Source organism: Scatophagus argus, chromosome 5, assembly GCF_020382885.2.
Source record: "Scatophagus argus isolate fScaArg1 chromosome 5, fScaArg1.pri, whole genome shotgun sequence".
NCBI classification, from domain to species: Eukaryota; Metazoa; Chordata; class Actinopteri; family Scatophagidae; genus Scatophagus; species Scatophagus argus.
In genome coordinates this window covers 4,925,658-4,997,746 of record NC_058497.1, presented here as the reverse complement: position 1 = coordinate 4,997,746, position 72,089 = coordinate 4,925,658, and the positions used below count along the sequence as shown (strand labels likewise).

The 72,089-nt window shown below is 40.9% G+C and overlaps 1 protein-coding gene across 4 annotated transcripts; it reads right to left on the bottom strand.

Moving 5' to 3' along the window:
• Positions 1 to 44,993: 44,993 nt before the first annotated feature.
• On the bottom strand, positions 44,994 to 71,656 carry pax3b (paired box 3b). Of its 4 annotated transcripts, none has more exons than XM_046390168.1 (9): positions 71,148 to 71,656; positions 70,314 to 70,549; positions 69,971 to 70,100; positions 69,462 to 69,605; positions 55,599 to 55,798; positions 54,531 to 54,696; positions 53,839 to 54,053; positions 50,568 to 50,852; positions 44,994 to 47,067 (listed from the first exon to the last, which is right to left on the bottom strand). In XM_046390168.1, exons 1-9 carry the CDS (start codon positions 71,230 to 71,232, stop codon positions 47,050 to 47,052), a joined length of 1,479 nt encoding a protein of 492 aa, XP_046246124.1. In that variant the 5' UTR covers positions 71,233 to 71,656; the 3' UTR covers positions 44,994 to 47,049. The 4 variants fall into 4 exon arrangements, with proteins under 4 accessions (XP_046246124.1, XP_046246122.1, XP_046246126.1 ...); XM_046390166.1 differs by having other exon boundaries at positions 50,573 to 50,852; XM_046390170.1 differs by having other exon boundaries at positions 70,043 to 70,100.
• Positions 71,657 to 72,089: the final 433 nt, after the last annotated feature.

Sequence of the window (72,089 nt, the reverse complement as noted above, 5' to 3'; positions counted from 1 at the left end):
AATTGATGTTATGGTTTACTGATCATCTCAGTAGTGCAACTATTTCTACAGTTTGGATTCTTATAATATGTCTTAGTGCTCAAGTTTTGAGGTGTATGGTCATGTTTCCATCCATACGCCAGCAATATGGATGCCTGCGTGCTTTAGGAGATATGTTACAGCTTACAGGCTACCTTTTTCTTCATAACTGAGTCTGATTAGCTGGTCTAATAGCTGATGAGTTGGTTGAAAAACAGCTTGTGTGACCGAGTTGAACCCAGCAGAATGTGGGAATGCCTTAAAACTGGATGAGTATGAGATACAAAAAGTACGCATTGATGCTTGACTGGCATATACTCAGGCTTATCTGTCAGCATTCTGGGACACAGGCTGCTGACGACAGGCAGGTATGACAGGCCAAGACATACTGGTAACAGATAGGACTGGCCATTTGACAGAAGGCATATGTGTGTGTGTGTGTGTGTGTGTGTGTGTGTGCGTGTGTCTGTGTCGGAGAAAGAGACAGAGGGAGCGGCTAGAGGAAGAATTTTTACCAATCCACACCATGCATGTAACAGCGAAGATGTACAGAGGGAAAAGCAGAAAGTACTTAAATGTCACTGTGTAACTGAATGTGTGTGTAAGTGTGTGGGCATGCATGTCATTGTATGTTGCTCAAGGGGTTTGGCTTCCATTACACCTTCCTCACGGTAATTACTAAAATGAGGCCAGCACTCATGGGGTGGGGGGGGGGCTTTCCATTACCAGTTCCGTAATATATAACAAAAGGGTGCATGTGATGTGTGAGTGTGTGCAAGTCTGAATGGTGTGCTTTGTATCACTGTGATCAGTGCTTAAAGTGGTTTGTTGTTTGTCCATTAACATAACACTTGCAACAGATTATAACAAGTACATATTAAGTGGGATAGGAAATAGCTTGGATGTTTGCTCTGTGTGTGTGTGTGTGTATGTGCACATATTCTTGTAGTTGTGAGGACAAAAATCTGTTTACACAGTCACATTGTGAGGACCCGAGTTACTTATGAGGACAAAACACAAATCCCCACAACATAAATCATTAAATATTATGGTGAAGACCTGCTTTAAGGTTAGGATAAGGTTAGAGTTAGGTTAAGGTAAGGGTTAGGATTAGACAAGTAATGTTTATTGTTATGGTTAGGTGGTAGTTAATCTTCCAGGAAATGAATGTAAGTCTATGCAATGTCCCCAGATGTGGAGGGGGGCATAAGTAGGTGTAATACAGTTTGAATAACCCCGATATGAATGTGAATGGGTGGGAAAGGTGTAAGAACGGGGTGAAATGAAGGGGGGTGGCATTGAGGGAAAGTCTCAGCATTTATATGTGTGTGTACACTGTATGTGTGTGTGTCCTACTTTAAGCCTAGATGTAATCCAGAGCAGGAAGCAGGGCAGGGCGTTACAGTAGGTGTTAAAGCTCCACTGCCTCCCTGAAACACTGCTGTTGACTGTTTCACTCAGTGCTTGCTAATATGGAGCCCCTATTGGGTTTCAGCACCGCATCCCACAGAGCTGCTCCAACCATCATCGCCAGGGCAGAAACCGACCAACCTTACACTCAAGGTCGCTCTGCGCCGAGGCACAGCAAATCAACAAGTGTACTCATTTTTGAAATGTGAAATTGTGTGCCGCAGCGCAGAAATAGCTGAATGATAAAGCAGTGTTTCTACAAAGTGGCAGCGCTGCTGAAGAAAGCATACCGCCGAAAAGTACGTTAACATATGGGCACTTGAGGGTTTAACACGTGCTTATACTGCTTGTCTCCTCACTGACTCAAGTTATTACAACATAAAAGGTTTCACAGCAGATGTTTTGAGCTTGCATCAGAGAGGAGAGTTTGAGCTCCATATGGTTGTCTTTTCCTATGACATTGGTTCCAGTTTTGTCTACCTTTGACAATCGGGATATTGCATGTCATGTTATTTCCTAGCTCTGTCCTGCTGCATTGCTGAATCAGTCGAAAAGAAGACAATGTGATACATCACAACATGTCAAGAACTTCCTGTAACACAACTGTGGCATTGCAAGAAATGTTCTTTTACTTCCTACACTGATGACCAGGACAAGGGAACCTGGCTGTCTCTTCAAAGAACAAGACACGTCAACACTAGTTCTCTGGCAGGCCTGTCAGACACAGTCTGGCCCATCGGGCAACTACCTGTCAACAAGATCTCAGAGTTTTATCACCCTCGCCTCTCTTCCTCAGACCTCCCATCCCCTCTTCAGTTGCTGATAATGACAGCAGTGCTGTGTGGTCGTATGGGTGTGTGTAGGCAAGAGTGAGCCTGTTGGTCCATCCTGCGACTCTTCACTCTCTTTGACGGTCCTTCTTGTTTTAGGCAGGGAGTGTCAGCTGTGTCTTAGTCTTCCTGTGCTACTTATGGGTTCTAGTTTGCTTCTCGCAGAGTTACGATCCAAACAACTGCACATGACCAAATGGGGGAAGCTTTCTGAATGAAATAAGGCCATTAAACTGAGCTCAGCACAGTTCCTCCTTCCACACATTACTGAACCATAACCTGATGTATCAGCCAGGGTGAGACTTTTAGGTATGCAGACCTCACTTGAGTTTTAGCATTTTATGCTACTTTACACTTCTATGTCATTATTTAAGAAGGAAATATTGTACTTTTTACCTTCTGTGAATTTATCTGACATCTATACTTACTAGTTGGCTTGTTGTCCCTGACAATAAATCATTATCTAGTTGGAGCTAACTGTCTCAGAAATATAAGACACATTTCCACTCTAATCTTCTACTTAAATTATCCATTATTTCCCAATAAAAACAAACAAACAAACAAAAAAGGATAAAGAAAAGGTTACTTTATGTGATTACAGTTACTTCATATGTTGATATGCACCAAGTTTGCCAGATTTTAGTTATATAAAAGCTTGAAAACTTGAATCCAGCTAACTTGGTCACATATCAGTTTATGTATGAAGTAACTGTGAGTTAATTTTTCTTAACTGATGATGAAATGTGAAAAGTGTATTGACACGAAGTCATAGTAATTTCAACATTTTTGGTGAGCAATGATACATGATACAGCCTGCATTAATTTATACATCATCATTAAATCATCATGCCTTAGTTAATAATATGATTAGTATCCTAGTATAAAGTGTAAACTATATTTTTGAACCTGAACTTTGTTTTTTTTTTTCTTCTTCTTCTTACACTAATTATTATAGATCCTGTGTGGCCCAAACCCTTGGTTGGAAATCACTGGATAAAACCATATAACTGTATTTGATACTGTAAGTAGATTTTGTTGCTAATACTTGTATATATTTAATTAAATAGGATTTTGAATGCCCTTGCCTTGGATATGATAAAGGCTGTGTGGTTACATAACTATTGTAGAATTGACCTCCACTATGTCCTAAATCAGACCTGGGCAAACTGTTCCACAAAGGGCCGGTGTGGCTGCAGGTTTTCTTTCCAACCAAGCAGCAGCACACCAGACTTGACTCATTTAATCAACTGATCTCAGTCTTCAGACAGTTGATTGGTCAAACTGTGTGCTCTTGGTTGGTTGGAGCAAAAACCCGCAGCCACACCGGCCCTTTGTGCCCAGGTCTGATGACATCATATGGTCAAATTAAAATGTGCTGAAGCTCAGTCATCAAACAACCCAAATCTGACAGAACTAAAACTAAAGCTGACCTGAACCTCAGGTCAAACTTCCACTTGCTGTCAGTATAGTGTTTATTGGAGGGTGGATGAGATGGTGGGTGGGTTCACACAGAAGCTCCTAAAGATCAGTGAGTACTAACGGCTTCACAACGATTCAAGCACTGGAGCTGGTGTGAGAGCAGAGGTGGGGGGCGTTGAATCACTGGCTAACCAGGTGACCTGAGACTGTTTCTGGTGTAAAGTTAGCCTGGTGTGAGCCTGGTTCATTAAAGTAGTGCTATGTCCTAGCAAAGTGTTGTAGGAACAATGGAAGTATGTGCTGTTTCTCCCCTGGTAGACAGTGTAACCTTCTCTTCACTACTGCAATGACCCGTTTTCCCCAGAGGGGTCATTAAAGTTTTATCTCATCTTAACTGTTGGGAAAGTTGCTTTGAAAGCATAATATATAGCTCATTAATTTTAAAGGAAAATACATGAGATTACACCCTATTTTCAGTCCAGAGTAGTGTATGAAATCAGCCTTTGTTCAGAGGTGTACAGCCAAGCGACTGTTACACAAGATGTATGCTGCTCATTTGTATTTCCGTTTTGGATGATATTGTTAAGCACTATGACATCATAAGCATTTTTCTTAACTTTGGAATGAGTAGAGACATATGAAGAAATAAAGCAGATTAACAGTTTGACTTTTAAAAATTACAGCAGCGCCCCAGTAGAAATATGATTCTAGTGTAAGTTCCACAATGACTGTTATTTCACAGTTTGTTGACTTTGGTGTGTTTCCTGTCTTTGATTCCTTCTGTTGTTGTCTGTCTGTTTAAACATGTATTTGTCATGTGAAAGTCAAGCATTTGAAGATGCTCTCCATGGTTCGGTGTCAATACACACGAAAACTGACTGAGAGATGGCAGGATGGGGGTGTAACATACACACAGACACGCATGTGGTTTCGTATAAACCCTTGTTTCTTACTATGATCATTTGACTGCGTGACCTCAGTCAACAGCATATGCAAACGTTGAAGATTTGCCTGAAACTTGATTTCCCTTTGTTTGTTCTGCTTGTGACACACTACTTCAAATATGCAGAGATCCTTTCCACTCACAAACTGACAAAGAAAATTATAATTATGATAGATTGTATACAATAATTTTATTTTTTTGCTTATTTTACCCTTATTAGGTTATAGAATTTAAGCGGACAAGAAACAAGGGGAGACATGGGGGTATGACATGCAAAAGGTCCATAGTTAGAATCAAATCAAGAACATCACAGTTATGTGCTGCACTGTAGCCATTCAGCTACCTGTGCACTTCATGGTTTGACATTGTGGAAAACACATCTATTGACTTTCTTGCAGAAACTTAGATGAGAAAATTGATACCACTCTCCTGTCTGTACTGTAAATATGTAGCTTAGATGCTGCTCTGGAGTTTTTTTTATCATACTGGATGATCTTTGGCAGAGAAGTCTACAAGTACTCTAAAGAAAAATTTTACATTTACACTTTTATGGTACGTGAAAAGTTCAGTGTCACGCTCTCAGTCTGATGTTGAGGACCATGTGGTATGGCTGAATGTTCCAAAACAGAAACAAAATTTTCCTTGAGGTGAGACTGTTTTGTAAATGTTAAATAAGTAAAGCCAGAAAGGAACAGGAATGAGTTTTTTTTCCTTAATGTACCATCTAGAAAGTTTAATTTCCGTTCATTTATCATTAACGTGTTGGAGTTTTCAGCCATGCACCGGAAGTATGAACAAGTTACAGGGCTCCTGCACATCGAGCCACATATGAAGCATGAACCAGGGCCTTAGGCAGTGGATTTTCAAATCAGGCTTTGTTATTGCAGGAGGCCGGGAAGGAGAGCAGATGCTTTGCTCATTCAATCATGCATGTCACGCTCCAGAACCGCTCTCTAGCTGCCGAGCTCAACTTCACCGCTGCCAGTCCTTTATTTCTGTGTGTCTGCCTTTACTTGGTGTGTGTGTGTGTTGCAGAAAAGATACATCTGGCAGAGGGTGCTAATCTAAGCCAGGTGGTGGAAGACCCCATCACTGCTGTCACAAATGTGACAACAAACTGCCAGGCACCTCACACCCCACAATGACCCCACAACGAGGAGGAAATGTGTGTGTGGATGTTTTCTTCTGTGTGTTTGTAATACAGACAATTAAATGTTTGTTTTATTGCTCTACCTGAATCTTGTGTAAAAGAGATTCCAATGTAGTAATAGAAAGAAGGTTATCATTAGTTTTTTCCCTCTCTCTGCATGTATGTGTGTGTCCTTGATCTTTCTCTCCACAGAAGCCCACCCGTACTTTGGCACATTGAGGCGATCAGGGTCCTGGTGGAGTGTCAACCGGTGACAGGGGGCTGTTTACCTACCATGACGGATGGGAGTGGGGTCACCAGAGAGGCAAGCATTTCATCTAACGCCCCCTCTGACCAGCACAAACATGCACACGCACACTGTCTTCATCCCACTGAGTCTGCACTGTCTCTCTTGTCTCGTTTCCACTGCATGCTACAGCTCAGCTTGACTTGACTCAATGTCCTTTTGGTGCGAGTTTTATTTTCCACTGCAGTTAATGTTCTGAAAGCCACTGCAATGACAATCATAGCCTTCTGACATCACATTTAATGTGACACAAGCACACATTAAGTCTTACAATAATCAATATTTAGTCAAAATGCATTCAAAAGCTTTTGGGAAAATTACCTGTATAATGTCTCACTCAATTTATTTAATTGAGTTTTTCTAAACTTGAATAAATAAATTTCACAGGGGCAGCCTGTGGTGTGGTGGTTGGAACTGTCCCCTCACAGCAAGAAGGTCCCAGGTTTGACTCCGGGTGTGTTCCCCCCTGTACCGAGTTTGCATGTTCTCCCTGCGTGGGTTGTCTCCAGGTACCCCGGCTTCCTCCCACAATACAAAAACATGCACATTAGGTTAACTGACTACTCTACATTGGCCCTAGGTGTGAGTGTGTGTCGTTTGTCCTTGTGTGTCAGCCCCTGACTGGCGATCAGTCCAGGGTGTACTCTGCAATTCGCCCGTAGTCAGCTGGAATATGCTCCAGCCCCACCGCAACCATGTCCGGGTAAGCGGTATAGAAAATGGATGCATGAACAAACTTCCCTCAGCTTCCCAGTGAGGATTTCCCTACTTTGTGGATCCTGACACATTTTATTTGGAATGCACTCATACTCATAAAAAGTACATTATCTGTGCCAGATACTCATTTTAGCTGAGTACTTGCTGAACCCTAACAAGTAATGTAAAATAATTTTCAGTCACAGTGTTGAAGAGCATGGACTTTTTCTTTCTTGAATGATAGTAGTTTAAATATTTTCATAGGGGAAAAAGTAGCTTCACTACCATTTGTCTACTAGTCTTAATATTAACTCACTGTTAACTTTTGAGTCAATGCAGAGAACATGTTAACAAACATTTGCTTATTCACCCATCCAGCCGATACAGAGCCGTTAACATTCATTTGGTGTCATGTTTCGATCCACATGTCCATGAATATAAGAACAGTATTCACTCTCATTTTAGCTCTATTTTGGTCTCCATCAGTTCCTGTAAAAGAATGAATGTCTGTCTCCGTTGTGGTTAAATGCTCCACTGTGTTGCTTCACAGTGTTCACCAACTAGTGCTTCTTGTTCCAAAATATCCTGTGCTTTTACAACATTCGTGGACAGCTTACTTGTATGGCAGTGAAAGCGGTGAATGTGTCAGAGTTGAAGCTGGTATATGCATCAGACTTGACCATAGGCAGTGCTTGCTGAAAAAGAAGTGCACCATTTGCATCTACTCTGTGTTATATGGACTGTAAGGTGTGTGAGAACAAATGCGACAGTATGAAAAGATGGAAAACACTCTTGTTTCGTTTCACTCTCTGTTAAATCCCTCATCACAATGCTGAAGGTTAACACACATACAGACACACAAATTTAGTGCACTGTTCTCTTCTTCACAGTCCCAGCTGGGCCCAGCAGAGTTCATGCTGAGAGGTGAAAGGCTCTTTGGGCTTCTGGCCTTTGAGACAATAGGGTAATTACAGGGGATCTCATAGGAGGAAGGACCCTAAACCCTGGCAGCTGCAGACACTCAAACATACACACACACATTTGCAAACCAAAACAATCACTTATCATATACTTAGGACTGCCTTTTCTGTGACTAGCACATTTGTACATAGAAGGAAAGAAACCACACTAAACATACATAAAGAACATGTGTCAGACTCAAAAGACAAAATCTCTCTTTGAACTTAGCATACCATACAAACATATAGTAAACTACAGAAACATTTCTTGGCAGAAATACAGGAAATATATTTTAAGACAGAGGGAGACAGAAAGAGAGAGAGAGAGAAGGGTAGAGAACTTTCACATATACCCTCAGGCTCAGACCCATTAAAAGAACATTTGGTAGCTGATTATGCAGATGTCTCCGCTGGTAGTCTATATAATACATTAAATATATAACCACTTCAGTGAACACTTAAGTACTGAAAGAGAAGTTCCGCTGCCTGCAGTACCTATTCTGACTCTTTGAAAAGAAACAGATGAAAATCAACACTGTACACATGCAAAATCAAAAAGCATGTGCTCTGTTAAATCCCTATTGAATACACGTACAGGCTCCAGTTCAGGTTCGCATACTTTTTGACTTTATGAAAGGTTTGACACAAAAGCATAAATCATAACATTCTACTTACAAGGAGTGCTTATCATTTAGGAACAAGTGAGTGAAAGAGATATCAAAGGGAGTAATGGCATTAGATTACATAAGTCAGCTGCCGTCTTTCTGGTGGCAGAGGTGGTTTCTTTATCTTTGAAAAAATGGGTTTCAAGTCCTGCACTGTCGCACACACCAGAAGTTCCACTGCACTGGCTTCCACAAAAGTATCCAACAAAAACTAACAGTCCACAGTGAGACTCCCTCCAGCACAGTGACTCAGTTTTTGTTGGCGTGGTGGGCAATGAGAGCACAAATACTTGGGGCTCCCTGTCTGTAACATCCTGACTGCTGTAGAGGCTGCAAGCTTTGGCACAAAGAGCCCCTGCCTCTGTCTTAGTTACATTAAGTCACTACTGCTTTGACTTAGATAACACAAAATACTGAGAAATATGGAGTATCTGTCCTGATGACTGTGCATGTTTACTGGCAAGTTGATGAGAAATTTGCTTCGGCACTCTGAGAGGTGTAAAAAAAAAAATGTAGAAAAATCACGCACAACCACACCTAGGGGCAATGTAGAGTAGCCAATTAACCTAATGTGCATGTTCTTGGGATTGTGGGAGGAAGCTGTGGTATCCAGAGAAAACCCACGCAGGCACTGACACAACATGCAAACTCCATACAGAAGGGCCCAGACCGGGATTCAAACCTGGAACCCACTTGCGGTGAGGCGACAGTGCTAACCACTGCACCACTGCGCCGTGAGACAAAGAATCAAAAATGAAAATAAATTATTGATGTCAGTCACATATTACTTGCCGCATAATAGCAATGAATTAGCTAGCTAATGAATTGTGTATGATTTTGGTAAAACTGTTGTGTTAGGAAAGCGTTGTGTTAGATAATCCTGATTTTAGTAATTAATCATTGTCATTGTTACTGTCACTCCCCATAGTCACTGCACATGGAGAGTGACAATGACAAAAGCTCTCCCTTTGGAAGGTCTTTCAGGTGAGGCTGATCTAAATGGTAAATGGCTAAATGAGAAGTAGCGCTTATGATTGCTATGGTGATCGCAGTGAAGCTGGGGCAGCACCAGTGAAGCAAATAGTGAGCTTCTGCTGTAACTGCTAACTGCAAAGGGTGCGTTACTTATGTGACAAACAGTGTGGGGTTCAAGGTCACTCCAGTTCTTTCACAGAACATTGAGGTCACACCAGTCTCACTTTAAAACCTGCAGTCTATCTGCATTTTCTGCTGCTGGTCAAAAGCCTTTTTTTTTTCAAAGAGGTTGCTTGTGTTTCCTCTGATAGTATAGTGGGGTTGTCTTATGAATCAAGGCTAATGGGTTAGCAAGGTATGTTTAGTCTAAAGCCAGAGTTTTCAATGAATGAAGGTGGCTCTCTTTTAACTTAGCTACATCACCACGGCAACTTTTGCTGCACCCCTAACTTACCCTGCTGAAGGTTATGTTGAGTTTTGGATTAAAATCTTTTCCTTTTTTTTCATTTAACACAAAATTTTACACAGCATATCATCCATCCACTAAATGAATGCTGAAAGCACAGCAATTATAGACCTCTTAGGATGTTGTTTAATTTTGCTTAGTCCTGATTTGCTACCAAGACTGTTTTACACTGCTGACACACTCACCTCGTGTGTGTGACTGCCCTTCCATTCAGCAAAATCCTCTCCACACAGCACTCTGCAAAGTCACTCACAAATTAACTCACAAGTTAAGAAAATATTTTTAACTTGCACAAATATGAATGTGTGTTATACAATGCGGTCACACTGGAAAAAAAATAGCTTCACATCTGGTGTGAATAAAATGGAGTTTTTTTTTATACTGGACATTACGGACAGAGAGATTTAAATATGTCAGACTTCATCAGATTTTCCCAGTAAAATAGCCAGCTACAACCATTTATTGTAAACATAGTTTGATTGCAGAACCTGTTTAAAGCTATAAATCAAATTTGTAACATATATATTAAAAAAAAAATGAAATAATCTTTTACAATTTCCTAATGTGTTCATAATAAAGAAACCATCTCTTCATTTGCAGCAGGACTGTCAAATCTCTCATCTGCAAATAAGAGCCTTTGAGATGATGGCCAAACAGAGATGACAGCCTCTTTGTGTCTCTGAACTGCCTCCCAAACAAATCCAACCGACTCTCCCTGAAATCCATTCATGGAGCCATTAACGTAATTGTGTCGTATGACATGTATGAAATCAACAACAATGCTGCACTGCCTTAGCCTATTTAGAAAGTGATGGACTGACAAAGTGATTGGGGAAGGGGACAGAGAGACAGGAATGGGAGGGAGACAAGAGGAGAAGATGGCTACGATGACAGAGGTTTGTGCAAAATGAAGACAGGTGGGTTATACAAAGATAAAGGAAGGTTCCACCGCTCTTCTCTGTTTATGACAGGAGTTCTGTGACAATGCAATGGCAGAAAGATATGTATAATTTGCTGAACAAGTCTTAGAGTCTACAACCATTCTAGTGCCTCTGTGAAGCTGTAGAGGGACAGGGGCACCTTGACCTAAATGCAAGCTAAATGCATGCTCACAGAGACATTGTTAACATGCTGATGTTTAGCAGTTATACTTTTAGCATTTTTGGCATTTAGCACCATCTGTATTCAGCTTGTCAGTATGGTAATAATAAATAAGTTAGATGATATTTTATAAGCTAACGTACAGGATGATGGGATTACACTACATTGCATTACAGCAGCCAAGCTCTACAGTGCAGCATTTCACCTACAAGCAGATGAATGTCAACAATTATTTGAGTCCCATGTAAACCTAAACATTCATATCATAGTATCGGATCCAGAATTGCAAGCTTTGGGGGGCAAAAGAAAAAACAAACTCAAATGGAACATTATTACTTGTGATTTGTCATGCAGGACCAAAATTGTTCAAGAGTGTTTCTGTAGAGCTTTGCCACTAGGTCGGATTTAAAGTTCAGAGAAACAGACTAAATGTGTTTTAGGGAATAATGAAGGGACTTTGCAGGTTCATATGAGTTCAAGGAGAAATTATTTTTCTTGCCAACAAGAGAGGCTTTGACAAATGGCTACATTATACAGACAAAAGTACTGGGACACCTGACCATTACCCCGCATTAAGACAATAATATGGAGTTGGTCCTCTTTTTCAGCTACAACAGCTTCCACTCTTCTGGGAAGACTGTCCACAAAAATGTGGAGTGTTTCTTTGGGAATTTTTGCCCATTCATGCAGTGGATCATTTGTGAGGTCAGTCACTGATGTTGGACCAAAAAGCCTGGCTCACAATCTCTGTTCCAGCTCATCCCAAAGGTGTTGGATGGGGTTGAGGTCAGGACTCTGTGCGGGCCAGCCAAGTTCTTCCACACCAAACTCATCCAGCCATGTCTTTATGGACTTTATGCTTTGTGCACTGCAGTCATGCTGGAACAGAAAAGGACCTTCACCAAACCGTTGCCACAAAATAGGAAGCATAGCATTGTCCAACATGTCTTGGTATGCTGAAACATTAAGATTTCTCTTCATTGGAAGTAAGGGGCCCAGCCCAACCCCTGAAAAACAACCCCTGTCCAAATACTTTTGTGTGTATAACTGATTCTCTGATATGACATCACAGCATTTTGTAAAGGATAGTTTAAAACCAGTACTGACAAACAAGTCACTGAGCAAATGTGTGTTAATGTACGTGTTTGTCGGCATGTTTTCTTGCGCTCACAGTCATGGACATTCTGAAATTCAAGGATATACAAGGTACATAAATCTAAAAAACACAGAAATAAGAAAGCTAGCCAACCAAACAGCTGAACTGCAAAAGACGCAGCCCATATAAACTGACACAAGGTCAAAACTGTAGCACAGCATCTCATGTCCTTGTCATGTCTCTGTCATGGGTTAGAGATCTGACAGCAGTGTAACGGTGTTTTGCCTCTGTTAATGATAACCCAGCCCTTTTCCAGGGTTGAAGTCATTTATTAGGCCTGTTCTCCTGCCTCATTCCTCAGTAACAAAACACAGCCGCTATCCCTCAATGGCACATAAGCAAGAGGTGCAGAGACAGGTCCTATTTGTCACACTAAGCCAATGGTAAATGACTCAGACCACAACACCCTCTGTATACACACACACTTTTCTAGTACATGATTAGTGATAGGGAATAGCACTTACAAAATGTACAACATTTGAATGGTTGACATTGTGTGCAGCCCTTTGTTCGCCTTTTTCATTTAATACTATTGCAATAATACTGGCTTGTGAAGCAGCTGCTACTTTTATTGCTGGACTTAGAGTAAGAGCAGCATGCGGTCAAGCATACTTAGGTTGACCTGTTCTTTTGTTATTTTGTGGGGAAAGAGACAAGAAGTCATTTATTCAGATGTCTAAGTGTTTTGGAGGAAGCAGAGATATTTGACTAAGCTAATGTTCCATTTTAAAGGAGATACTTTTCAAGTAACAAAATCTTAATTTCAACAGTCAGATGAAATTAATTTCATTTTGATATCAATTTAATCTCTTTGCATTCAGTCAAGAGACAGTTTGTATATGTGCTTAGTCTAGCAAAGCACAAAGATTGAAAGTAGGAGAGAAATGGTTTCCTTACCAATGTCAAAAGTAAGAACAACATTAGCAAAGGCTCTGTTCCCATTCCATGTGCTATTAACCCATGCCAGTGAGCTAGCACAATATTTGTTCACTGGCAACACCTTAATTGAAGGCAGCCAATATGAACGTTGTATTAGCATACTCATGTCTTATGTGTCACAAATTGACAAGCTAAACGAGGCTGAACAGACTGATGCCAATATTCTCACAGGACTGTGGAAAGGATGGCAAGCAAAAATATTCTCCCAAACTGTCAAAGTGTTTGTTTAACCTACAGTAAGTTTACTTATATTTGAGATAGAATCTGAGCAAAATTATATTACTTACCTTTGAGCTGGATATTTTGGCATCCCATCAGACCTTGCTGTAACATGACTTCTGCTTCACGAATACTCTTAAGATAATAGATTCTGGGTGAAATGAGTGTAGTGTAAAACTTTTCCCTGTCACCTGTCTCTAATCTTTCTTCACATTAGTATAAACTGTTCAGTCTCTTTTCTTTTACTCTTTTTCTACTTGTGTACATGTAACTGCTGCAATCAAAAAAGGGGCAATAAAATTGCTTCATGTTTGACCATTTAATGGACCGTAAGACGAAGACAAATACCATAAAATGCACCATAAGACATGCTGAAATGTTCATTGCTCATTCCAGCCATTGTCCATGCCCTGAACACCGACCTTTTGATTTCCAAGGTGGTCTGTTACACATCATCATAAAAGCTAGTTCTGAACTTTTTGACCTGACCTTATTTTCTTCTACTTTGTGTTAGTTGAACAAAAATCTGCACTGTGTGTACATCTCTTTTATTAGATTTTTTTTGACAAGGATCACATTCAAAAAGCAAAGAGAAGAGATGTTTTTTATATATATATATATATATCATATCTACTACATCTGCATGTCATCTGTGTAAGTAGCGCCTGAGATTCTTTGTTATGTTTTGTTTTTGCATGATGTCAGGTGACTTCTTTCATCTACTGTGCACTATTGAGTATTTCCTCATCGGTTATCCTGCTGGTTCATTCCTGCTGCCATCAGAGAATTATTACATCCAACCATACTTGACTAATACAGATTTAAAGTATCTCCATAATACACACTGGAAAACACAAAAACACACTGGGCCTCTTCATTCTGATTTACCAGTGTTTCACCCTGACAAACTAGGGGCAATCCCCTCATCTCATGCAGATAGTGAAATCTCTAAAAGTCGATTAGTGTGTGTTTGCTCTCACGCTCTCGCACACACAATACACTGTATCCACAGGTCCTGTCACTCTCTTCCCAGGAGGCTGCATTACAGTCCTGTGTGTCAGTGTTAACTGTAGCCATATGGTGTTCTTTAGAAGAGCTGAGGATGTCAGTCACAAACCAGCCGTTGGGCACAGGCACATGGGCCACTGACAATTACCCACCATTAAAACCCATTGACAGAGACAGAAGGCAGAAGACAGAAGACAAGGTGGCGGTAGCAGAATGAATCTTTAATGTGTGCATTGTAGTATAGAAAGAGACAATACATGTGTGTTAAGTTTGTTAAGTTTGTGTTTATGCATAAAGAAAACAAGAGTTTCAAATAAGAGACTTTAGGGTAATGATATACACAAACAGACAAATCCTTCTTTCCGACACCCTAAAGGGTCAGTGTAAATGGGTAAGGCCAACTTAAAGGGTTGCTTTGATCAGACAATGCACTCATGTTTTCTGATCAATAATGCATATATTTATTTCACTTGTTGAAGAAAAATATGCAAAAAATGTGCATGGACATGTGTCTGATCACAGCACGCTGTGGTCCACCCTCAGGACGACAGAAAAACAAAAGCAGAAACAAAAGCACAAAATCTTCCTTGTCAGAGGCCAAGCGTTCCTTATTGACATCTTCTGCCTCTTCTTCCCTCCTGTCACTCCTCCTCCCCCACTGAGCTGCATCTCCCAGCCTTATTTAACATCAGAAAGGACCCAACGTCTTCAGTGCGTTACTTTAAGTCTCACGAGTCCTCGTCAGTCACTCGCCAAACACTTAATCACGTTTTGGGATGTCAACCCTCTCTACCAATATTACTAATCCTTCCCAAGCCACACTGCTTTTGTCTTCTGCTAAGACTGAAGCTTAAAGAGGCTTAGAGGCTTCCTGAGATGCAGAGACCAGGTCTCTTTACATCAGTCTGAGCCCCAGTGAGGAGGAAAATGTTTGTCCCAGTTACTGCAACATTATGAAATTGAGTGTGGAATTTGCTTTATTTAGGAAGAAACCCAGCAGGATGTGTGCATTTCCCAGGATGCATTGATATATCAGCAAAAACCTGTGAAGCATCATGTGTGTAAGAGAAAAGTAGTGTGCAGCACCCAACGTCATGCAGAGGGTAATCAGTCTTAATTGGTTCGGTATGATTATTATTTATTATCATTTCCTCTAAAGCCTTTATTCTGCAAGCCTCTGGATACACACTCAGGAAACAGTTCCTAATTACTAATGGATGATGACAAAACACCGAGGTCAGCCAGGGTGTGTGTGCGGGTGTGTGTGAGAGAGTGGAAAAAGAAACAAAGAAAAGTAGGGAAAAGAGGGTTAAAATGTCTCCTTTCCTATTTATCATCTAATTTATTCCAGTTTTTTTTGTGAGTTCATATGTAATGTTTAAATTTAAGTCCTCAACTCAAACTGAACTTATGAAACTTATTCTATCTACTGCATTTCTTACCTCACCAAACTAACTTCTTCTGAGCCAATTCTAATTTGGGACTATACATAGTTTCCTAATTGAGTCATTTGTCAAAACCACAAAAAATGCTTTGACTATCCTGAATGAATAAATGATTTTTTTAATTAATCCCTCAACAGAGGAATGCAACAGCAACAGCAAATAACAGGAAAAATGAAAATCATGCAGGATTACAAAAACTTTACAATAGTTTCAAATATGTAACTTTCTCAATCAAGGGAGGAGAGGAGTGATTTCTTTCCTTATTACCAGTTATTCCCCAATAGACTCAATACGCACTGTTCTCTCTTACTGCCCAACTTCATTTGAAACTTAAAGCGGAAACAGACAACTTCCTCCCGTCAGCTTTTCCAAGTGGTATTATTGTTGGTGCTGCAAAAACACTTTCTGTTTTCTGCAGAATATCAACTACCTACAACACGGGAAAAAAAACTTGAGTTCATTCCTTCATGCTGTCTGCCATCCTGACTGGATCGACAGTGGGCCGTCATTTTCCCACATCATTATATCCGGTGGCAGACAAAATTGCATAGAGAGGGCCAGATTTACAGGGAACCAATCTAAAGACAAAAACCCATGACCTGAACACATAAAGGAAGCCAGGAATGTTACATATTCCATGTCTGAAGAGGACTACAATATATTAAAGAAGTCTGAAGTGACAGAATTTTAAATTTGTTTGGTGTAACTATTTTGTTACATACATAATTCTCCCCACCCCCTCAGCCCACCAAGCTGACAACAGAGCCACCACAGAGCAAGCCATTGGGGGGAGGGGGGGTGCGCTTTTTCAGGTACACCCACGGGTGGCTTAGGGACACCCCACCGCTCGGTCATTAAACATCCCCCACTATCACAGAATACACACACACTCTTTTCACCCCACTAAAAGAGGTTCCAGGCAGTTGGGCAGACAGGCCTGCTGGGGTGCAGGAGCAGTAGGAGGAAGGGGGGTGCTGATTGTGGTTGTGCATGGGTGTGTGTTTCCACCCCGGTCCCCTGCAGCTAAAAGTACATGCACTAATTCTCTATCAGGAGCCCCCCTATCCCACCACTAAGCACGTGTACACCAAAGGGCCAAACACACACACACACACACACACATTTGTGTCTTACCCTAAAGGTATCCACATATTCCCTGGAAGATGGGTGTGAAACTACCCATTGATTTGTTCTTTCTTCTCCCTCAGTGCACATCTTAATTTAGCTGCTCTGTGTGTAGGTGTGTGTGTGTGTGTGTGTGTGTGTGCATTCCTTTCATTCAGAGAGATAAGAGTGGCCTCCAGACATTCTTGATGCCCCCTGCCTTGCTCTTCCTTAGCCCAACTTAAAATCCATCTATCCCATCTATTTCTGCTCCACATTCAGCCTGTTGTTGCTTCCAGCCACACACACACACACACACACACACACACAGTGAATAAATATAGTGTTGACTTCATTTTTCCACTCTCTTTTGTTCTTTCTCTCTCTGTTTCTTCATCAATTTAGCCTACATTACAGTTACCTTGATCCTTTGGCCTTGGATAAACACCATTTATCATGGCAGGCTGATGTTTGCATCTCTAATTCAAACAGGAAAGTCAGACTAGGGTTGAAAAATGGCATTCCTTATGGGTGGGAGAAGTGTGAATATGTGTGGTGGTGGGGGTGGGGTAAGTTGTGGTTGTTATGTCATGATCCCATCAACCTCCCAGTCTCTCCCAATCTGACCTGTGACATAAAAACACTCACATCGTCAGGAAGTCACACTTGTGCACACATGCGTAAAGTCTCTGACACTTACGTGTATGCTCACATACCCACACACACACACATTTATATTTCTGCATTGATCCATTCCCTCATGCACCTACACACATACAAACTTCAAGCGTCCAGGTGCAGAGACTCCCACTGATAAAGGCCCAGCAGACCAGAGGGAGTCTAGATAGATCTGCTGGCTTTGTCTAATGGACGTGTGTGTTAACATGGGAAGTAACACGGCTGTACATCTAAACATTTACACTTCTGACAACAGAGGAGAGATTGATTGCTGCTATTCAGTCTGCACTCTGTGCTTCTTATCGCAGAGACTTAATTAGAGCTTGACATGTCAGGTGAGGAAGGGTGACATCACAGCTCAGGTTGGCATAAATCACTGAAATACATCGCATCAGAAAGATTAATAGCATTCCTGACAATTCACTAATTTAACTGACATGTACACATAGATTATAAAAGGAAACATAAAATCAAAGTATTTGCATATTTTATGTTGGTCATGACATTAGATTTAAAACTGCTCTAGGCCTAATCAATATTGTTATGTTAGCAGTGGATAAAATTAAATGTAGAACATGAAACGCATCAGTGGTAATCACAAACCCAAGAAAAAATATCATTCCACCTTTATTAACCAAACCTTTATTTGGTTTGGTTTTACAGTTTTGATTGTCTCTCTCTTACCGAAAATCTTATTTCCTACAGCTTGAAATATTTTTTGGTGACAACACTGAGATTAGGGATATAATAATAATAAGAACAATAATAATAATAATAATACTGTTCAGTTGTTGCCTGGCACCAAAAGGCACAGATGTGTAGAAAGGCAACTGTTTGTTAGCATGCTACCCATAACAACTTCATAGGATGATAATATTAGTAGCAGATTGAAGCTTCATTAGTCCATTAGTCATTACAAAGCGTGTATTAATGCATTATACTGCAGGCACAGTCCACATTCTGATGTAAGTTCTCACTCATAACTATTTCACCAGTAGAACCATTGGCAGTAGTGGGGGTTAACAAATGTCAAAGTATGAGTGAATTAGTTATGAGTAAAACCTTGCATTAGATTGAGGAAGTATTCTTAGAAAGATTTAATTTAGAGGTATTTGGACAATATTAACACTTGCAGTTCTGTGTTGTCGAGTCCAAATGTATGAAGCTTTATTAGTTGAGAATGAGCATTCTTATTGTACTATGGCCATATAAGGCCCATACTAAGCAGAGTAAAACATCAATACAAAATAATTAGGAGGTTATTGAGGATAAACTCTGTAGCTGCAAAAATTGGTCTTGCAGAATAAAGCAATAATATGGGCTCTAAAATGACCAATGAAGAGCTATGTTAATAATCAACTTGTTCATTTTAACACGTGTTTCCTAATCTAAAGCTTTCCCTAAATTTAAAGAATAATTCTGTTGTTTGTTTTGGTTTTTGTGGTCATAGAACAGTTAGTCAATGTGAACAGCATACGCAGAACAGTAAAGTTCATGCCCAGCTGTTCATCGTAACCACTACAGTTTACCTTTCCTAGTTATCCTTACCAAAACTCCAGGTATGTTCTCATTCAATTTTACTCCCAAATAAAGAAGCTAATGTAATCTGGCTCTTGTTTAAAATCTTATTAATTGCTTTCATGAATACACTGTTGATCACAACTGAAATGATGATTAAATCTGTGAAAGTAAACGTTAGAAAGAGTTAAGAGTTAAAGAGTTAACCTTTAAGTCTGAAACAATGGTCTGAAAATCAAAATCACCTCATGTCAGTATATCTTTTTTGAAAGGGACAGGATAAGAGTGCTAACTTGCAGAAGCTTTTTTCAAACAGAGATTCCTTTATGACTATCCACTTTTTACAAACTCCTGGGGTTGCCAGTATGTCTGGGAGTATTCATGCTGAGACACTGGCATTAAAACTGGTGGTTTGATAACAGTGTCTGATTAATATATTGCTAACACTGTGGGATCAAGGATCAGCTGGTGAGGAAGAGGATACCTGCAGGACTGGGTCAGTGAAGGTGAAAAGTGGCAGTTATGGTTCTGGGAGGTGGGGTTGAAGGTTTGTAGCTGTGGTAGGTTCATTTTCCCAGCTTTATGAGGCACATTTGTCTTGGTGTTGTGGTGTGGAGGGAGAAATGTCAGACCATCCTCTCTCACAGGCCTAATTTCCTGACTTGCTACCAAAGCATCACCTACTGTGGGTGTGGGTGCGTGGGAGAGGAAAAACAGGGAAGAATATGTGTGTTTTTCCAGTTCACGTTTTAGTGGTTTTCACAAGTCAGACAGAGATGTGTCTTGTGATGAAAGACTTGTCAGCACACCAAGTGAAAAATAATGGAAAACATTTTCTAACCACAAGCCGCTAAGTACGCCTCACTCTAACAAGGGTTCGCACACACTCATTTCACACACAAGCCTCAAGCAGGGATTAAAAAAAGAGAAGAGCAGGAGACTGTAACCTTGCCTTCAGTTACTGTTGATTTTGTGAGTTTGCTCTAAGCCTGTCTCATGCTAAGCTGCACCTGTGATTCTGCAGCTGTTAGCTGATGAACTGACTGATAAGTAAATCTTTTTCAGCATCTTACCCTTCCTTAGTTGGAAGGACCAACTGTGTTTGACTGCGCCTTCAGGCCCGAAATCCCTGCCTCTGTCACCCTTTCACCTCTGTCTCCCATGGGATTCCAGCCTGCTCTAACCAACTGCACAGCCGGAGTGAGCTGAGGCAGTGACGGCTATTTAATAGACCCATCTGTGAATGAATAGCTAAACGGAGGGGAGCATTGCTCTGGTCATCAATAATTAGAACAGCCACTGTATTATCAGGCATTGATTATGTGCAACTCATCATCTGAGGCCGGAGCCAACTCTTGTTACACTTGCGTTAGCCCATTGCCCTGGATTGAATGATAAATTACCAATCAATAGAAACTGTTTGATAAATCCCCACTCGGGATTCCAACGCAACTGGATTTTATTTCCTAATTCCCCCTCAATGCAGTGGTACATTTTTATAGACTTTTTGGGGTTTTTTTACATCCTGCTATGGGTGTTTCATTTCAGTCTTGGCAAGACTGGATATGAGCTGCTATTAAAAAAAAAGCAAAACATGGCTTAAGCTGTGTGTTTATAAATAAATAATTAGTAAATCACAGAGAGGAAGGGGGGAGGGGACTGTAATATTTATGATGCTGGTAAAAACGTGTGAAATATCACCATGATGACATGTGAGCAGCCTATTCATTTGGTTAAGTGATAAGTGAGTTGTAAATGAAATAGTGTGGCAGTGGCTGGGAGGCAGACCCTGCCAGGGGCCCATGCTGCCCACTGGTTTACTCACAATTCCTGTAACAGATCAAGGCATCCCATCCTCCTTCATTACATTAGCTCATGAACTATAGAGCCAATTAGAAAGATTAAAATCATAAAAGCGCCTACAGCAATCATTCTTCTTAAGGTTTAAACAAAATTATGTTGACCACAGGAGCAAATGTCCTCATTAAAGCATGATAACATTAAGTTCCTGGATGTTCTGAAGCAGTTTAGGTGGCACTACTCTTTCCTCCATGGCCTGTCCTCCTCAAGGAGAGCCTGGCTCCCAGCATGTAAATGTAATTATCCAAATGACTGAGGTAACCTTTAACATTGGCATAATCATGTTTCAGGTGTCCCATTTGTACAATTTGTAGCTGGCAATTACATATTTAAATTCTGCGTGCTCTTGAATGCATAAAGCTACAGATTGAGATATTTGTTGCAAGCGCGTGTGTGTGCGCTTCAGGAGGAAACAGAAAATCATCATTCAAAGCATTCTTCCCAGCAGGCACAAATGTAAACACATTCCAATCCTTTCTCCTACGGATATGCTCCAAAGAGAATAATTTCAATCTTTTATTCATGCTGTTTAATGTAACCCTTTAATCTGGGTGGAAGCCCAGGGGGCCTTTAATCCAGGAGTGCCAGCCGCCTGGTGTGTGCTGTATGCCACTCTGAGTACATGAGCCCCTATTGTGGCTCCAATCAATCACACACTCATTACACCAGCACTATAAATGCCAAGGCATGCCAACAGCCATGCCCCAGGCCCCAGTGGGCAGCTCTTCCAGATCATGTGTCTGCCAGGCCTACCAGTGTGTGGGCATGATTGCCACCTCGCCAACCTTGCTGTACTGCTGTGTCAACATGTCCTGAGTCTGCCAATGCTGTATTGTTGTGATGCATGGGTTCTGTCTGATGCCTCAAGCCAGTGGCACACAACAGTGCTTTCAGACTGGAAGAGCCTTCTGGTAATACCAGTGTCTGTTCCAACCACCTGTGATTGTTCATTTTCATTTGCCTGCCAGCAAGCTACTGCATGAATGGAGAAATGCAAAAATGGAATGATGGGGTATTGTCAGATTTGCATGATTGGCATTTTTATTCATAAGGTTTGTTTCTGTAATTCAAAACTAAAAGCAGGGTTGTATCTACGAGGGCTATTGTCTCAGCCTCGTGTTTTCAACAGTGGTGGTTTTCAAAGGGGCATTTGCTTCACAGGCAAACTTAAAAACACTAAAACTTCCTTTGTTGGGTCTTCCTCATTGACTGTGGTTGTTTCAAGAAGCATTTCAATAAAGTGCTAGACACACATCACACCCATTGATCTGCATGCTGCCCATAGGCAGGAAGCTGGTGGACAGAGGGGAGTGCAAGAAGGAGGTGAGAGGAAGGGTAGGACAAAAGGCTGAAACCCAGAACATTTGGATCTACCTTTACCTCCCACAGCTGCCTTAAGAAAGCATACTCTGCCCAGTGATGACTTTTAACCCCTCTCCCGATTGGATAACAGTCAGTACACTCTGTTGACAGACATTTATCACCTTGTATGTATGATTGCAAGAAATGATCCACAAAATGGCTAAATTTGTAATAAATAAATAAATAAATAAATAAAAACAAAAAGTGTTGCCACTCTGTGTTGCTGATTGCTGGAGCCAGTTTATGCATGATTTTCCATTAGTTGAATTTCACAGACTGACAAGTTTTGCAATTTGGGATGCATGCGCATGTGAAGGGTAGGAAACAAACGGGAAAGACTGAGAGTTTTGAGATCAACATGAAATTGATTTTGTGTCACTAACTGCACAAATTGTCAAGTAAATAAAGAGTAAAAATGTAAATTATCCCATAGGGAAATTTCAGCACCTAATGATGCTAATGACTGTTATTAACTTAAAGTGAAACTTTCCTCTCCCCAGTCTTTACAAGTAGTATTTATTGTCGTCGTAAAGACAACCAGTCACTTTTCATTGTCCTCAGAGCAGCAACTAATAACAACACAGGACAGAAGCGTGAATATAGTCATTTATTTAGTTTATAATGGAGTAATCATGAAAGCAGAGGTCATTATCAGTAATGTACATGGTCAATGGAAATATGGAAATTGACTGATAAGGACATTTTACACTCCTCTAAATTTCACTGAAACATGCAGCAGGATTAATGGTAGCTAAAAAGCATAGTACTCTTCCTGAATGCATAGTCATACTTCTTCATCTGCTGAGTCATGAAATTGTATCTCTGAACAATTGGGTCTGTGTGCAATTCATCTGAATGAACAATGTATAGGAAAAAACTGTTTACAGTTGAGTTTAAAATAGAAATAAATGTACGGTATACTCACTATCAGTTACCTAGAATGCTTTATTGCAATAAAATTAATGGTGTATCTCAATGAAAACTATTTCAGTTAAATAGGAAAGAGTCCAATAGTGCATTTGGAAGCTTAAGATCAATGGAAAAAAATGAAGAAGGCTAACAAAAACGCCCCCAAAAGCTATAACCACTGCAATCAATACATACAAACCCATTAACACAATTGCTGTTACTGCCATTTCCCTTTTTCCCCACTAAAGTGTTGTACTTAGTTCCTTTTCAGTCTTCAAGGGAAGGGAAAGGGGGTCAAGTCTGACTCACATTCTATCGCTCCTTCTAGATTTCATCTTCCTCCAGCTGTAAAATTCTTCAAATGTAAAATCCTGATTAATGGTTTGGCCTGAATTTTTGCTTGGTGATGACACATTGTGTCTGTTTACAAAAAGCAAAACCACAAGAGTCAGCTGATCAGTGTGAGAGTTATACTTGTATTTGTCTATACAGTACATGCTGTATAGCTAATGTTAACTAGCCATCCATCCATCTTATCCAAGGTCAGGTCGCAGTGGCAGCAGTTGGGTATGTCTGGAAAACCTGCATAGGGATTGCTGAAGAGTTGCAGTCCCCCAGTAAAACTATAGAGTCCCCTGGTGGAACCCAGGATGCTACCCAGAAACTCCAAGACTCCAACTGGCTCCAGTTGGCTCCAGTTGGATAGCTAGCATTAGCTGTGTAACTAGTCAGATAGGAATACCATGAAAACAGACTTTTCTTTCTTTTTTTTTTAAGTTTATATAGATGGTGCAGGAGTTGGGGATCAGGACCCTCTGGTCTTAAAATTGGAAGTATGAAAAAGTTGTTTCAAGAATATAAGCACAAGACCAGACTTAACATGGTGTTACAAGTTCTATTTCACAATCTGGGGCAGTTTGGAGTTCCAAAATGTGTAGGAAGCCATGCACTGAAAGTCTGGATTAAGGCAAGAATAAAGTCAAGTAGAAAGTAGGAAAAGGATAAAAATATGTATGAAATTTTCTATGTAACTGAAAGACAGAAGAGATTTTATTTTGGGTTGTTATGTTGTTTTTTTTACTATTAATTTAGTGTAATTTTTCTAGAAGATCAGATGTTAGAGGCAGTTCTTTTTTATTTCAACACCCAGAGCTTTGTGTCAATGGCCAAAATTCAGGGCAGGATCAGCAGAATATTATCCTGGTTCTTAGTGGACCATTGCCACCATTGATTAGTGTACCGGTATTTGTCTTGGTGACCGGCCCAGCACTGGCTTAAATGAGCTACAACATGCAGTATGCATTTTGGAACTGTAGAGAGTTGTGAAAAGAATTAAGCAGCTGTACAAGAATATGGTTGATAATGCAGCACTAATGCAGCATAGCACAGAGAGTTAGGCCTCCGTGCCAGGCAAAAATTAGAGGCCCATGTGTTTCCCCAGAGTGCTAGTCATAGTGACCTTCCAACAGTGACAGATTATTAGGATAAGCATGGCTGCAGTGCTAAAAAGAACACTGTTAAGCCATTTTGCTGCGATGTTCCTCCCAGCCTCCTGGTACAGAAGGATACTGTGGGAGAATTCAATGGCAGTGCTCTTTCCTTATTCAGGCTTTTAGGACCCTTCCTGATTGGCCCTATTGTCTCTCAATGTGCCTGCTGAAACTGTTTTATCATTTCAATTTAGCTGCTTCACCTCTTGTATTGTGTTTAACTGCAGCTGGGAAAGTGTCCCGGCTTTGCCAGGGGAAGTCAGTTGAATTCCAATATTTCTATCATTCAGTGTGAGACTGGCAAACAGCTGAGGTATCAAGGGTACAGACAATGTCAGCGGAGTTGTATTGGAGGCATCCTGCAAGCTTGCCAACTCTTAGCCCAGCTTTAATGGGTTTTCGCTCAATAACAATGAAGCGACAGAGAGTACCATAAAGACAGAATCAGCCAATCCTTTTGGCATCTTAATGAGGACGGATGCATTTTATTACAACTAGTTGTGCGCATAAGCTTGCTCGTGCACTCATGCACTGCCAGTCAAATAAGTTGCAGTCATTTACAGTCAGGAAAGAATTTGGGAAAATAGCCCAGAGGAATCGCAGTACACATTTGCTGTGTGAGTGAGGGTGCAAAAAGGCTTTTCTAATTACAGTCACTGAGGAGGAAAATATGTCCCAAACAAGTCTGTGCTGTAATCTAACTCAGAGCAGCCACACCCAGCGATATCGTGCATGAACAATCAAAACATTCATGTTATTTTTCATGCTTTGGACAACATATCAAACAATCAATCATTCTAATATATCAGTGTTTACCAAGGGTAGAGTGCATATTGCTGTTGGGATTTAAATACAACTATGCATGCTTTCTTTCTTTCTTTTTATTTTTCTTTTTCTTTTATTTTTACACTACACTACACTCTACATACTACACTCAATTATTGATATTTCCGCGGTTAGACAGTTGAAACAGCTTGTGTGCAAACTGTGACGTGTGACATGCGGGATACATATATATAGTATATGAAGAGTTCACAAATATAGGCAAGCAGGTGGTGCAAGCTAAACAGCAGATGCTGCATTACATGGCCAAACCATGAGCTGTTGGTATGGTATGAAGTGGGTTAGTGGGTCAGAGGGTCATGCTGACGGGAAACACATACTTTTTACACACGCAAGCTACTCATATAGATTTTAGATTATCTTCAGCCCTTAGATGCTGAGTCAGCGTACAACACCCAAGGGCCAATAAAACATTCACACACAATGGCAGGAGAGAAATCAAGTCCAAGTTCAAGCTAGTCTCAAGCTCTAACAAGAGAGTTTGTGTGCTTTAACTTGAAAGGGCATAAAAAAGTCAAAAGTAGGGCATAAATTATCACACATATTGTCCCTTGGTAAATAACTAATTTTCTGTGAAAGGTCTGCCTCCTCCTGATGTCATTGTGGTTTTGTGGAGAGAAGTTCTTGCTGACTCACTTGCAGGGGCAAACCTTCTGACAAGCACAGAGTGCCGAAGCCTCGTCAGCAAGGACGTAAGGTGAAGCCAGGAGAAGTTTGCTTCTTGCCTTTCAGAGAGGTCATATTTACATTTCAGCTACTAAACAACAGATTGTCACTCTCTAAGAAATCAGCAGCTATTAATATTCAGTGTATTTTAGTTATTCTGTGTAGAACTGATATCCAGTAATTTACTTTTTCTGTCTTTGTACATCTGTTTTCCAACATGTCTGCGGCTGTAGTGCAATCTATTTTGTCTTGCTTTGTTTTTGTTTTTTCGTTTGTTTTTTTGGTGATGGTGGTGGTGGAGGGGGCGGGGGGTGATATCGCTGCTTTCTCTGTAATAGATTATTAATCTCTGTAACTGCTGAACATCTGAGCACCTGTGCAAAGCGATGAGATTTTCTAGGAATAAAAACATCTCTGCTTTTTTATTCTGAAGTTCCTGGCACCACATGCTGATCATTATTAATTAGGTTTACATTTCTGGTTTTGAGTAATTTTTAGCCATTGGATGGTTTGACTGGAGCTGCAGATTAATTGATCACTTAAATGGCCGAAAATCAATCAATCAATTTTTAAGTAAAAATGACAGAAATTTCCTGCTTCCACATTATTAACTGTAAGATAAACATGGATGATATGACAGCTACCCAAAAGTGAAGCCAAAATGTTTCAATTGTCCCCTGGTGGCAGGCTACAGTATAGTTAGCCAATGGGATATGAGCCAAACTAAAAACTCCAAGTACACATCAAGTAAATTGTTCCCAAAGATGGTCTCTCTTATTTTAGGTAATTCTTATCATGCCGGTGTAAATTCAAGTGTTCATTTCTCTGACAAGTTTAGTTGTCAGAGAGTTTTGCCTTTAGTGAAACATCATGATTTATGGCTGAGCCCTGCTCGTTACTGAGTCAGGTAGGTGTATGGTTGGCTCCACCACTTGATCACTACTCAAATATGAGGGTTGGAAGCTTTTCTTTGTCACATAGTCTACATATTCTTTTGAACTGCTGGTCCAATAAACACTCCATCAAAATAGATCAATTAAGGGTGTGGAAAATATCAACAAGCATTTTCTTTATTATTTGATGATATTCTGCAAAAAAGTAAGAAATATAATTGTCAGTTAAATAAAGAAAATGATCATAAAAATAGATGTATTTTGTGTTTAGTACCAATGAAAAAAATAAAACATGCTATCACACTAAACAAGAAGGATGAACATGGTAAGTGTTATACCTGCTAAACATCTGCATATTCCCATTGACACATGATAACCTGTTAATATTAGCATTTAGCACAAAGCACTGATGGACCTAAATAAAGCCTCACAGAGCAGTCAGCAAGGTGTAGACACTCAGTCTTGTTCACCTTTAAGTACTTTTATCCTCTTGCATTTTTTATCCAATCAATGGCACTTGTGTCAGTCCTCTTTTAATTGCTGTGCACAATCTTAAGGGCTCGCAGTTACCTGAGCAGCTGAATCTAGAAAGGGTCAATAATAAGGGAATCTCCAAATGACATTCAGCAGGTTATTACAGTAAATAATAGCTTGGCCATTATGCCACAGTTACACAGTTAATAGCCCACAGCTTGTTTAGATAAAGAGTCAGTGTGTGAGAGAATATGATGTAAAATGCTGCTCCCTCCTCCCCCGTTCTCCCCTCTTTCTCTTTGAAAGTCTCCTCCAGCCTGTCTCTCTCAGTTGTATGCTGAGGGCAACAAACTGCGGCAAGACCCATTTCCCCAGTGTTTGTGTTTCCACCGCGAATTGTCTCATCTGTTAAAAATGGGTAGGTGATGCATCTGGAGGGATGAAACATTTATCGGAGGACGATTTTTCATTAAGGCAAGGAGAGAGCCTCCATCAATATTTCAAAGGCCCTGCCTGCCCACAGTGTCCCAGTGTGTTCAAGCCTCTGTATGTGTGTTGCAGTACGTTATAATGACCAAATATCCTCACATGTATGGACAAAATCTTCCAAAGTAAGGACCATGTAGCAATTTTCACATCTTCTAGTGGCTAAATTAGAATGAGCATAGATAAGTTTTTGAGATTACACTAGATGTAAGACGAAACTCTTTGCTAGAAAGAAATGGATTAACCTGACTTGTTTTGTATGAACCACCATTTATCAGCATAAGAATGTACTTGTATTTTCATAAAACGTTTCTTGTTGGGCTGCGTTTTCATTCCCCTTTTATCCAGCTGCTTCTATTCTCCCATTTCCCCAATAACACAAATGTGCGTCTACAGTTTCCAGTCTGTCGACCCTGCCACGCGTCTACAACCTCACGTGCTATTGCTCTTCTTCTGTCCCCCCCCAGCTTCTCAGACTAGCAGCTCTCCCTGAGTTTTACTTCCAGATAGCTGTTGTAAGCCGCTCTCCTCTGAGCATTTTCAGCTGTCACACATTTTCAGAGTTCAGTTTTAGTCCCTTGCATCAAATATTCATAGAGAGAGAAATGGGAAAGGCAGGTTCGCCACGTGCTCTTCTGTCCTCCACCCATCTGACTTCCATCGCTCGCTTCAGATGCCCCTTAAATCTCCCTGTTTCTTTCCCTTTCATCCTTGTCCTTCTCAGAAAGAAAGATCACTAAAACATTTCTACGAGGAGTGAAAATGTATCCATGATACACAATGATATTTGTATCATATATGTAAGACACACTTTATACATTCATAATAACTATTCAGATTCTCCACTGACAATAAGCAGTACTAATGTTTGCTGATAATTTTGGCCAACTGGTGGCAGCAGCTGTAAAATTGCATGAAAAAAAGTTTTTACCTCTGTTTTGTTCTCCACCAACTCTAACCAAAGATTTTGATTATGAAATGACACAAATGATATGTAGAACTGACAACACAAGAACTGAAAAGAGTGAATCAGCAAGTTCACTCAGTTTGGAATGTGTATCATCCTGGTAATATATAAACTAATACCTTCCTTTCCCTTCTCTATCCATCCATCTGCCTCTCCATTCCCCCTGAAGGTCCATAAAGGTAAAATATTTACAAAACATAACAAATGCAACACATGGCAAGACTTTTTTGAATGAAAGCAAAGATTTTGCCATCTCAAGCTCATTCTGTTTGAGCTCAGTGATTCATAATCAATACGTCTTTATATGCACCTCACCACTGATCTGATGGTATGTTTTCTATATTCAGTTTTAATCTGCAAAGTAACTGCTTGTTGTCAAATAAATGTAGCACAGTAAAAAATACAATATTTCCATCTCTAGTGAATTACCATAAAATATAAATAGTGCAATTTCGTAGTATGTTAAATGTTAAAGGCATAATAAGCAGCAGTTGTCAGTTTCTCTTTGTAAACATGCCATGAAGTGATTCTGAAAATGACCTGGGAATGATACACAATGATGAACTATTCAATGCATCAGTGTATTTGTTATCTTAACCAGGAACCTACTGAAATACACCTGAGAGAATGGGCTGAGCTTGTCACTCCCACTTGATGTGTTAACTGCATGTAAAGTGTGACCCATAGATGACACACACATCCTTAACACCAGTGCAGAGAGCATGCTATATGTTGAGCGGACAGACTGAGAGATATGGGAGTTGAAGTACGGAGGGGGCAGGAAAGCATGAGTGGGAGTGACAAAAGTAGAAATTACATGATGTGGGGGTTAAATACACAGGGCGATGGAGAGATGAGGAGGGAGACGATGGAAGGGCGTATGAATATTTGATCTTGTGGCGAGAAGAAGTTAGCAAGGTGGGGAGGGCCATTTCAGAAGTACTTGTGATGAGTGATGCTGTAAAAATATTTACTTTAAACACTTTGGGACATGAACGAGAGGGAGGGAGAGTGAATGGAGGAAGAGCAGGAGGAGGAGAGTTGTGATGTCCTTCTTTCCTCCCTCCCATTTTTCCTGTCCCTCAGTCACTGCTTCCTTGTTCCCAGCTTCCTGTCAGATAAAATGGGTCAGCATTACACATCAGTACAACATGCTGGAGGGGAGAAAGGGGAGGATGTAAGCTGAGAGAGGGATGGAGGCGGAAGATGGGAAGAGGTAAGACAGAGTGCAAAAAACAAAAAGGTGCTGCACAGAGAGACAGGTGAAGAGTGATGTTGACACATAGAAAATAAATAGCAGAGAGTAAGAGGTGAGCATTTGTAGGAGTTTGAGAAAGAGCAGGGACAGAGAAGAGGAGGAATAAAGAGCGAAGATGAGCATGGAAGAAAAGGCAATGACTAATTCATCTTTATTTTTTCGTGGGCTGTTTGCAGTGCAGGTCTGGAGGCTGCAGGCCCTAAGAGGCTCCACATGATGGAGAGTCAGCCATTACCGTGTTTAGAGAGTTGCCTCCCAACACTCCTCTCATCGTCCTCCCATCCTCTCTCACTCGTTCCTCATTTAGATACTCGGGTTGACAGCTTTGTTTTCAAAGTGTGGGAGACGATGAAGGAGAGCCAGGAGAGAGAGAAGGAGAGAGAGAGGGAGAGGGAGAGGTAGATGAAGAGATTGAGAGCAGGATTAGTTCGGCCATGTGTCAGCCTGCACCCGTGGCTGTATTTACCCATATCTAGTATCACTGAACACATGTTTACCCACCTCACAGACATCCGGAGGCAAACCTCGTCATATTTCCCTCAGACAGCTCAGCTTGCCTCCCAGGCCGACGTGACATCAGAGCACGCCAAAATAGTAACTAGCTGTTTCTTCCTTGAGTCCCTGATACAAACACAGGGGATAAAAAACAAGGGTTGCTTGGTTTAGTTCTAACAATATGCTTTCACAAAACAAGGAAATAATGTGAATACTCAAAATAATCCGCATAATTCACACTTCAGTATGAGCAGTTTTCACTGGAACAGCTTTCTACTGAAAATGAAAAAAAAATATGTTGCTGCTGAGTTTTTCAGATGTAATTTTTTTTTTTTACTGCTCAAAAACCAATTCCCCTCAGATCCATTACATTGTGGTGGAGGCAGAGCTTCAGGATTTTAGAAATTGAGCCCAATATCCCCCTCCCTTCACCTTTCAATGATTTTTCTTTACATATTTATTCAATAATATTTTCAGTCATTTTCATTTAACATGAAGGTCTGAATTTTGTGTCCACACACCAGGAATAAAACAGTGGTGAATTATTGTAACACAGAGACTCAGTACATTCTTACTACCTACCAAAAAATGTATTCAAAAAAAAAAAAAGTTCATCTGTGAAGACAATTCGAAACCATGACAAACTGGAATGGCAGACTCTGCCACTGACAATGACAGCTACTCAATGTAAATATGCTGGATTGCTTACTAAAAACATTTACATACTAAACCAAAACAACATGTAGAGGTTTTTATTATATGTGCTGAGATTATTCTAGATCAAAGCAATTATTCTTCATTGATTTTCCTCAAACGTCAGTGGGAGATGTTGAAGTTATGGAAGGATTTCAGATGTTGATTTTGCAAATAGCATGCAAACCTGTGACAAGAAGACATTTTGTACATTCAGTCTAGTTTCCCCTCCTTTCTGTTTACCACTACATCAACTCTTCCACTTTCTGTTTAAGCCTCTGCCAAGACAAATCCAACACATCTAAAAGCAGCTGAAACTGTGCAAACACTTGGTGAAGTACCTTTGCCTGATGCCATCCAAGCCCACCTAGGAGCCCTATAAGCCTGCCAGTCTGTTTGGATGAAAACATCATTACTTTTCTCAGGCTTTTCAAAAAAAAAACAAAAAAAAACTACAAAGCATAAAGATCTTTTTAAGTCTGGCGTTGGGACGCTGTCCTGAACATGTCGCTGAGCTCCTTGTTGACATCAAACGGTTGGCAGAGGGTTTGCCAACCAGCTGGTGCAGATGGCCGGACTCAAACGGGACATTCTAATGAGAAGCAGGTAGGGCATTAGTAGTCTGGGCAGGGTGGCAGTGCCCAGGAGACTGCAGCAACACACACATACATGCAGCTCCAACTGGCAAAATGCAAAGAGGAGTGTATGCATGCTGCAGGAGTGAGGAGGGGAAAAGGAAACTGCGGACTCTTGACAGCTACAGACACATTCACATATGCACACACGTAGGCACACATAAATACATAATCATCCCATCGCCCAGCCAGGCAGCATGTCAGAGTTAAAACAGCATAAGACAGGCTCACATTTCTGTTACAGTGCTGGGAGGTTAACTGGTTCACCAGCCCCAGTCAAGAGCAGACTACCACTGCCACCTGCTGGGCTTATTGGGGAAAAACTTTAGCAAGGAGCTGTAAACAGAGGTGGGAGGAACATGTATGCTATCTTGTGGATACTGTGTGGTGGTGTGCTGTGAGCGATATTTGAAGTCAAAGATTAGAACTACATTTCAATTAAACAACTGAATATGAGGTTTGGCAGCTTTTGAAATAGTTTGATGAGTATAAAAATTATGTGAATTGTATGTTGGGTGACACTCACCAGATCTCAACACAATTAAATAACCAACATCACCAAAAGACCAGGGACACTGAAGCTGTACTGGAGGCAACACTTTACTGAAACATGTTATCTTGGTGTTTCTCCTTTTGTCAATCATCCAAACCTGTTCATACATTTTCTTTATCTTTACAATTGATAATATTCACATTAGAAGAAGAAGAAGAATCGGCTTTATTGACAGTATATATATTTTTACATACACACACTGCCGGCTAATGGAGGGGGGGAGCATTTTATATATATTTTTTATATATCATTTTATTTTATAATGGCACAGACAGCCATTGTACAGCCATGAAATAACCACCACAATATCACAAAGACATATAATGAGCTTCAAAGAGGTACAACTTTACCACAGTGAAGAAGAGAACACTGACAACAATACTGAGTACAATATAATACTTACTCATGCAGTTGTACACATAAATGTCAGATTACTCATCACTGTGAAAGTAGGCTTTGTCACGTCTGACAGAGCCAGCGTCAGATGGAAGCTGTCATCATATCAGGTCTGAGAAGAAACATTTTCAAATAAGTCTTGTCTGAAACCCCACTGGACTGGAAGCATGTCGTTTGAGAGTTTCATTAGGGTGGCCTGAGTGGAATTGTAGGAATAGTAGGATGCAGTGATTTTGGAACATGACATGGAGCATTGAAAGGAACTAAAATTCAGGATATCTCAGCCTTTGCTCCACTTCTGACCATTCTTTTTTCTTCTTCTTCTTCATCTGTCACTTGTGAGTCCCCAAAGTTTATGAAAGTGCGGTAACAAATAACCACTCCTGTAACACCAGGACCATATGCATCAGATGGCACGTCGATCACTAAATAAATATAGTAAATCATAAGAAGTCGTCTTTCAACGTAGCTTTTTAACCTCAAACTAATCTAACTTGTAGGTTTCAGTTTGAGTAGAGTTATTAATAACAATCACAATTTGTTTTATACTGGACAAGTCCACTGCAGGCTGATGCTCTACAGTAATTTGTGTGCAGTGGAGATCTGTATCAAACAACAGCTACAGTATGTGAGTTGGCATGCATTCAAGTGAAGTAGGAAGCTGTTTACAACAAGTAGCCAGCAGAGGTCTGTGTTCAGCAGTGTATGTCCCTGAGAGCAGAAAAGCCACTACAGCAGGAGACAGACTTTTGTGGATAACGCTGCCTTCAAGGTCCCCATGTAATTTTCACTTTACATGTGTGAAAAGAAATAGAATATATGTACTTTAAATCAAAAGGTCAAAAAGTTCATATGTTTTTTGTTTTTTTTTTTTTGTTATGCTATGCTATTTTAGATGACTGCTTTATTAATTTAATTAATTCACATGTCAGCTGGCAAAAAGACAACATCACAATTTAAGAAATGAACTAAATTGGGTTTATTTACCAGTCAAAAGTAGAATGTGTGAATGGAAACCTTTATTCATCCACAGTGAATATGTCTTACATGATGCCAATGATGTTTCTGTGATATGAACATACAGCACACATAAAAAAGAAACTACAACTGTACGTACTATAAGTTTGCACAAAAGAGACAAATCATGAGATTTATTTTGAAAAAAACAATAAATCCTTTTGTAGTTTGTTTCACACTGGACTGAGTGTTAAAAATAGCTCCTCAGCGATATCAAACAACCTGTTAAAGTTAAAACTGATTCCACAATAGACAAAAAAAAATCTACCATGCTGAGGTTAAAAACATGCTTCACTTTCACAAGCAACAGCATCACATACAATGTTCATCCTCCTGGTTGGGCTGACTGTGTTGGGTTATTTGTGTGCACTGAACTTTAGATTATAATGTTTCCAACTGTACTTGAAGGCAGCACAATATGGAAATTCCTTTGGAAACTAGAGAAAAGTCAGGATGAAGGAAACCTTTACACTTGGATTTAAAATCAATCAACTTTATTGAGGGAATAGATTCTGTATGTGAAGTTGAATGAAGTCAGTTTTTCCTTTCAAGTGAAGGGAAAACTGATCACAATCCATGTAACACATCTTTTTTTGATTTGCCTGAGCCAAACTTTGAATAACTTGTATGTCTAGTTTATTGTTTATCTAGTTATTGTTGATAATAGATCTCCCTTTCAAACTTGATGAGGCAGTGGGATTTAAATTTGTTTATATACTTTTAGTTTTCTGTCTTGTGGATATTTTGAAGACTGAGCCTCTGTTCAGTGTGACTTCCTTCTGAAAGGTCTGTTCATAATTATCGCCTTTTGTTCTGCCTCACAAGGGCTGGATTTATTGGATGTATGACACCACAAAACCAAGTCTTGCCACAACAGTTTGATAGATGTCAATAACAGCCATATTTCAAAGCAATTATCTGCTGTTAGACTATAATTATCAGTCACTTACAGTGTACAAAACTGTGGTCCACTGCACTGGACAGACCCAAGGAATTTTTTTATTTTTATTTTTTTCAAGCCTGGTCAGTAAATAAAATCATGGAAATGTTTATGAGCATGATCACAAGCGGCCACAGATGTTTATGGAGAGATTATTCCTTACATACAAACTGTGGTCGGTGCACTTTGTGTGCTTATTTTCAGAAAAATGAAAAATTGTACAGATACGTGGAATCTTAAAGACCTCCCAGGAAAAAGACTTTTACTAACACCTTCCAAATAATAACAAAAATGTCTGCAGTAATTCAAAATAGATATTTAGTATACATTATTGTCAAAGCCGTTTGTTTGAGCTGACTTGGAAGGAGGGCTGATTTCAGGCTACTATAATATCCGTTCAAAGAATTTATTTTGTTTGTATATACAAGCTATAAGTGTTTAACTTTTTAAGCCTTTGACTGTTTTTTGTATTGATTAAAAATAAATCTATAAAATCTGAAAGTAAACGTCCATTACAATGCATATATTTTCTAGGAATAACTCCTGCACATAAAGCTTGATAAATGCTCCCCTTTTTCCTCGGCCCATCTCCTTTGTGGCCTGTAAACTGGGATCATATGGGTTCACTATGGGTTGAAATCAGTCACAGTCTGTCTAACTTAAGTGAAGCAGACAGGGATGATGGGCTTTAGGAAACCATTCATTGCAGCAAACATACACTCTTCAAGCCCCATTGAAACACTGACCTGCTCAGATGATCAGAGGGCAGAGTATCTGTTGCAGTTACCTCACTGCTGCCTCCCTTTGTCTTTGTTGTTCTTCCCCTCTTTTTAAATTTTTCTTTCATGTGAAGCAACTTATCTCCGCTCAGAAAAATTCTGATTCTTTTTTTAAATTTTAGTTTGTTTGCATTTTTCAAAGGCACTAAAATTGTCAAAATTCCTTTTGAAATCTGAACTTAAAGAAAATGACAAGTTCACTGCCACTATGCTTCTGTCTCCATAACCACAACTCCTTAACTAAGTCTTGAAAGTTATCAAACAGACTAAACTAAAAGCTGCTGAGTTGTTTTCGCCAATAGCAGGTTTTAGCAAGTGGACTTAACATAGGTAAAAGTATTTCTAGATGCATTTGATCAAATAATGAAAAAACTGTTTCAGTTTTACCAGCTGTTTTTAAGATGTACAACCAATAGTACAGCAAATAAATAATAATTCTTATATATATTTCTTATTCTATTTTGGACTTATCTGATACCCTTGGACTTTGTTGGTCTTAGTGTTCCATACCTTCTTTTCAAAAATAATAAAAAATGACTGTCAAACTCAGACTGACTGTGTATACATGTTTCTGTCACACTGCAAGTTTTTGTTTTATACAAAATGTTGTTAAGTGTGTATTTTCTTTAGCTTGCATTTCCAAGTTTGTATCTGCAGTGCACATAAGAGCCTGTTTGTTCCCATCCTGACTCTGTGTGTGTGTGTGTGTGTGTGTGTGTTCCTTCATCCCTGCCAGTGGCGAGCCAAGGGCCCATCTGGCTCCTATGAGGGCCGCTGCTTCACGGTGCCTCAGTCTGATTCATGGGTGCTGGACAGCCTCAGCTGCTATCCCACTTCCACCGTTTTACATCACATACCTCTCCAAAAAACACTCTGCATACCTCCCAGCTCCCACCGCTCTCCCACCGCTCTGCAGAGACACTAGATTTCTCTGAGAAGGTAGAATCCTTCAAAAAATGTTGGCCACTACTTACATCTGCCTCTGTCCATCTGCATTACGAAATTCCTGCTTGTTCTCTATCTGGGAGTTACTCTGCAAAGCCATCTTTGTCTTTTCCTCTCCCTTTGCTTTGGCTCAGGGATTACCAATTTTACCTCAAATGCCACAAAGCCTTGGTGTCACAGCCGTATGCAAGGATTTTGTGTGCTAATTACAACCATCTTTCCCTCTGTGTCTTGTTTTTCCTTCTCACTTCCCCTTAATTCACTCTGCATCTTAATCACTCATTTCTTTCCCTTGTCTTTTCGGCTTTCACACTCCCCAACATGACATAGCCACAAATACGGGGTTGCTAGTTTGTCCTGAGACTGTCGGCCAAACCTCACTGCATTGGCTGTGTAACTCATAAAACGATTCTGTTGCACAATCCTAAGGCACGAGCCATTCATTCAGTCTTAAATATAATAATAACTTTATTTATATAGCACCTTTCAAAAACCAGGTTTCCAAAGGTTGCTTATCGTTAAAAACAAAATACACTGAATAGAATGCAATAAGCAAAATATAAATAGGCAAAAGGTGAAGATTTAAGATTTAAATAAATTAAAATAAAAATAAAATTATATATATTTATAGATAGATAGATAGATAGATGAAAAGGAGATATATTAATTAAAACCAATAAATTAAAAGGGACAGCCGGAGAAGGGAGACTAGGATAAAGGTGACGTGATGCTAAACCGTGAGAGGGACTTGTGGGAGATGCTGGACAGAAGAGAGCTGCAGTAGTCTAACCTGGAGAAGATTTCGAGGGGTTCTAGCAGGATTGGACAGTTGTTTTTTATTTTTTACGGGGGGCATTTATAAGCATGTAAATAATATCGGACCTAAAATTGAGCCCTGCAGCACACCACAGGTGATGTGGGCTGGGCATCTATGTGACTGCAAAAGTTCTGTCCAGAAGGTAAGAGCACAGTCAGTGGAAGTGGAGTGCCCCCCCCAAGACTGCAAACGGTATATTAAAATATTGTGATCTACAGTGTCAAGTGCTGCACTAAGGTCTAAAAGAATTAAAAAAGGCCTCTCTCCACTGTCGGCCAATAAAAGGAGGTCAGGAAATTGTACTCATACAGCATATGTACTCATACAGTAACACTGTGTAACAGCACTGGGCCTATGAGAAGACAAAGGTAAATGTAGCATTAATAATGAATGGATATTGGCAGCTGCATTGGGATTCATGTCCTCTGCTGATGTGATTGTAATGTACTGCACACTGTGTGGTAAAAACACAGACACAGGTTTATATGTTTATCTTTATCTACTTTTCCCAGATTACACGGTCAGAGAAACCCTGCTTTTTATTTTCTCCTCGTGCAGCGACTACATTGTAAAAGAAATGCCACCTTATATTTTTGGCACAAAAATAGATTATTATGCTAGTAAGTCTTAGAAATAAACATTATCAACATTTAAAGTAGAAATTTAGGTTTTTTGCACAAAATACACAAGTTCAAGATAAATCAACTTTACAGATTCCTCCACACTGTCAAACTGCATTATTTCTATTACATGAACTGTTGAACAGCAATTCTGATTAGATTTCTGTTGTAAGTCAACTTAAATAGTCCAGTTCTAACTTTCAGAACTTTAAAACATGGGTTGTAACTTAAATGTGAGTAGACTTACTGTCCAACTGATCACTTGTTGGATTCTTATCATAAACTCTGTTTCCCAGCATGCACTGTTTGAGTTAAGATGATCCAGAAGGCCTTCTTTTTTCTCATTTGAGTGCTGTTACATGACGGGTGTTTGTTATGTGTCTTTTTGTCCATGTGTTTCAGATGATTCACATGGGTCTCTCATAAAATCACAACTATGCAAATCCTGACAAAGACTGGTGTCCTCTCCAAGGCGTCTCCACACCCTTTAGGCATTAAAGCCATATTGTCATAGTTACATGGACAGATAGTGGTCTGAATGTGGCTGCCAGCACTGCAGCAAAACCGGTAACAATTTGATGTGGTAACTCATGAGGAATCAGATTTGGCTTGGTTTTTTTTTTTGGTTTTTTTTTGTTTGTTTTCAACCTGGAAATAATCAAAAAATAAATACAGTGAAAATTTGAAGTATTTAAAGTGTACAGATTTAAGAAGTGAACTTCAAACTGGCAAAACACATTCACTTAACATTCATTTTAAGCTTGTTGCCTTGCAAGTTTTCTATACTCACATTTAAATTGTTATTCACTGGCATGTAGCACAAAGGGGTTTTCATAAAGAGAACATGCACTCCAAACCTCAGTACGTTTTGATCAAAATCTGGGACTAAATGTACCAGTATTTCTGTCTTAGTTTAGATTTCAAATAATTGTATTTTCCATCTCATAATCAGAGTGCTTTTTTAAATTCTTTTTATTATTTTTTTTTTTATTTCGTTATCCAGTATGTCAGAGAGGATTGGAAGCAACACGTACCCAGAAGAAATACAATCCTGAGCATTTCACGATATGTATATCGTATTAAGTTCCAAATGTTTTCTGAGCACATTTGACATGCATGAGAAATTTTAGGTAATTCCTGTTTGGTATCTGCGCTGGATAAACAAAAAAATAAAAAAATATAAATAAAATATAAAACTTATGGAGCAATACTTTGTATTATTATTATTATTGTTGTTGTTGTGCTTGTTGTTATTACAGGCAGTTTTCCCATACTGTTGGACAGCTTACATTATAGTGGTGTTAAATTAAAGGAACAGTTCTCCATTTCATTCTTATTTACTTTCGTGCTGAGAGTTAGATGAAAAGACAGATGCTCGTGACATAACTATTCATTCAATATAAAATTATAGCCAACAGCTGGTTAACTTACCTTAGCAGAAAGACTGCAATTTCAGTGACATGAGAGTAGTACCTACTAACTCTTGGCAAGAAAGCGAAATAAGTGGTTGTCAAACTACCATACAGAAAACACAGGTCTGGTCAACTTGGTTGTAGTGTTTTCCTGATATAGTGAAAAGTGTTTCCTTGGACGCTCAGAGTGATTGTTACTGTTTGTGAAATCCCAACAAATCCCAAACAAAAAAGCCCTTCACTTCCTGTGACCCGCAGCCATTTATTTCCAGTAGAGACAAATGAAACTGGGTACTGGATGGCTGTTATCGGTGGGGTATGGAGTAGAAAAAGAGGTATGACCTAAACAGATATTTTCCTTTAAGCTGAGTGAAAAGTCTATAAGTAGAAGGCATGGGTAGACAGAAGTAAATCCACATGAGCAGGGCTTTGCCGACAGATGTCTGTATGTTGGTCCAAATGACTGTCGGGAGAGATTAGAAAGAAATAAGCCCAGCCAGCGTCTAATGTTTTCGGTGCTTTCCTGTTTGTTCTTGCAATCAAAGCTCAATAACATCACCTGGACACATTGAAATTGTTTCTGGCATGTTTATTGTATCATGATATTAACATTGTTCCCCCCAAGTCTAAAGTAGCGCTGCACACAGGAGGCCCTGAAGTCACCGTTTTTCCTTGGACAGTTTGTGTGCCCGCAACACTGATACACACTCAGGACATGTGATTTACTCTGGGCGAAGGAAGCTCCTGAAAGCAGTGCCAGTGTGCAGCCGAAAAGCAGCACAGCGCTCATATTGATGCAGTCACGTTGCTCTTGTTTTGCTAGCCATCATTTCCTAGAAATTCCTGTCTGACTTCATTCCTCCAGCCTTCTCTCTCTGATCTGCGTCACTGTCTGCCAGTTGTCTTTTTTTTTTTGCCTTTACAAAGAAACACATGCAATCTGAACCTCACACACTGTACGTCGCTTCCACTGACACTCAGAAAAAACACTGTACCTATTGTTGTCAGCAGTCCTCTGCTTGCTCTCTTTCCCTCTCGTCACTTCTCACTCATCATGTGATTCCATAAAAAAAAATGAATGGTGAGTTTGCTCAGCTCCACCACTGTTGAAACAGTTTATTGGCTGCCGTGGATTAACCTTAAAGTTATACTCTACACAAAATCTGTCATTTGAGCATCAGACACTCACCTGGTGTTGGCTTGAACATGGCTGTAAAAGGTCTTTAGCAGCACTGAACAGCAGCTGTAGTCAGCTTGGACTCTGTTCATGGTAATCGATTCCAAAGAGGACAAGGTTTCATGGTTGGGAAAAAAAAGTATCAAAGCATCTTTTGAAAATTGTCATAATACACTTACAACATGAGCCGCTCCTGAGCTGTCCATCCTCATGTTCAGAATGTTCCAAATACTAAATTCACAGCTGCCAGCAGAACTTGGAGAGTCCAAGAGGGAACAGAAACAAGAAAGCAGTGTATTTAAAGCTGCTATAATTTTTATTATACTATATTATATGTAAACCCAAGATAAAAGTGACACAAGGACTGGATTCACATATCCAGGCAGAGAAAATTTCCCCATGAAAATCATCACATCATCATAATCATGATTAATGATAAAATGTTTCATTTTCTTTGTCCCCTGTTTGAATTTGAGTGGGTGTGTTTGCTCAAGAGATGTTCTGTGCTTTGTGTTCTAGTGGCACTTCACCCTGTAGCTTTTAATGATTTCCACTGTCATATGAGACATACTGGTTTTGAACTGCTCATGAGAAGAATGGACAGTCTGTCGTGGACAAAAGGCTCTGTTTTCGCCGTCCACCCGTCTCTTTTTCCAACACCCCATGTGTTCTCTGACTCACTTATTTCTCTGACTGATTGTGTCTTGTTTCTCCTGCTTGTGTATTTATCTCTCTCACTGACTCAAGTCACTTAAAATGAAACAGTTCTGAACTGTTCATCAGTCACAGGCCCGGGTCCAGGTAGGACTGCTCTGGCCCCTGAGCCGGACTGCAGACGGCCCACTAGTGACATCAGTGAGGACGGAGAGGGACGGCAGGTTAACAGCAGGGGACGAGGAGAATTTTGACCAATTTCTGTCCTGACTATTTGTGAGCTCAGTCGAGCTCCTTCCTAATGTTTCTGGTTGTTATACTAAAAGAGGCTAACAAGCGCCTGCCTATGGCTTTACACAGAACCAGTAAGACATGACAGTGGTAATGATCTTCTCATGTAACTGCATCTGCTAGAAAGATGATCGTATTTCCCAAAATGTTTAACTATTCCTTTCCCAACAGTGGCTCACATGACACACTGTTGAACGCGCAGAAAATCTTCCAACTCTGCAGCTCCTGTTGGTGAAATGGAGAGTTTTTAATATTTTTAAACTCTGTTTTGGTTTTACAGTGTGCAAATTCACTATTTTGATTCTCTCTCACTGCTCACATTAATGTCTTGAGCAGCTATTTGGTGAAGAAGTTCTAAAATAACAACAAAAATAACTGTGAGCCTACAATACCTGCTCCAAGCAGCAGACTGACAACCTCATCGACTTGCTGGTAAACCCAGCGGAGGATTTAGCTGCTAAAGAACCAGATATTCCTTCAGAAGGTGGTGGAGACCAAAAAAGTAAACTTTTACGGATTCTATTTCTCATGGTGAGCCAAGTAAAGATGAGGTGGTAAACAGCTTTTCTCACACACACCACAGTATTTGTTTCGGTGCCTCTTTTAGTTAACACAAAATAAATCTTGATGAAGCGTCATTGATTCCCACAGGGGAAATGCGGCAGCACAGCAGTGAATATATTAGAGCTGGAAGATATTAATCATTTCAGTAAAAAATTGAAAAAGTAAAGAAGAGAAAAAAACAACAAATTACAAATAAAATGCTGACATAAATTACAATAAACCTGAAACATATTCTGTCTTATTGTAGGATGATAATCTTGCACTACCTAAATGTCAAGCTTCCTCTGGTGTTACCTCAGTCAGACACTGTCTTCTTTTCCTATATACAACGCCTTCACGTGACAAAAGATAAATGTTGTATAGACATAAAGAAATTAGTCCAGTAATGCGGAAATGTGTCAATTTTCAGTTGTGTATCATCTGTTGGCTGTCTGCCAGTGATCCCGGTCCCCCACCCCCGAGTCCTGCTCGGACGCCCTCCCTCTCCTCTGTCGATGTGTTTTTCCGTCTGGAGGTCCAGAGGTTAAGTTGTCCACAGCATGTGTTAGCGCTCAGGTCATCAGCAGCCAGGACCTGTGATGACAGAGTGTGTGAACACTGGGGAGTGTCAGGGGTTAAGTGTGTGTACAGGGGTTGTGTGGCAGGCTGGGGTATGCAGGAGACACCCCGAAAACACTTCCGTCCACCTGGTTACCTTCTGTACAGAACGAACAGGGTGGACTTGCAATTACAGCAAGACAATGTGAATTCACAATAAGACACAGTTTAGTCTTGTGTGCGTTGGGAGTGGTTTCATATTGCCTTTTGTCATTTTAAGAGAGGCAAATACAATTTCTAAATAAACAGTTGTGCTTCTTAACCACACAACAGTAACAAGTGTTTAGCTATTTATCAGACAGCAATGGTTGAACTGGATACAAGTAGGCCATGAGCTGGGCAAAGTCACATTTTTTTGCCTCAGCAAATTTATATCACAAATAAAGGGTCTTTTAAAAAGTTTTTACATCCATTCACCCCTGTTCATTCTGTTCAGGACTCATGTATAAACAAATGCGTTCACATCTAAATGGTGAATGTTTCCATTTAGATGTGAACATTCACCATTTAGATGTGAAAAATGGTGAATGTTTCCATTTTAACCCTTGAATCCTGCATGTCTTTGGCCAGTGGAAGGAAAGGGGAACATCTGTAGAGAGAACAAGCAGACATGAGCCAGCTGGTCATCAGATTCAAACTGAAAACCTTTTGTACTGGCCCTTACTATGCGATTATTTTTAAGTTATTTACTGCGTGCACTCAAACAATAAGCTGCATCACACATGGTAGAGACATAGACATCAGGTTCACACACACACACACACACACACACACATTTAACATAGTGAGAATGACAGAAGCAGCTGCTGGCGTGATCTGTGGGTCATGTTAGATCACAACACTGAGGAAAAAACAAATTCTTTAACCCAGGGGGTTGTCTAAGATATGAGTCACATGGTTACACAAGGCTATGTGTGTTTCCCTCAATGTGTGTGTCTGTCTGAGAGCAACAAAGACGAGAGAAGAAGAGAAGAGAGTGAGATACTGTGTGTGTGTGTGTGTGTGTATGTGTGGATTTTAACATTCGAGATGTTTAATTTGTTCTTTTTTTATTACATTTATTTCCATCAGAAGTTTAAACGAGTTCAGCAGGAGAATAGCAGGAATCTCCTTAAAACATCAACTCACACTACACACAACATAGAATTAATTAACACCTTGATAAATAATTGCACTGTAGCCCAAATGCACCTCTACTGTAGTGCACACAGGCGTGAACTGAACCGACAGACAAATAAGGGATGTTATTTATGAACTGAAAGAGAAGACAATGTTCATCTCTAAGGCTCACAAGCATATAGGCTTATAATTGTGTTTTTGGAGCACTGAGGTTTTCTGTTTCGAAATGTAAAAAAAAAAAAGAAAGAAAGAAAAAAATAATAATTTTAGGGTCAAAGACTTATTTAATTTGGGTTTATTTGAATCTAGCTTTTCTCAGACCTGTTGGCATTTCTGCTGCCAGGCAAAGGTCCAGTAATCCAAAAATCTTTCATTATGTGGACGCACAAAATACCATTTAAAACATTCCATTAAACTACACTCTGGGGTGTATTAAAGAAATAATAGCCTTTTCAGTGCAAGGGCGAGTTCATTAATAAAAGTAATGTCTTAGCTTTGGATTTTTGCAGGTGTGATTTGTCTTCATCTTTAATGGTATGGACTGATTAACAAAGCAAACAGTGTCTGTGTGTGTCTGTGTGTGTGCGTAAGTGTACCTCCATGCAGTGTGTACACAAGTGTGTATCCGCAGGTGATTAGAGCGCTTGTACTTTTCCAGCATGTGTGTGTGTTTGTTGCCGTGTGTGTCTCGGTGTCCTGTCATTGGCTGAATAATTCAGGCTTAGCAAACAGAGCTGACAAGACTATGAGTGATCCTTCAGGTTTTTATTGACTTAGACTTTATTTATAGAGTGTGTGGTCCCGCTGCACGAGCTGAACACAGCGCCACCCCTCTGAGGACTGCGAGCAGACACGATTAATCAGAAGAATGTTATAATTAGGCGTGATACCCTCAGGCTGCATGAACACACACACACACACAGAAACAACACTACATGTGAACATGAATATAATGTATGAATGCATGTGACGCACACACACACACACACACACACAGAGTGGTCCCTGTGTATGTAAGCCAAGTGGATGGGTTGCAGAGATTTTTAGAGGGGCTGGGTGTGTTGTTTGTCCAAAACGCTTTAAGGCTTGTTCTCTCCATCCGAGAGGTTGCTAAACAAAAGTCAGTTTGTTGCAGTAGCAAGGGCCAGCAGGGGTATTAATACACACCAATGCAGATGTCTGAGCATTTACAGCCATCCGTGAGAAAGCCTGTTGTGTTCAGTGTCAAATCTAATGTCTGGTGATCCCCATTTGACCGGGCCTATTTTGGTTGGAGGGTTCACATGAGCGCCTTCAAAAGTACATATTTGTCTCTTAGTGCATTTGTGTTCCTCTATAGAGTGAATCACAGTCGCTCGCTCTATTTTTCCACAAGTTGTGGCAAAAATAAATACAAAGACTCCATTTAGTAATTACCATCAGCTGAATAAAGAATGAAAAAAAACAGCTGCTATTTTCAGAGCTTTTATTTTATTATAAATAGTAGTGATAATGCGCTTGTACACATGACATTATGTCATATCGCTTTGTCCATTAATACAAAAAATATATCAAAACAATGAAAGGATTGGTTCATTCTAACACAGAAAGAAGTACAAAACACGAGTGCTTCTGCAGGCACTCTGTTAGTCTGAGCCGCGGTCTGATAGATTAATTGTTGTCGCTCGCTTGTACATTGTGGGACGTTGTACAGTGATGCTGTTGACACACTGTTATGTGACAATAAATATGTCTGGAATGTGTTACAGATCTAATCAATATTTCCTGTGTATGCAAAATGGAAACAAAAAAGCAACACAATAAACTAAAATACAGTTTTGGCTTTGTCATTCCTGGTGATTTTCTGTTTACATTGGCTTTCCCTCGAGTCCTTACAAATCTGGTACTATTACAGTAATATTAACAATGTTTCAATGGATTCAAAAGCCGTCAAAGGCATACGTCTTGTTCCTTTGCAAAATCCCAAACCAGATCCAGAGAATGAATTCAAAGTGTACCGTCAGACTTTAAGAGGCACGTTTGATTTTTTGATTCTATATAATGGTTGAGGTTGACAGATACATGATATTGCACTTCTGGTCAGCTGGGAGAATGGCTGTCTTTAGTCTAAACTCTCTCTCGGTCTTTCGGTTTCTCAAGTGTCTCTCGTCGTGACTTGTGACCTGGTGGCTTTTTCTCGCCAGGAGAGGATCTTTAAAGGGATTTTTAACCCTGTGATCGATCTTGCCTATCCCCCCCACCCCCTTTAAAGCCACTTCTCCACCGCCCTGCTCTACTGCTCTCTCATCTGTCACTTTCCCTAAAGTCACCCCCTGACCTCCTCCAAGTTCCTCTTTAAAACTACAAAAGGCCTCACCGTCCAAAACATCAATGAGACAGAAGGAGTAAGACAGAAAGGGGAGAGAAGAGAGGGGGAGAAACAGAGGGGGATGGGGGGAGGAGAAATGTTTGAATGAACTCTCTCTGCAGTACAGCTGTGGTGTACATTAGAGTTTCTGATACAATAAAACCCACAGAATCGTTTGCTCACGTTTGTTTTCTCTGTCTCTGGAATTTCTCTCCATGTGTGGGATGCACAGATCTCAAATAAATGCAATAAAATCAACAAAGCCCTTTTCTTTTCCCCTTTCAGCAGATACAACTTGGGGATTAATTTGGAGATACATGGAATTTCATATGTACTCATGTGGCCCTAAAAAAATGTAAACATGCTTCTTCAAGCATCAGCTCAAAGGCTGGTATTCTGTGACGATGGATCTGGGTTTGCTGTCCTCACGAAGACGCCGCAGGCAGAGGCCACAGATGGTGTTTGGTCACTGGATTGCAGAAAGCGTCTCTACACAACACTGTAGATGGTCAAAACTTCACTGAGCTGACCATACTAAGAGCTGACATCTCTGTTGGTCGTCTACAATACTGATGCAGCAGTGTTCGGTCACTCACAGTTTTTGGTCAGATATTCCATTGTATGGTCCCTTCTTTTTTTCTGTTCTTTTCTCCACCAAGAATGAATAACATAATGTCCTGCAGTAGAGAATATGTCCTGGTAAGTGGAAACAAAGTTTTGGTCCAGATATTAAAAGATTTCCATCGCTGTACACACAAATATCCCTCTGTGTAGTCTGAAGCTCATAATCAGGTGATCTCAGGCCTCAGATAAGGAAGGGCACCTGTAAAAAAAAAGGATGAAACAGTTAAATTATTACCAGTGAAAAAAGATTTAGAATAAATAAAGTGGAAAGATGATAAAAGAGATATATGGCCACAATAAATTTTGGGCATCTGTTTCAGTGCACCATTCCACTAACATATGGCTATTGTTAGCATAGCATGTGCTAACAGTGGGTTGGGGTGTAAGGTCAACAGAGGGAGTTGGGAGAGCACAAGTGTGAGGATGCCTCAGATAAATACAACTTATGGATTTCACATACTCAGAATTACAGGGAAAATGGAAACTGTAACAATCTTACATCCATAGTGTGATGTCTGATATAAAAGTTTTTTTAAAAAAAATAAATTAATAAAAATACTGAAATCAAGCTGTTAAACAAATCTCCAAAAAAAAAAAAAAAAAAAAACTTCGATAATTTTTATTTCAATGCACTGATTAGCCTCTATACTCCGTTGGTTCCCGACCCTACAATTATTTATGTAAAAATAATAATAAAAAAACAACAACAACTGCAAAAACTACCAACAATGTGACATTTATATACCCCAGCATAAAAACACTTTGTTAAAAGTCTTTTAAAATTATGTAAGTACATGTGCTTCACTTATTAATATTTTCACCAAAAGTAAAAGCACTAATATATAGAGAATGGACCTTTTCAGAATAATAGACATATTATCACTGGATTGCAGTTATTGATGCATTATTGAGACAAGGCTGTTGTGAGTGGAGCTAATTTGTGCTACTTTATTGAGCACTGTGTTGCATAATGCATAATCCAGCATTATAATTTATTAGTTAAAATGTATTAATTTATTGAATTATATTTAGGCAGCACAGTGGTGCGCTGGTTAGCATTAGCTGTCGCCACAGTAGTTCCAGGTTCGAATCTCAGTCTGGGCCCTTCTGTGCTGAGTTTTCCTGCATGGGTTTTCTCTGGGAACTTAAGTACAGTGTGTGAGTGAATGTACTTAGTTCAATTACGATCAAAGTTATCTCATGATAGTTTCCAAACAGAGCAGATCAAGATCATACTTGTCAATATAGTCTTTAACATACAGAGACCCAACGTTCCCCAATGAGCAAGCACATGGTGACAGTGGAGAGGAAAGACTGCCTCACATAGAGGTACAGAGAAAATAAAATAGACTGAGTGGGGATTATGGAGAAGTAGTGCTGTGTAAGTACAGTCACCAACCTCAGATACAAAGGAGATGAAAATCTGCTTAACCAGGTTTTACAACTTGAGTCTGGAGACCCAAAACACATATGTGCATTTTCTGTACTAGACATATGAAATGGGTCATTGCTCCATGTCATGGTTATGTGCAATTAGGAGAAGTCATGAACCATTAATGTGATTTTGGAGCGGTTAAAGATGGCTCCAGGTCATGACAAGCTATCATTTAAAAAAAAAAACGCACGAATCTTTGCTCTTGCTCATCATAGAAAGTGATGTGTTTGATGTTTCCAAGTTCTCAAAGAGTAGGTAGTGCAAACTTCAACTAGCATTGTGACTAACCAGGCAGGGACTTTGTCAGCAGAAGATCCAAAGATAAAGACTCTATGGTATTGGTTGGGCAGGTAGGATCCACAACGTGCTGGGCAAAAACACCACCACACTGCCTGCTTAGCAACTGAGATATTACCTAAATAAAAACAAACAAGTGTTTCACGGATCACCACTGTAGTTTCCGTGAGGCAGTCCACTGAGAGCTACGTGTTGTCAAAATGTGCAGCGCTGTGGCCTAGTCTCTTACACTGGAACGTGGAGCAGACCCATTCAACGCTGCTTCCCCAGCTGACCTCAGTCCTAGCACCTGTTTCTAATAGCCGCCCTGCCAGAGGCTATTAGGATCCGTCCACCCCCAGAAAGGACCTTTCCTCTACAGCTCCAAATCCAACCGCACACCAGCTATCCAGTCGCACTGATTAATCACATCAAGATGGGCTGCTCGGGCTCGTAATGCTATGGAGGTGTATGTGAGTGTGTGTGCTGTCCTGGTGGCTGCCTTTCAGCTTGAGTGCGCGTGTACAAGTACCGTGCCACATGCTTGAGGTTTTTCATGTGCGTCGTCCCAATTCTTTATTCTGTTCACTTTGAGATATTTGACCGAGATATTTCATTAGACATTTGCAGCTCTCGGATATTAAGTCAGATATTCATTTGATACCTCACAGGGCTACATGCAGTCAGTCTCGTTGGACCGTAGCCACGCTCTTTGAAGGGCCTGGTTGTCTCGGGGTTGCCACAAGGTCAGTGGATGAACCTGATTGGTCAACCCCCTGTAGACCAAAATTGGAAACGGCGGCCGCTGTAATCACACTGTGACAGAAAACGACGCTGCCTATCAAAATTCAACGCAGATTTGTTTGAAGTTGATTTTAACCCTTAAAGTAACAGTAATGTGAAGTGAAAAGAGCCTCTCGCTGCTGGATAGGCAGGTATTCTGTGAGAGCAAATGGTCTGAGGAGGGCTACACTTTACCCTGATGGCAGCTGACTCTCCAGTGCACCTAACCACAGATTTCAGCATGAGTGCTGGGCTGGTCGCTTCATAGATGGAGTCAGATCTGCACAATTAACCCCGACACTTGAGACTGCATGACTTGACCTAAATAAAATGTTAGCCGTTTTGTACTGCACAACCTGTGTGTTGACTGCTGCATGCATAACTGTGTTTTGTTTTTTTTTATGTGTTTTTTTTTTTTTTCATTTCTGGTTTCATAGCGAGGAATTTGAGGTTACAAGTTATGTGTCTTAAACCACCAGTCTACCAGAATGCCCGCTAATCATACACTGTATCGGCTGACTTGGTTCAGATGTTTTCATTTTAAGACTGAAAATAAGTGAAAGGCCACCATAAAACCAGTCAGCAGCTTGCACTGGAAAACTGGACAAAGAATTGCTTATGGTTACACATTAAAAAAACAACACATTGGGTTTGTTGTTTTGTGGTCACAAAAAAACAAACCTAATGTATTTTAAAAAAATATAATTTTTTTCAATTTTGTCATATTTATTGCAGAATGACTCTCAAATTTATACAGTTTCTAAATCCATCTTCCTCTGTTTCTGCTCCTCTGTTTCTGCTCCTAACCCAGAAGTAGCGTAAGTTTGTTCAAACAAATCTTGCATGAACTATCATAATGGGAAAAAAAACAGTGAGACCAGATAAAATCTTGATTTATCTGACCTCAGTTTCAATCCCCTAAAATTCAGACTGTAAATCTACTCTGACAGAAATACTTTATCCATACATGACACTAATCAGCCCTTTGATATCTGTACGATTCAAGTCTTCGTGTAAGGACAAGGATACCCGACAACAAGCTTTTTATCAACTGCTCTCTAAAGCTCCTCATAGTTTTTATGTAACAAATGGGCAAATGTGTTAGCAAACACTATTATTATTACAGATGGTATTTGTTTGAATTTGTTCATGCAGTCCTGGGTGTGGAAGTAAAAGGTGAGAATAAAAAGGTGAAATCTATTGACCTTACTTTGTCCGTACTGGCCGTACTGGTAGGACGCCACATGGTCGACGGTGTAGCCCGATGAGCTGTAGGAGGGGGTGCAGTAGGACTGGGAGCTGGGCAGGGAGGGCAGAGCCGACATGGAGGGGACACTGGTGAGTCCCTCCAGGCCCTTGATGTGATCCATGCGCTGGCTGCAGCTGGCCGCCATACCTGCAGGGGGCTCAAGGCCACCAGTCAGAGGGGAGATGGCGTAGTCGCTTTGGGGCTGATGTGGCACACCACCAGGGTTGAGCAGACCCATCACCTGATTAGAAGAAAAGAAATAAGCAGAAAGAACTGAACGTTAAGGTTTTGGAGTGTATTTTGGATTCTGTCAGAGCACTGTGAATGCCTCCTTCGGTGGTAGAATTTGTTGTATTTTGCAGTACCTTCAGTCTGTTTGCTCATGCAAACATCATCGGTGGAATTACGAAAAACAAGCTAAATTTCACACTTCAATTTTCAATTTTTTTAAATTACAGGAATTGTTCAAATTCCTTGCAGACAATAAAAGCGACATATTTTTTACAAATCATGTGGTGTGATCACATGTGGAAGACGTGTTTTCTGTTGTATGTTTAGTTTCAGACATGGATTTGTAATTCATTAAATATCTCTTACTTTTAGCATACAAGCACAGGAGTGTGTGTAATATGTATTTACAAAAAGACCGAGACAAATATACACACTCAGACGCACGCAGGAAATCCCCATGTCGCGGACATCAAAAGGCTCCCAGCAAGCCCATCCCAGACAGAGATAGCACCAGAAAGGAAGAATTAAGCAATTTGTCTCAGATCCACGGCTCCACTTATTCTAAAATTCCTTTTTGACACTGCTCCAAAAACCCATGGCACACGATAACAACTTATCTCTGAGAGAGATATGCCGACAAAGATAACACAAAGGAAAGGTCTGTGTGAGCTCAGCTCTGTTCACCCTCAGAATAGATTTGCAGTTTGAGAAATGTGTTTGCTCTTGACCTGGTCTTTATTAGCGACCAGATAATCAAATTTGGGGGAATATTCCTTGGCCAGAAAAGGACGGAAAAGAGCCGTGGGGCAAAGTGTTTCAACTGGTTTCAAAACAGACTTGATGCCACGATCTGCCCCCTCCCCTCCACCAACGCTTGCTAGATTTACCTGTCCATCATCAAAGTGCTCAGTAAACCGTTAATAAGAGACTGAGACTGGCTTTATCACTTATGTAAGTAACTCTAACTGAACCTGCTACCTCTAAATGTATCATATCCCACCTCTTTCTCAACAGAGCAGAGACCTCAAGGCTCCTCCGCTTGTCCTAATAAGAAGCAGGTACACTATTCTATGGGTCCTCTTGGCCCTCTAAGTGACATATTATTCTACATCCACACACACACATGGTCCTGCTTAAATCATTTCCCAAGTAGGGGAGGTGAATGGAGGAGTCCATGTTGATTTGGAGAGGGGAGTTGTGTTTCCTCTCAGGCCCAGTAACATTTTCCTAAAAAATTAACCTGTGCTTGGAGGGTTTGGTTTGAATAAAGTAAGGATACACTTTGGCTTAAATAAACCACGTGGAACATGGATATATACTTCGATGGATTTTAGTTTTGTAACTTTTGTGCTTGTGCTGTTGTCTTTATCTTTTTAACCAAACTCCTATCCATCATCCCTCCCTCTCCCTCCCTCACAACACGGCTGCTGACTGGCTCTGGTTTTGTATCGGAAAGCTGCCGTTGCCAGCGGCCTAAATCAGAGTGTCCAGGAGTTTGCGGGGAAGAATGTCAGGATGGAGGGAAACATCTGAGACAGGACATTCCTTCCCCGCTGTACGAAACATATACAAATAAATGAAAACCTTTGCTTTCGCATGGAAGAATGCTGAAGCAAACATTTTAAGAATGCAATCACAAAAAGCTTCCCTAGAGGCTATAGTGTAGCATGGAGTGTGTAGCAGTATTTGTGCACATATATGTGACTGTGAGGATGCTGTGTCTGTCTGTCTATCTGCATGATATTGTTTGCAAAGGAGAGTTTGTTCATATTTTATACAAGCAGTACCATATCTCTGTATGTCTGAAAGCATGTATTAAACTGAGTGTCAAGGTAAAGGCTTAAGGGCAGATTATTGCCCCAAACCCAACAAAATGGAAAAAAAAATTAATCCCTCCAATTCTCTGAATTGTTGTAGTATTTAAAACAATAAAAAAAATGCACTAATCAATCTTCCGATCTAAGCAGAAGGTTGAAAAGTTGACTTAGCCATGCTGCTCAAGCATGTCGTGTAATATTTGTGTAAAAGATGTTGCAAAATCCTTAACAGATCCTCAAAATGTCATGCAGTTGATCAATTATCTACACCGTGTGTGTGTGTGTGTGTGTGTGTATATATGTATCCACATAATTATGTGGACCTGAGAGCACGTGTGTATTGGTGTAAGTGTCTTCACATTGCTGTGGCCTGTTCTCTGAGGAGTCAGACTGCGCCAGGCTGAAATCTCATTTTCTGCCTGTTAGGGCCTCTAACTCCTCTGTCTCCTCTGCTGTACCCTCTGTCTAGGTGTAGAGACCTTGGGACTTCATGCCTGGATAATTGGCTGTAATTGTCTTTTCACTTCTAATTTGTCACACATTCAGTTGTCCTGTGTCCTTCCAGAGTCATCTTACTTTTCTCCTCCAACAGTGAGTGACCCATCCTGCAGTACTGCAGAGGAGTATGAGTGTAGAGCGTACAGTTTATGGCGTATAGAAGACAAGTGGATGAATCAGGGCATTTATGTGTTCCACAGCAGAGCAGAGTGAAATATTACTTGAAAAGAGTGTTTGACTTTTTAAAGCTCTTGAAGTAGTGTGTCTGACAGGGTAAATCATATGTCTCTTGACCGCGTTCAACTCTTTGAAATCATGTTCAAATTGAATTCTGCCCAGCAGCTCTGGTGTGGTACGTTGAAGGTATTATTCATGCAAGTAAAACTATCTTAAGTCTCTGAAGGCTTGACGGGGTCAAACACGCAAGTTTGTTTGTTTGCTGTTAATACACTGTAAAAGACACAAACTTGTCAGTTGAAATACCTGTGTTTAAGAATGAAGAAATTTAGGATTGTTTCTATGAAATCATTTCCTCTTCAATGTTATCGATGCATGTGGAGTTATCTCATCTCACTAGCAGCGCAGCCTGCCGTTTTGTTATTTATTCAATTGTTTAATTGACTGAGCTGCATGTCTGACTTTGAGCAGCTCAAATACACACGTTTCAGGATGTATTCTCACCTGTGGAGAGAGCCCGTTCCCTATGGCTGGGTTCATGGGATTGGCTGGTCCTCCGGGGCTCACAAAGCTATCTGAATAGCCTGAGAAGGAGTGGCGTCCAGAGGCGAGGCAGTATGGAGAGCCTCCTTCCCCCTGCCCTCCACCACCGGAGGACTGGTGGCCCGAGGAGGGAGGGAGTGGCTGGGGCCGATGCAGCGTGCTGGGGGGCTCCGACACTACAGAAGGCATCGCAGAAAAAGTTCAACCACTTTAAATGTCAGTTAAAAGCTGCAGAACCTAACAACTTAGCTACTGGCATCACTGAAAGTGCAACTGAAACTTATTGCTATACCGAATTTTCACTTTGGCAGGGCTGCTGGACCCAAGATCAGAAATTAAATATACATTAATACTATGAATAAAATGTTAATTATCTAAAGTAAGGCTAGTAGCCTCAAGATGAAAACACCATGAGACAGATGAATGTTTTGTAGCATTTTTAGAATTTTAGAATGGTTATATCTCTTCTGCACTACCAAACGAAAAATGTGATATCATCAATATAAAAACAAAAAAAAACTTTCTTTCATCCCACCACCCAAAAAGGTTTATCTGTATCAGTAACAATCATATGCTCATATAATTATTACTAGTGAATAATGATCTGCCACTGAGGTTTCTCCAGCTGTCAATCACTCTGTCTCATCTGTTACCTTGTGCTATAGATGAGGGAGGGTAGGTGCTCTCAGAGAGCTGGTAGGGGGGGATGCTGGACATGGCTGAAGAAGGGAAACCCCCTGGGATCAGGTGATTAAATGCCATCAGTTGGTTGGCTCCTGCTTGCTTCCTCCACCTCGCCCGCCTGTTGCTGAACCAAACCTAGAAGGACAAAGATGATGACATTCGATCAAAGCATGTGCTATGTGTTTTTTAGACTAAAGTTATATTCTTTTGCATTATCAGACAGTTTTATCCGTAAAAGGGTAATTAAAGAAACTGTAGCTATTGAGAACAACTAACATAAGACATTACAATTGTTTGAAAGGTAGCCACATTAACCACCACTCTCCATACACACATTTTCACACACAAAAATAAGCACTTTGCTCCCAGTTCAATCAGATTGTGAAGACAATGTGAGAAAAAATGTTGAGTGTGTATGTATGTATGTGTGTGTGTGTGTAGGTGTGTGTGTTTGTGTGGAGGGGGTGGGTATCGTGGCTGGGGTGTGTTAGTGACATGCCGTGTCCATATGGACGAGACTCATGCTGGGCCTGCTCACACTTCCCATATGGAGCCTATGGAGGAGAATTCCAGATCAGAAATACGAAAATCCAGATTGGGCCCCTGGGAGCAAGGATGAAAAGTGTGTCTGTGTCTGTGTGTGTGTTTGTGCTATTGTATGGAGCACACAGGGATCAGCAATTATTAGAAAGCTAAAAAAACACTGCGTTTATATGTCCTAATATATGTGTGAGTGAGTGAGATGGTCATAGAAAGGACAGGTCATCAAGTGCATGTTGATGTGTTAGGTCAGACAGAAGTGAGTGTGTGAGCAGAGTGTCTCTTATAAACATTTTTATGTTTTAACTTCTGTTAAAGGATTTCATGCTTCCAGGGAGGGCAAAATTTACAAGCCTTAAGCTTATGAAATCCATCGTATGAATTCCTGCGTTTAACAGGCTAAATTCTGCTTCCATCTCTCTCCTCGGTTCATAAAAAGCTGACACTTGTACAAATTGACAGTGGGTATACAGCATGTTTATGTGCCATATCCGTACCTGAACCCTGGCCTCGGTGAGTTTGGCCCTCTGAGCGAGTTCCTCCCTGGTGTAGATGTCTGGGTAGTGAGTCCTTTCGAAGGCCCTCTCCAGCTCCTCCAGCTGCTCTGCTGTGAAGGTGGTCCGACTGCGCCGCTGTTTCCTCTTAAGCGGCAGATCAGGCTCTGACTCCACGTCCGAGCCCTCATCTGAGTGACTCGCTGTTCAAATGCAGAAAAATAACAAAACGGTCAGGATAGGTTTTTCTCCCAATATCAGATGTTTAATCAGGCAAAAGAAATTATTTCAGTTTGCCCCCGGTGACCCACCCAGATACACATTCAGCTTCACAGCAGCTGTAAAACTCTTTTAGTGACCACCTGACCTTTGAAACTTTGTTGGAGAGCAAACATGCTGATGTTATAGACCAACACCTCAAGGTGCTTTAAGTGTGGGACTGTAACATCACTATTCATCAGAACAACAAAATGTCAACTGATTTGCTTCTTGCTGTTTTCACTTGTTAAAGTTTTCATGAGCACTTAAAGAGGATGGCTGTTTTCTGTTTTTTTTGTTTGTTTTTTGTTTTTTTTGGGGGGGGGGGGGTTGTGGCCAAACAGACCTCCATTCAGAAGGAATATTCTGAGCCTAAGTAATAATCCCACTAGACAAGATTCCCAGAGCACCACAGGGGGACCGGTGGACTAAAAGCCACACAAAAGACTAATTTGGATCTAGGGGCCATTCTTTCAGTGTGCGTGTGTTTCTGTGTGCGTATGCGTGTATCTGGGGATAGTGGCCTGCATGGCCAGGAGTGGTTTCCTGGATGAAGGACAAACTGATGAGTCTACGTATCCACCCTCTTGGTCTCTTTGCAAGTATGAACACATTTCAGATCTCCTTAACAGCTATGTATGTGCAATCAGATATCTTAGTGAGTATGGGGATCGAAATGAAGCAGAAAAATGTGTTCAGTGCCAGTTTAGAATGATACACAGAAAATGTCACAACTCAGATCAATTTTGAAGTCTCTAGAGGCCAAGTAATTATAAAGGTTGGTGTCAAGCTGATAACATTCTGACCTAAGATCACTGACCCATGATGGGACTGCTGTTGTGTCACTCTCTCTCTCCTTCACACACACACACACACACACACACACACACACAATAAACCTTCAAGGTGAAAGGTAATTAAAACTAATGAGTTGAAATGATACTGAATTTAATCATCTAATCAATTAGCCACAATTTTTATTCTAAAAAAAAGATGAATCGTTTATCATGAAAATGCCCAAAAAATTTCAAAGGTCCAAGGTGACATCTTCAAACAGCTTGTTTTTTCTGATCAAACTGAAGAGCTCTCAGAGAACTCAGCAAAACCTCACACTTGAGAAGCTGCACACACAGAATATTTTGCTTTGTAAATGACATCATGGCATTTTATCAAAATCAGTCAATTAATGATTAGTGAATCTTTCATCATCTTTCAGTACTAACTGAATCAACATCGTTAAAAAAAATTATTTTTGACTTGTCATAAAGTGTGAACTTCAGCCTGACTGAGCTGCCGTGATATTATGGGTCCTGACAGCTTTTGTATTTCTACTTTTCATCTCTGTCTCAGATCAGTATTAATTCTATTGTGAACTATGTTCTATAAGCCAGCAGCTTGGGTTTTAACGCACTACTTCAAACACTCCATTGGCTCCCTTCTAAGTTCACCGAGGCCAATGCGCCCACTTTTTGTGTTACACTTAATTAATTCCCCCTCAGCATAGGGGAAGTTTTGTGTGCAACACTGTATTAGTTCCCCCTCAGAAGCAACAATAAAATACAAGAGAATCCAAATAGCTCAGGGCCCCTCATGTGAAACTGATCCTCTCTCCCCTTTTGGCGATTTTCTCCTTGCAGCACCAATAGCAGTGGGAGTCAACTTAACATGCATTAGGAGCAAATTGGTAAAGAAACATTCAAGCATGAGGGAGGCAATAAGTAAAATATTTTCAAAGGAGCAGTGAGAGAAATAGAGACATTGCCTTAAGCCTCGGCTGAATATATTTTTGCACCCAAAAATTGCAATCTCTTTATCAAGCTGTGTGTGACTTAATCATTTTAATAGGAGTGATAGACTACAGCATTAAGGGTGTGCATCTCCTCAACTTGGTGCAAAATGGGCACTGTGTTACAAGTTTCTATCAACTATTTTGCAATTTTTTTTTCTTTAACATGGTGACAAACACCTTTTCCAATTTTAAAATGAACTCACGGACATTTTATGTGACTAGGAGGGGGTTACAGGACTCATGCTGTAGATGGTGGGGAAGGAATTTGGGGTGTGGAGTGTGGGGCTCTAGAGTTTTGGACAGGATGGCTGAAAAACAAGAGATGAGGCCTTTTGTAGCCTCCCCCTCGAGTTCCTGCATGGAGGAGGGCCACTAGGAATGCTTTTTCACTCCCCCCCGACTTTAGCAGCCTGCACGTTCCTCAGCATTTCACAGGGATTTGGGCCCTGGGAAAGCTGAGGCGGCCGGGAAAATCCTTAATCACTTTGGAATTACCTATCAGTTATGACTGCTACCGGGGTTTCGAGAACTTTTCAAAAGAAGCGACAGAGTGGCACCTCTGAAGTCTCCAGAGCCTAGTTGTGATACAGTCAGATCCTTTACAGAGGGCTCAAGCGGGTTCATTTGTTTGGCTTCATTTCATCGGATTGCTACTTCAATCGATACGAAGATGCAACAAGATAAGACGATGGATGACATGATAACACTGTCTGTGGGGACGCTGATTTAGTGCAACATAACAGTGTAAAGCCAGCAACTGTACCGCACTGAACATCATGCAGTGGACAGGTAGAACACTGTGTGATAAAACCAGAATGTTTAAAAAACTATGGAGAAAACATCAGACTTGCACATTTTTCACTTCAAACATTTGCAAACCCTTAACTCGCCCAAACAAACACTCTTTGCGCTGCAGCCCGGCACCCTCCTTAAACAAGCACTACACTCTCCTCCCTCTCTTGCAGCCTCTCTTTGTCTCCCTTCTCCCCATCTCTCTCTTTTCCACCCATATTTCTCTCTGTGACTCTCGGGTTCTTTGTTGCTCTACAGAGCTGAGGTCTTTGCCGGCGATTTCCACGCTCCATCTGTGGAATCCGTCATGGCTCCCTCGGCCCTTCACAGCAGAGGGCTGTCACCTGCCCCACGGGGGAGCTGAAGGGGGGGACATAAAGAGGCTTCGCAGAGGGCTTGGGGGGTGGGGGGTGGGGGGGGGACCACAGCCAGGGGCATTCTAGCCCTTCCCCCCAAAAACTACCCCCTTCTTCCAGAGGGAACTGTAAGAGCACCTGAGGGGGTGAGAAGGGCAGAGGAGAGGGGCAACAGGGACTGTTGCAGCCGATGTAAATGTACCCATGGGGATAGTCTGTCTGGGCATCTGTGTTGGTTTTTGTTGTTATTGTTGGTAGTGGCATGGTACATTCATTACGTGGACACTAGTTGAGGCAGTTTAAGGAAAGTATATGCCTCCCAGTGATTTCCCCCATTTTCTCCCTATACTTTACTCCCTTTAATGATTAAAATCCTTTCTTTTCTGCACCATTATAGCTCCAAATGATATATACTACAAGACTAAATATCAAAAACCCACCAACATGTGTGTTCGTGCCTTGTCCAGCATAATTCAAAATGAATGGTTAAAGGGTGAAATTTGTGTTTTCTTTATTTGTCATGAAATCATTTTCCACAATGATGCTGTGTCCTGTCCAGTGTAAAGTTCCAGCGGAAACTGACTTCAATTGCATCCATGTTTATATAAAATCTGGGTGAAAATCAGTTAAACTGACAGTATATGACAGTGATTATATGGTAGAAAATAACAAAAACAAAAAAAATCTTAATTATATGAAATACAATATAAATATGAAAAGGATCCAGAATCTTTAAATTTTGAATTCACTAATTAGGGAATTATGTGTTTTCAGTATAACAATTTGTTTCAAATGCCATATAATCCAACAAAATCGGTCACAACCTGTTTGCTTTTTTGTGTGTTTGCTGAAGAATTTGCAAAATAAAAACCTAAAAGAAATCTGTCCTTCTGCTCCATGCATCACATTCAGCACCAACCACAAATTTTAAAATATAATGTAATGCAAATGAAACTGGCAGGTGATGAAGATTCATGGGGTAGCACGTGAGGCAGAGAGGGTGTTTCTTTTGGTGGCAAACTTGTGCCAAGACAGAGGGCAGCCACCCAATCACCCCTGAAGCTCACTACTCCCCACAGCTTGGCTCAGGAGCTCGAAAACACACACACTCACTGCTGCGCTCCAAGCACATGACCTTGTACACACATGTCCAAAGCACTGGGCTCCCCCTGATTCTACATGCATTTTAAGGCTACGTTAATCGAGCTTGTCAGCCCTGAGGCGTCTCCACTTTCATTACTAGTACTCCCCCTTGGTCACATGTCTGTGGTCAAGCGCCAATAAACACACACACATACATACACACACACAACACTTTACAAAAACGATCATTATAATAATGAAATACAGCAGCATCACAATATGTATATACAGCTAAAGAGTGAGAAGAGTAGATGGGGAGAGAAGAGGCTGAAACCTTGCCTCTGCTCCCCGGATCTTTTCCAACCTTGTAAACCTGTGGTTTCAGAGTGCCCTGTTTGCCGTCATCACCTCGCTATCCCCAAGATCTTATCACATCAATTTGGCACCGTCAAATAGCCTTAGCCAATCAAATTATCCACTCTAACCGTCATATCGCTTCCTGCCCATATACATATGCTATATCTTAAAACGCTGTATTTATAGCCCCTGTAAACACTTCACTTCTCTCTGTATACTTTTGCTCCACCTCAGCCTAAAGGGGGGTGGGGTGGGGGTACTGGCTCTTGTCAGTTTCATCGAAATATGAGAAAATGTGAACCTTAAAAGGGTAAAATTATCGGAGTAGGAGAAGGCAAAGCAGCCTCGGCGAGACTGCCCAGGAGCCGAGGAGCATTAAGCCGCAAAATAAGAGAGGAGCAGTTGGAGGGGGTGGGTGGATGGGGTTAGAGGAGAAAAGAAAACTGTTTAATTTAACCAAACTGAAACCCTGAGAGGCACACAGGGCATGGGACTCCAAGCCAAAACAACCTCTCCGGAGCCAAGAAAGCCCAAAATGGATCCCACCATGCAACGCCATCCCAGGGCAGAGAAAAACGAGGAGGAGAAGGAGGAGGAGAATAGAGGATTTAGCTGAAACAGACTGTTGGAAGGACTTTGGCATTGCTGATTTTTTTCAGGAGGGGTGGGGGGGCAGTCGGATGGGGACACAAAGGCTTAAATATGTCCACTGAGACATGAGACAGTACGCATTGAGCATGCATGCATGTGTGAGTGGGAGACAGATAGAGAGGGAGTGAAAGGGGATGTGTCAAACTTGGATTTTGGGACTTGGGGGAATTGACTGACCATATGTGGACTATTTACACCCCTCTTCGGACATCATAGTAACTCTTCTGGGGCTTTGGTTAATAGTGAGGGTAAACTGAGCCTCTCCACCTACCCCTCCCGCAAAACACAAAACAAAAGGCAGAGGAGACAAACGCAGCATTTATTTGGGCGGGCCCGCCATGCTGCTCCTATTCAGGAGCCAGGGGACTAAGTGACTAGCCGACTGCATTAAACAGTATATAGAAGTCAAGACAGGCAGATGCTGGGCCGGATAATGGCTTTACTGACAGCTTATGGACCCATCTGTGACTCTTTCTGCTGGGTTAAGAAAAAGATGGTGTGTCAGCCTGTGTGTGTGTGTGTGTGTGTGTCTGTGTGTGTGTGTGTGTGTGTGTGTGTGTGTGTATATATATGTACAGCTCACTTGATTTGCTAAAGAGGAGTTTAAACCTTCACAGCTGCCCAGTAAATGAGAGCGTGCCAGAGCCCACTCTGTGTGCGTGTGGATGGGACTGAGATTACTAAAAACATGTGAGCAATGATGTTATCAATCACAACCTTGTTATACTACAAAAAAATCACATGACAAAGGGTATGAAGGAGCCTGATACTTCCAGAAAAGAATTATGGAAGTTGTTGAGGATGTGGAGGGGTATGAGGAAACAGTTACCTGTCACTTGTAGCTAAATGTGTTTCTAACCTTGTTTCCTGTGTAGCAGTGGGGGAGAGTGACCCTCCGCTCCCCAGTGACCCTGCAGTTCTTCTCCGTCTTTTAACTCTGACTATGACTCATAACTCCAGTCAGTGGGGATGTGGTTGAAGTCTGACAAGAAGGTGAGCTCTTAGTGGGTTAGCTGTCATTCTCAGTTTTCGCCGTTGACAAAGAAGATGTTTGACAGTTTCATCTCTGTTAATTCTGTTGTCAGGCTACATCTTCTGGCTACAGATGCTATTAATCTTCCTTATGAACAAATACACAGATTTTTCAAAATACATAAATAGAAATATATAAGCCTATCAGCAACAACACAAAGAGAGACCAGAAGAAGCACACACAACTGTAGCTGCATGCAGTCCCATCCACAGAACCGCCTAAGCTGCTGAAAAGGTCCAGTGAAAAGGCCCTCCCCAGATCTGCCTCAGTCATATCAACCCATGTGCATGCTCTCTCTCTCTCTCTCTCTCTCTCCTACATAAACACACAGAGAGCATCTCCACTGTTACTAACAACATTCCCTTTCTTACAGGTGGTGGTGCCTCCTTCACTGACATTATCCTGGCTGGTAACATTACAACTTGGCTATCACCTATTCAGCCTGGTTGGGAGGCAACTGAGTTGGTCAGCTAACAAATTTGGTCATTTCATTAATATTTGGGCTCAAAGCTCTTGCCAGCTCACACTTTTTCTTCTCCTCTCTTTTCCTGTTGTGCAATTTCATTTCTTAAGTTCAATGCAAAAATGCAAGTTCTTATACACAAACAAAATAGCAGTAAGGTGCTGTATAATACTGCATTCATGTTATATGGGCAAGGCTAGATCTGAGTTTCCTACTTTTCACCTCAATGTTCAGATGGTAAATATTACTAAGGAACTCCTGGTTTGGCAGTATATCCTTATTTGAACAAGGAAATACCAGTAATCAAGCTCTACAGAGTGCTACATTCATTCTAAATAACAAAAAACAGAATTCATTATTTTTATCAAACCCTGCATTTTTTTAGCTTAAGCCTCCAGTTTGGGGGGGGTGCACATGGGTTATTACAAAAGATACTCCCACATGGCATGACTACAACATAAACACACATTTTAAGCCTCTTTTTCGACCCGACACAAAAGCTTCAGGGCTAATTAGTTAACAAAGCGCTGAATGAAAGTCAGGCTTCGTCAGTCAGGTGATTGACAGCTGCCTGTCCCCTATCAGCAGCATAGATGGTGCATTCACTAGCCTCTGCAAACTTTGACACTCAACCCTAACCCCAGCACACACACACATACACACATACACACACACACACACACACACACATACACGTAGATACACATTAAAAACAACCATGCTCACAAACACACAGACAGATGCATGAGAGGAAAACACACACATTCTTCCTAACTTTCACAGAAACACACACAAACATACTAATGCACATTAAAAAACACCCCCCACCCCCCGCTTCCCCCCAGCTGTTGTGCCTATAGTGCATACTTGCAGCAGATAAAGAGGGGCCTTATTCTAAAGCAAGCCATTCTACTTGACCTTCGCTGGGCCTTTTCACTCTTTCACTCCCTTCAAACCGTCTTTGGGGCTCACTCACTCTCAGCTCAATGTGGCTAGTCCATCACGGGTGAAGGCTGGGGCGCTACAGCGGGTCTTGAAGGGGGAATACCCCATATACCCCCTGCCCTCTCCCCCTTAGACACACATGCACGTACACACACACACACGAATAAGCCCCCTCCCTCTCCAAAATCACCCTGACTTCAAAGTTGGTGTGCATTCATTAATTGCCCTTTGAATTGATATCAGAGGGTCACAATAAGAGTGTGAAAGGAAAAGGAGGCTTTAATGAAGCATAGAGCAGCCATTCATTTGCAGATAACTATGTTTTCATGCTTGAATACTCATCATGCATGGGCTTATTAGAAAAAACTCACGAGAGAGGGAGGAGTGCAGGACGGGCAGAGAGGGACAGAGAGACGGAGAGAGCCCGAGGGTAGAGGAGAGTGATTTGGTGCTCGCCACTTGGCCCTCGTGCCCCCTTTTGCCCTCATGCCCAGGGACTCACTGACTGACACATTCATTCTTTTAATGGACAGACAGAGCCCTCTTCACCAGACACTTGGCTCAGGCTAGTAATGGCCAATAGCTATTATAAGATCTTATTGGTTCTGTCTCTGTCAGATTTGATGAGATGGAACCAGAAACTGGCAACTCATCAGGGCTACACCAACGATTATTGTCATCAACAATTAACCCGCTGATTATTCTTCTAAAAGAATCCTATTAAGAAGCCCTGGGTGTTGTCATCTGTTTTTATTTGTCCTACCACAAGTCCAAAAGTTATTAACAGATAAAAGCACCAAATTCTCACACTGGAGGAGCTAAAACCAGATAAGTGAGCGCACTTTGTTTAGCTTCAAACATGACCTGAATGAATAATCTATTTAAAAACAACTCCTGTTATTTTTCTGTTGATTAATTAATTAATTAACCGATTGATGGTTTTAGCATTACAACTTACTGAATTTGTTCAGATGAAAATCTTAGTATTTTAAATAGTTATTTTGCTTGTTGAAAAACATGTTTTTATTATCTATTGTTAAGTTTGCCATATATCAAAGCACTGTAAGTGAGAAAACAAGGAAAACTGTGCAACTGAGCATACTGATTGTTTGTTTAATATCAAAATTATAGATTTCACCTAAAAGAAATAAAAATAGAAAAATGTTTTTATCTACTTCACAGTATGAGTATACACTGGTTTTATTGTTATGAACTATTTTATTAACTCCAAACAGCCAGTGTACTAAAATGTGAAAAGTCTCTCTGCTCAAGTACTATCATAACACTACTCACATACTCACACTTCACCTTGTGTGCTCTCAATTCATTCTCTGCTTCCACCTCTGCTGTCTCCCCTCTTCCCATCATTCATCTTCCCTCAGTCCTTTCCTTCTCCTCTCCTCCATCCTGGCACCGATCCAGTATGTGCCCACATATCACATTTGCAGCACGCCATCCTTCACCCCGAGTGGCAGAGAAACCCAAGTTCTTCATTCACTCGCATTATTTACACAAACAAAGTCCTACTCCGTTTCTGTGACAAAGCCAGCTAAATCTTTATGGCTCTTTCATGTATTGTCTGCTCAAGGTTCCCTTTTGTCCCCCAGCCATTGGCCTGGGCCATGGATACAATGAGCCCGGGGGAATGGAGGCAGATTGAAGGAATGCGCCTCAATAAACCTAATTATGACATGATGACTGCGCTCACCATGGTAGGGGTTTTTCAAAGATCCCGGGCTTATTCAATTAGCCCTTTCCAGGATCCCCTTTCACCAAATAAAGTTATCCCTTTGACTGTTTGCATTGCAGAGTGGAATGTGTGTGTGTCTGTGTATGCGTGTGTGCGAACACACGGCTGGCCTAAATGGAAATGTATCGGCCCTCAACAAGGCTCCTCTGTATTATCTGGCTAATTTCACCTAACGAAGTAAGGTCTCTAAAAGATACACTGTGAAAATGTGAAGCAGGAGGAGGGAGGAGGCGGGGACAGCGTGACTGTTTTAATCATTAACTTTGTCTCCAGGGTTAATTACTATGACGCTAGGAGTTTGGTACAGCCCAGCAACAGGCCTGGAGGGCCAGTGTTACTGCCAAATATATCTAAAGCTTTGACAGAAAATGGAGAGGGTGTGGGGATTTTTGGGTATGAATTTCGTTCCTTATTGCAAAGGCATTTTGAAAAAAAAATGTCAAAAGATAAACCTTCAGATTACATTTTGATTATTATTACTCCATATTTAATTAATTGAGCAAAACTGTTAACCCTACAACTAAACACTAATGCTATAATTCTAGATCATTAAAGAAAATAACTACTAATCAGAAAAACAGCCAACAGGAAATTGAAAAATAGCTTAAGGTTTTGGTTTGTATGTTCTGTTATTCAAATGCTAAGGTATAAAGGTTATTGTGTTATTTTAATGCTGATAATATAAATTAACTCAAGATTTCTTGTATTGAAAAGTTACAACAAATATGTTTTGCTCCAAAGCAGGCAGTGTCATAAGTCTAAAAATAAAGGTGATCATCAACTTGATAAAATGTAAGTAAAATTTAAAAACAGGCTTTGCCACTAATCAAATGTAGTCACTGCAATCCATTTTTAGGCTTGGTCTTTTGAAATTGTCACAAAACATACTGATAGCCAAACAGCAAATGGTTCATAAAAAACTTAATTAGAAACTTTATGGAAGAGGACTGACTTTCCTTTGTGCGGTCCAGAGGATGCAGCCCAGATGAGAAACGAGCTGCGCGCCGCAGGCTGAGAGACACACAGTGAAAGAGTAGGAAACAGAGGGAGAGGGGCGGTGTTGCTCTCCAGATGAAAGTGAGATGAAATAAAAGAGTCGATTTAATCTGCTTGAAGAGATTTGAGGAGCAAGTGGTGAAGAGGGGGGAGGAGCGGGGGGGTGCTGAGTTTTCGGAGTTGTGCGCCTCTGCTGCGCACGGACGGGTGGCCGGGGCCCCCATTGTGAAGCTGCGCTCCGGGCCAGACCGGGGCTCTCCGGGGAGAACATTGGTCCCCATTCACCAAAAACACTCTTTAATACACTCCCTCCGTCATTAAATGTGACATAGCACAACATCGACATCATTTAGAGGACATTATTAATGTTCGTGGGGGCAAGGCCGGGACTCATCAAAGAATCAATAATAGATCATGTGTTTTCAGGCTGCACTCGTCTCTGTATAATAAGCACCATCCTTCAAGGCGGGGAAGGCCACTTTGTTTTGTTGACCAATTACAGTCTGGATATTATGACACACACACATGCACGCACACACACACAGCAATAGGCTTCAAAACAAGAAAAAGCTACTGGATCCGATAATGTTATCTTTTCTGTTTTAAAGCGCTGAGATTTACAGATGCCACAGGACAAAGACGAAGTTATTCAAAGACGTCCTAAACACCAAATAAACTCTGCAAAATGTACGTATAAGTTAGTTAAAATCCCCCGCGAGGGTCTATAGTTTCTATGGGTGACTTAAAACGTTTTCTGCTTTCTTTTCCTCTCTGACACGCATGCAGTAGTGTTCTCGGGAGAGATGCTCCGTTATCAGCGCACACGCCTGTGGCTTCCCATGTTTCGTTACTTTAAAAACGCCATATATTAAATCGAGGGGGAGCGTTTCGTGCGTATTTGTGCGCGCACACGTACACAACCGCGAGCACGCAGGCTTTGGGGGCACGAACGCATCCTTGGGCAATACGTGAGTGGATTTCAGAGGCCTCAATTGTCGCTCTGAATGGCAGTCGGCTTCTTTAGCCGACCCCAAAAAGGAAACATTTTGTAGGTGAAAACGGCCATTTTCTCTCGGTGAACGGGGCCCTCTAAACTGTGCCGGAGCCTCCCTGAATAATTCATCCTTCATTGCGGCCTCATAGTGTGTTTTGTCGGGCTTTTCTGTGGAGAAGCTCTCCTCTCCCTTTCTTTTTCTCCGCCTGAATTATAAACAGGTTGCCTTCTTCTTTAGCAGTGGCCAAAGCTGTTTCCAAGCTGGCCTTTTGTCCGCGCGCAGCCCAAGCGTGAGCCTCAAATAGACTCTTGCGCCTTTGTCTCCCAAGTTCATCCCTGAGCGTCCCGTTGTGCGCGCGAGGCGTGTCTTTGTGAGGAGTTGGAAACCGTTGAGCAAATGTTTGATCAACTCATCTGGGGGACATTTTGTCTCCTCAGACTAGAGTCCTTTATCTGTCCTCCCCTACTTTACTGATGCGGAGACGACGAAAGTGCTCACGGGGAAGTGGTGGGCTGTTTTAACTGTTTTAAAGAGTTGAAAAAGAAAGGAACACGTGTTTGAACAGCTCATTTTGGGGACCGTTCAGTGTCTGGTGCTAGAAGTGGTGGACTGATAGCTCAGCTTAACGTTGAAAGGTGGAATATTTAATTGGCATTTCTAAATTTTAGTTACGCCAGCTTTAAATTTAAGACTGAGAATGAACTGTCACATCTATCACTTGTGGCGCTTGTCCTCGGGATTAGCATAACCCAAACTGAAAAGTGGGCTATAATTATATTTTCCAGAGTGAAAATAAAAATATTTCAGCTTGTAGTAAAGTAAGTAATAACAAACACATTTCAAGCATGGTTTGGTTTCTACTAAGAAACACACTCACCAGCTAGATGACTGTTGCATTTCTTTCTTTCTTTCGTTTTTTTTTTTCAAGAGAAGACGTCACAATTAGGGAGGTTGTAACAGTTTAGAAAAGTGCCAGATTTAACAAGTGGCAACGCGTGACGAATTTCCACTCTAATGATGTAAACAAAGAGTAAAGGCATAACTTTCGAAATAGGCTAATTAGACCTAATGTAACTATGGAGCAATGCGCCAAGAACCGCTCTCAAATCTCCAATTTGGCTACCGTCTGTAAATCTGCAATGAGGGAAATTAAGAAAAAAATGTTTCATTCCTTGGCCTGCAACACATCCGATGCCACTTTATGGTCTACAGTTTTCACACGAAAATAAATGAAATAAGCTTGGATTTTGTAATATGTTCGTCTTTGAACGGGTCTTTTTTAACAAGAAGCGTATGTTTTCTTTAATAGGAATACATTTAGTAAAAGATCAGTCTATTCGGTCACGTTTAAAGGCACTAGAAAATAACTAAAACAGCTTAAAGTTAACTTTACATAATATCTAAGTCATCTAAATCATTTCCATTTAATAAATATGGCCTTTCCATTAAATGTAGCTTGTACATATGGTCACTTTTTATAGCGGACGCTGCCGTTTGAAACACTAATAAAAACTGATTTGTTACATTAAATGTAAGTCAGACTACAAACAAACAGCCTGCCAAGCGACGGGCGTGAACTACGAGCCCATGATTTATTAAGGCATGACACTTAAATACAGTGCGGGAGTTTATAACGCTGTGTGATTCACTGATCCACAAGAAACAGTTTTTGAAATATGCGCACCCAAATAGGCAGACTTGCTGCAACATTGTCATTCATCCACACTGCTTTTAAACTACCCCTGAACACACACACACACACACACACACACACACTGCACACTCTGTTTCCCGCACAGAGCCATCACCTGCTGTTTGATTTACGGTACGGCCTCATGGGAAAATCATTAGCCGGAGAGTATAGGGTCGATAAAGAATTCCTAACAAAGGACGACACGCACTCTCCACCCCCATCCAACAACTTTACAGCACGCTAAAACTTCCCATGGAGGCTCATACGACTAAATAAAACCATTCTCCTTTCCACCCTGCTCAAAAGCAATCAACAGGTTGGAGGTTGAACAGAAAAGGCCAGTGTTTGACAGATTTCTTGAGGAGGCTGCCCTGCAAAATAGGATTGTGTTCCTCTATAATTTAATTAACCGGGAACTATCCCGATTAGAGAATATGTGAATGGATAGCCTGTTATGTTTTCACTTTCACTGGCCTATACTAATATTTACCAAAGTAGCTACAGTTTAAATATACACTTTAACATTTGAATATTAAATTGAAAATCTTCCCATGTGGCCTCACTGAGATTGTATCTGACCAAACAGGACTCCAGTGGGCTCTAATGTGTGTGGGGTCACTGATATGAAAAAGATAACCACAGCTAAAGTTACGTGCCAGCTATTTTCTTCCCCATCAGCCATAATAACTGCAGCAGCTCACTCACATCTGTCTCCTAAGATCCCTTCAATGCTGTGTTTGGCCCTCCGCTCGTTGTCCTCCAACTCTTTCTTCTCGATTTCATCTTCATCCTCCTCTTCATCGCCTTTTCCCCCGAACTTACTCCGCATGATGCGACTGATGGAGCTCACTGTAAAAGTTCGTTCAGAAATGGAAATGAAAGAAAGAACAACAGATAAAAAAAAGTCATAAATGTAAAAAATCACAAGGCATTAACTGGAAGTACATTAAAATAGGTAAATTACAGACTATTTATTAAATAAGAGTATTAAGATTGTCAAAATCCTGTAAAAATAAAAACAAAAAAACAACTGAAAGGGGCGATAGATTTGTCACATGTGTTTACTGGGCAAAGGTTTTCAAATTTTTCATAAAAACAAACGGGTTGAGGTTGAAGCAAAATTTAGCTAAGAAGTCTAAAGTCCAGATGTGGAATAATAATAACAATAAGAATAATAATAGTGAGTGAATTCATTCATTTCTGCCCTTTTTTACCTGAAGGAACGTTGTTGCGGTCACATATCCCATCCTTCAGTAATTTATCCCGAATCTCCCAGCTAAACATACCCGGGTTTTCCCGCTTGTATTCTTCTATTCTCTTCTCTACGTCTGGCGTCGTTCCCTGCTTCAAAGGTCAGAAGAGTCGCAGTGTTTATTCACTTTATTGTGTCCCTTGGGGCACAATGCATACATGGTTTGGTTATAACAAAAATGATCTACTTCATATTTTTTGTCAAGTATTACGCATCCAATGCACGACTTTATATCAGCATGATTTATATATTCTACATTTCTACGAGTGTTGGTGCAGGAGCCATCTGCTCTGTCTGGTCCATACCTTTGGTTTGCTGCCACCGATGGCCCCGGGTCTGATGGAGCCCGTCTCCTGGTACCGGCACAGGATTTTGGACACGCAGCCGTGGGAGACCCGGAGCTGTCGGGAGATGACGCACGGCCTGATGCCGTGGTGGGCCATCTCCACGATTTTATGTCGAATGTGGTTAGGCAAAGGTCTGCCATTTATGAAAACTCCTCCGAGCTGGTTCACTCGGCCCTGACCCAGCGGGGTAGACACTATTTAATCAAAATATGAGAGGAACTTGTCACCGATTTGATCGACTGCAAGACGTTACAGGCTACACAACATCATGAAGAGGAGTGAAGCTTTAACTGATCTCAAAAGCAACCAAATACACTACAGGATTTTATAATTAAAGGCTCCAAAACTGCTGACAATAAATGTTAGTATCTTACAGCTACAAAGTTGCACAATTGTTAGACTGAAACAAATACAAACTATAGATGTCAAGATCCTCATTAATTCATAAAGCCTGCAAAGAAATTTGCTAAAAGCTGCTAAAATTATACTTAAGAATGCGAGCATAAAAGTAAGCTAGCAAAGTAGTAAAATAAGATGACAAAGTAGCGAGAAAAACAATGAATATATTGTAAAACACATACCAGTCAAGAAACATGTATGCTTAAACTATTATGTCCTGTAACTGTACAAACTTTGTGTTTCTAAGCCGAGGTCGGGACAGGACTCAGTGAAAGGTCTATGGCTACATAAAAGCATCTTTGACTTTTGACTGACTAGCGCTTAAAGCCAAATATCTCCCGTCAACATCCAAGGTTGTAAGCAATTCCTTTAGGCGACATTGTGATATTTTACCTTCCAAAGGGAAACCACTGCGGGGGTAGTTCTGAGCCAGCGTGGGTCGCATCATCCTGGGTATTGACCCCGCCAACGCAGTCATACCCTCCACCACCCCAGTGACTACGGATACCTCCTCCTAACGGGCTGCCTGTTGCTCCAACACCGAATGTGCCGCGAGAACGAGTCGTTGAAATCGTCTTTACGCACGTGAGGAAGCTTCCAGGAAGGTTAGCCTCGGTTAGCCTCGGTTAGGGTTAGCCTCACCCGAGCTATGGGTAAGCACCAATGTCCCGACACAGCTACAACCCTCTGAGGAGTCAAATGTGACGACAAAAAAAAGAAGAAAATCAGATTTTTTTTTTTTTGATGGTTAATAAAAGTTAGTTTATCAGTTTCTCCGATTTTATTCGCCAGTGCTGAAGCTCTTGGAAATGTAGTTGCCAAAGCGGTGCAGCTTAGGACGAAAATAATGTCGTTGTTGTTTGTTGACACCGGTTCAAAGTGAGAGTAGACCGTCAAAAGTAGAGGAGCTCCTCTCTCTCCCCGTCAGCGCTCCCGGTTATGATTGGTGGAGAGGGTACACCCGGTACGGAGCGGGGCGCGGGGATTGGCTGAGGCTGAAAACTTTCGTCCTATCAGAGACGTTGTCACACTGCTGCTCGGACAGGACAGTGCAGCCAGTTCACAAAATCCAAACCGATAGCAGAGTCACTGCATGTGCTTAACCACCAGAAACTCGAAAAAAAATGTACTTATGTGTTGAGTGACCTGTGGCGAAAGTGGAGCAACAGAGATGATTGACGAGGTATAATTATTTGGTCAACACTGGAAATTTTTATTAGGTCACCAAACTATTTGATCAGGCGTACACTTCTCCTGATGCGAGCCCTTTTCTGTAAATGAACTGTCTATTAACATAATCCAATATTAAAATAAAAAGGGATATAGTTAATACAT

What these genes read in the sequence shown, in the direction of transcription:
- pax3b (XM_046390166.1), bottom strand. Translation starts at nt 71,232, where the DNA reads ATGACTGCGTTGGCGGGGTCAATACCCAGGATGATGCGACCCACGCTG. An exon ending in CCGCAACAACGTTCCTTCAG is followed by an intron (nt 69,606 to 69,970) that starts GTAAAAAAGGGC and finishes GAACTTTTACAG; the next exon opens with TGAGCTCCATCAGTCGCATC. An exon ending in GTACGGCCAGTACGGACAAA is followed by an intron (nt 47,068 to 50,572) that starts GTAAGGTCAATA and finishes TTTTTTTTACAG; the next exon opens with GTGCCCTTCCTTATCTGAGG.